Source organism: Entelurus aequoreus, linkage group LG23 (genome assembly GCF_033978785.1).
Source record: "Entelurus aequoreus isolate RoL-2023_Sb linkage group LG23, RoL_Eaeq_v1.1, whole genome shotgun sequence".
In the NCBI taxonomy this organism is placed as follows: domain Eukaryota; kingdom Metazoa; phylum Chordata; class Actinopteri; order Syngnathiformes; family Syngnathidae; genus Entelurus; species Entelurus aequoreus.
This window is the reverse complement of record NC_084753.1, coordinates 39,918,796-39,990,884: the sequence shown is the minus strand read 5'-3', so window position 1 is coordinate 39,990,884 and position 72,089 is coordinate 39,918,796. Positions and strand designations below refer to the sequence as shown.

Here is a 72,089-nt window from a genome sequence, read left to right as displayed (position 1 = left end):
ATGTTTTAATGTAGACCAGGGGTCACCAACCTTTTTGAAAGCAAGAGCTACTTCTTGGGTAGTGATTAATGCGAAGGGCTACCAGTTTGATACACACTTAAATAAATTGCCAGAAATAGCCAATTTGCTCAATTTACCTTTAACTCTATGTTATTATTAATAGTTAATGATATTTACACTTAATTGAACGGTTTAAAAGGGGAGAAAACAAGAAAAAAATGACAATTAAATTTTGAAACATAGTTTATCTTCAATTTCGACTCTTTAAAATTCAAAATTCAACCGAAAAAAAGAAGAGTAAAACTAGCTAATTTGAATCTTTTTGAAACAATAAAAAAAATAATTTATGGAACATCATTAGTAATTTTTCCTGATTAAGATTAATTTTAGAATTTTGATGACATGTTTTAAATAGGTTAAAATCCAATCTACACTTTGTTATAATATATAACAAATTGGACCAAGCTATATTTCTAACAAAGACAAATCATTATTTCTTCTAGATTTTCCAGAACAACATTTTTAAAAGAAATTCAAAAGACTTTGAAATAAGATTTAAATTTGATTCTACAGATTTTTCTAGATTTGCCAGAATAATTTTTTTGAATTTTAATCATAATAAGTTTGCAGAAATAATTCACAAATATTCTTCGTCGGAAAAACAGAAGCTAAAATGAAGAATTAAATTAAAATGTATTTATTATTCTAAACAATAAAAAAAAAAAAAATACTTGAACATTGATTTAAATTGTCAGGAAAGAAGAGGAAGGAATTTAAAAGGTAAAAAGGTATTTGTGTTTAAAAATCCTAAAATCATTTTTAAGGTTGTATTTTTTCCTCTAAAATTGTCTTTCTGAAAGTTATAAGAAGCAAAGTAAAACAATTAATGAATTTATTTAAACAAGTGAAAACCAAGTCTTTAAATATTTTCTTGGATTTTCAAATTCTATTTGAGTTTTGTCTCTCTTAGAATTAAAAATGTCGAGCAAAGCGAGACCAGCTTGCTGGTAAACAAATACAATTTAAAAAAATAGAGGCAGCTCACAGGTAAGTGCTGCTATTTGAGCTATTTTTAAAACAGGCCAGCGGGCTACTCATCTGGTCCTTACGGGCTACCTTGTGCCCGTGGGCACCGCGTTGGTGACCCCTGATGTAGACACATAGAATCATCATACTGCTGTGATTATATGCATCAAGTGTTCATTCAAGGCTTAGGCAAAATATGGAGATATATATGGTGTATCGTGACATGGCCTAAAAATATTGAGATATTAAAAAAAGGCCATATCGCCCAGCCCTAGTTGGAGGTCATAAAAAATATCAATAATTATCAATAACTGTGATACAGTTTTTCAGCCCTAGGTGCGAGTGTCCAGCGGCTCACCCAGCCGACGTGATGAACCGAGGTCTCTGCAGCTCCACGCTCTGCACCAGCAGCCTGGGCTCCAAGGTCCTGATCTCCACGTAGCGAGGTAGCACTGCGATGATGTACGGAGGCTGGTGCTCTGAAGATAGCAGAATGAAATACGACTAAAACCTATTTTATGGAAGTGATAGATCTATTTGGACAGGTGCCACCAGTCTGTGGCGACTTACCCATCGCTATGGGGATGTCCGTCCAGTTCAAAGCACACTTTTGGGTGCAAACCCCCTCTTCGTTTAGCACCACGGTGAGGTCGTCCTGTCCGACGGCGACCTTCCCATCAGCCAGCGGGGCGACCAGCGGCTCTAACTGTTTCCCTGTGGGGAAGAGTTCCTTGATGGAGCCACGACCATCCATCTGGAGAAGGGAAAAAAAAAAAAAAAAAAAAAAAAAAAAATCACACTTTTTCACTTTTACCAATAATTTGGACTGCATGACTGCAAGTCACAAGGGCAGTCGCCACGGTTGCCGTGGTTAAATTCGAGCCCTGCTAACGGAATTACTTTTTAATAAATGTTATGAATTAGTGTGTTACTTCAAATATCTGGCATAATGCAGTTGAGATAAGTTTAATAAGAGAGCGGTCTGCACCGGACCGAACAGCAGGACAGGTGTAACAATGACATTATTACCTGTCACTCTTTATAACTCCTCGTGCAGAACTGAATGTTCATTATTTAAATATTGACCTCAGTTTGAAGCAAAGGTGCTCATACTAATCGCCACATTTGGCGAGGCGTGTTTTAAAGCCGCTGTTGTGAGAGTAGCACGTGTGTGTGTGTGTGCTCCTTTAAGAATGGCAGTATGTGGGGTGCGTGACGAGTACGTGAGTGGGCAAGTTAAAGGAAAATGTAGCTCCCTTTGACCACGTGGTTATTTATCAAACACTAGAGCAGCAACATGTTATAGAGATGTCCGATATTATCGGCTGATAAATGCTTTAAAATGTTATATCGGAAATTATCGGTATCGTTTTTTTTAAATTATCGGTATCGTTTTTTTTAAAAAATTTTTATTAAACCAACTCAAAAAACACAAGATACACTTACAATTAGTGCACCAACCCAAAAAACCTCCCTCCGCCATTCACACTCATTCACACAAAGGGGTTGTTTCTTTCTGTTATTAATATTCTGGTTCCTACATTATATATCAATACAGTCTGCAAGGGATACAGTCCGTAAGTTGTGCTGCTGGTCCACTAATAGTACTAACCTTTAACAGTTAATTTTACTCATTTTCATTCATTACTAGTTTCTATGTAACTGTTTTTATATTGTTTTACTTTCTTTTTTATTCAAGACATTTTTTTTAATTGATTTATCTTATTTTATTTTATTAATATTTTAAAAAAGGACCTTATCTTCACCATACCTGGTTGTCCAAATTAGGCATAATAATGTGTTAATTCCACGACTGTATATATCAGTATTGGTTGATATCGGTATCAAAGAGTTGGACAATATCGGAATATCGGCAAAAAGCCGATATATATATATATATATATATATATATATATATATAAAAGCCGATATATATATATATATATATATATATATATATATATATATATATATATATATGCACCGGAGTATAAGTCGCACCTGCCGGAAAAAAACATATATAAGTCGCACTGCAGTATAAGTCGCATTTTTTAGGGAAATGTATTTGATAAAAGCCAACACCAAAAATAGACATTTGAAAGGCAATTTAAAATAAATAAAGAATAGTGAACAACAGGCTGAATAAGTGTACGTTATATGAGGCATAAATAACCAACTGAGAACGTGCCTGGTATGTTAACGTAACATATTATGGTAAGAGTCATTCAAATAACTATAACATATAGAACATGCTATACGTTTACCAAACAATCTGTCACTCCTAATCGCTAAATCCCATGAAATCTTATACGTCTAGTCTCTTAGGTGAACGAGCTAAATAACATTATTTGATATTTTACGCTAATGTGTTAATCATTTCACACATAAGTCGCTCCTGAGTATAAGTCGCACCCCCGGCCAAACTATGGAAAAAACTGCGACTTATAGTCCGAAAAATACGGTATATATATATATATATATATCACAGAGGCTATTTCATCCCTACAAGCCTGTTTTGCAGGCTTCCCTGCTCTTCAGGGGAGTATATATATATATATTAGGGCTGGGAATCTTTGGGTGTCCCACGATTCGATTCAAAATCGATTCTTGGGGTCACGATTCGATTCAGAATCGATTTTTTTTTTCAATTCAACACGATTCTCGATTCAAAAACGATTTTTTTTTTTTTTTGTGAAAACAATACACAACAATACCATAATAATGCAATACAATTTCAAAACAAAACCTGACCCAGCAACATTCAGAATAGCAATAAACAGAGCAATTGAGAGCAATTGAGGACACACAAACATGACACGGAACAATCTAAAAGTAGTGAGACAAAAATGAATATTATCAACAACAGCATCAATATTAGTAACAATTTCAACATAGCAGTGATTAAAAATCCCTCATTGATATGATCATTATAAACATTAATAAAAAAATAAAAAAATAAAAATGAACAATAGTGTCACAGTGGCTTACACTTGCATCGCATCTCATAAACTAAATGTCTAATGATAATGGCAATGAGGGATTTTTAATCACTGCTATGTTGAAATTGTAACTAATATTGATACTTTTGTTGATAATATTCATTTTTTTCCCACTACTTTTGGTTTGCTCTGTGTGGTGTTTGTGTCTCCTCTCAATTGCTCTGTTTATTGCACTTCTGAGTGTTGCTGGGTCGGGTTTGGTTTTGGAATTGGATTGCATTGTTATGGTATTGCTGTGTATTGTTTTGTTGGATTGATTAATTAAAAAAAATAAAATAAAATAAAAAATAAAAAAAATAAAAAAATAAATCGATTTTTTAAAAATGAGAATCGATTCTGAATCGCACAACGTGAGAATCGCGATTCGAATTCGAATCGATTTTTTCCCACACCCCTAATATATATATATATATAATTTTGGACATCCCTGGTTTACAGTAATGCATCACTGACACTGTCAACAAAGTGAACACTACTATCTTTGATACAAATCTTGTATTGGATCAGTATGAGTGGATTGCGCATGGATAAACATGCCTACCCGAATAAGGTAGTAGTCTCTTTTGAAGCCGACACAGATGGAGTTCTCGCACCACGCCATGGACTTTGGGATATCTGGAGCACTAAAGTCGCCCTGACAGACAAGACGGGGAAATAAAAGGTGATTGAAGACTAAAACCTAAATAGTATGGCGAGAGTGTAACTGAGGCGTGTCGTGTTTTACCTGCAGCTCATGGAACTCTCGGTCTTTCCAGTAATAAAGCTGGAGCTTCTTTTTCACCGCAACACACATTCTCAGTGTTTCCTCTCCTGAGCTGCTTTGCTGGAAACAACATGGAACAAATGACATAACAGTCGCGTGGAAACGAGAAGTTGCAGTTGGATTACTTGCCAGTTCTGTGCAAAGGTGCTATTAGGGTTATTGTTCTAGCAATTCTGGAATGATTGGCTCTAACGAGTGTGCATGTGATGACGTGTTTAAAAGCCTGCTGTGCAATGCAATAACTGACAGCATGTATACACAATTATCATCAGTAGCCTTTGTAATGTTTGTTTTAATGAGTGTATTGAATATATGAGCTGTGTTAGGGAGCGGAGTTATACTCTTTTAAAAAAAAAAAATGGACCACAAAAAATCTTAGGGTACATTTAACATATGTTTATTATTGCAATTTAGTCATTTAATAAAATAGTGAACATACTAGACAACTTGTCTTTTAGTAGTAAGCAAACAAACAAAGACTCCTAATTAGTCTGCTGACGTATGCAGTAACATATTGTGTCATTTATACACCTATTATTTTATACACATTATGAGGGACAAACTGTAAAAATTGATTAATCTACTTTTTAATTTACTGTTAATATCTGCTTATTTTCTGTTTTAACATGTTCTATCTACACTTCTGTTAAAATGTAATAATCACTTATTCTTCTCTTCTTTGATACCTGACATTAGTTTTGGACGATACCACACATTTAGGTATCAATCCGATACAAAGTAGTTACAGGATCATACATTGGTCATATTCAAAGTCCAGGGACATATTTCCTGAGTTTATAAACATAATATACATTTAAAAAAAACGAAAATAGATTTTGTGAGGCAAAAAAATATCGATGTAATAGTAGTATCGACTAGATACTAGGGCTGCAACAACTAATCGATTAAATCGATTATAAAAATAGTTGCCGATTAATTTAGTCATCGGTTCGTTGGATCTATGTAACGCGCATGCGCAGAGGCTTTTAAAAAATAAAATAAAAAAAATAAAAATAAAAATTTAAATAATTTTTTATTTATAAACTGCAACATTTACAAACAGCTTAGAAACAATAATCAAAATAAATATGGTGCCATTATGCTGTTTTTTAAAAAATAAAATACTGGAAAGGATAGAAATGTAGTTGATCTCTTTTATCCGATTATTAATCGAAGTAATAATCGACAGATTAATCGATTATCAAATTAATCGTTAGTTGCAGCCCTACTAGATACGCTCTTGTACTTGGTATCATTACAGTGGATGTCAGGTGTAGATGCGCACATGGCGTTTGTTTACTTTGTGACACCGGTGAGCTACGGTGTGTAGTGAAGCATGTTTAGCTATTCCTCGTCCTCCAGTGATAACGTACCTGTAAGAAACTTTATTTGTCACCATGGAGACCAGGATTAGTGATTTGGAAGTAGCTAAAACACAACAGACTGATGGATGTTAGCCGCTAGCTAGCTAGCCATGTCTTAAAACCTCTTAAGGCCCAAGCTGTTTGTTTACATACTTTTTTTATTACTTTTTGCTATTTGGGCTTATTGGGCCCTAATTAGAATAAAAACTAAGAATCATCTTTTGATATGATGTACTTAGTCCATAAGTACACAAACGTGTACTTCATGTTTAGTGACATGCAAATCTTATTTTTACCCTTTTTTTCCCCCAAATTCCATTGTACGTTATACTCTTCTGACACCACCAGATGGCAGTATAAGTGTCCACATAAGTGGCCAAAAGACCCCAATTCAGTAGCGTACACAATTTTGGAAATAAGAGCTAAAAGGTGCTGTCCACGCATGTGGCCACGAAGCCTTTAGAGGAATTATAGCACCTCTTCCTGAGGGTGTTTCAGTGTTATAACTTCACCTTTATCTTTACTTTTTACACCAAAATGCGTCCGTTCTCCCTTTTCTGTTTACACACTGTGTCTGTTTGTAAGTACTCCGTGTGTGTGCACTGCCGAACATGCTCCTCTGCTTGTAAAACCAGCAATGTCATGACGTGACAGGGGGAACCGGTACTTTTCAAACAGAGTATAGTACCGTACTATACTAGTACCGGTATACAGTACAACTCTACATTATAGACATTCAAAGCCCAGTTTGGCTCTTCTCCAGACGTCGGAAACACTTTGCTTGTATAGCATTGGATGAACATTTTTGTATCCGGTTTTATTCGTGTTTTACGGCTCCGTCGATGTCTGTGTCGTTTTTAGAGTTTTACGGAACATGTTTGTTTCCGGACTGAAGTCTGAGGATGATGCGTGCGAGTTTGTCATATGAATCTGCACTAAAACGGTAGCAATTGCAAAACAGCTAAAATTCGTAAGACGATGGCAGCCACTCAAGGAGCCCAAAGGCTGTTCGTCGCAATGGAAGGTTTGGGCCGGGCTGTGGGATCACAGTCTGGGGCGATTTCTGAATTGAATCGCAAGATGGATCACATGGTGGAGAAGCTTGCTGAAAGGGAAAAATTGGATATGAGAGCCAACATGGACGAATAGAACAGACAAGCCATTGTAATGTCTGCTCGCGGAAAAACAAAAATCCTAATCTACGATTTGACTCCCTCGAATGGCCTCGACGCCGCAACAACAGGAGCAGGCTGTTCTGCAAACATCCCCTGAGGACTCTCAAAGATGGACGCTTTTGACCTCTGACACCTGGAAGTCGAACTTTGCTTGCATTGCATGTAGAACGGCCCCGGGCCTATGGACACAACACCACTACACCCAAAGACAATGGGCATATAAACAAACACACACCCCACGCCTTCACCACCGCTTGATTCCCCTTCGGACTGATGGGCGGCTGAGTAGCGCTTCATAGCAGCAGGCCGGCCTCCAGAGCCCCAACACCCCCCTCTGTTGCGAGTTGTTGTGATTATATGTAACTTGTTTATGTGTGCTATGGCAAATTAGGTTTCGTGGGTACTGATTAATGCGAAGGGCTACCAGTTTGATACACACATAAATTTCCAGAAATAGCCAATTTGCTCAATTTACCTTTAACTCTATGTTATTATTAATAATTAATGATATTTACACTTAATTTAACGGTTTAAAAGAGGAGAAAACACGAAAAAAATTACTATTAAATTTTGACACATAGTTTATCTTCAATTTCGACTCTTTAAAATTCGAAATTCAACCGAAAAAAAGAAGAGAAAAACTAGCTATTTCGAATCTTTTTGAAAAAATAAAAAAAAAGAATTTATGGAACATCATTAGTAATTTTTCCTGATTAAGATTAATCTTATAATTTTGATGACATGTTTTAAATAGGTTAAAATCCAATCTACACTTTGTTAGAATATATAACAAATTGGACCAAGCGATGAGGTGGCGACTTGTCCAGGGTGTACCCCGCCTTCCCCCCAATAGTAGCTGAGATAGGCTCCAGCGCCCCCACGACCCCAAAGGGAATAAGCGGTAGAAAATGGATGGATGGACCAAGCTATATTTCTAACAAAGACAAATCATTATTTCTTCTAGATTTTCCAGAACAAAATTTTTAAAATAAATTCAAAATACTTTGAAATAAGATTTCAATTTGATTCTACAGATTTTCTAGATTTGCCAGAATAATTTTTTTGAATTTTAATCATAATAAGTTTGAAGAAATATTTCACAAATATTCTTCGTCGAAAAAACAGAAGCTAAAATGAAGAATTAAATTAAAATGTATTTATTATTCTTTATAATAAAAAATAAAAAAAATTCTTGAACATTGATTTAAATTGTCAGGAAAGAAGAGGAAGGAATTTAAAAGGTAAAAAGGTATATGTGTTTAAAAATCCTAAAATCCTTTTGAAGGTTGTATTTTTTCTCTAAAATTGTCTTTCTGAAAGTTATAAGAAGCAAAGTAAAAAAATTAATGAATTTATTTAAACAAGTTAAGACCAAGTCTTTAAAATATTTTCTTGAAATTTTCAAATTCTATTTGAGTTTTGTCTCTCTTAGAATTAAAAATGTCAAGCAAAGCGAGACCAGCTTGCTAGTAAATAAATACAATTTAAAAAATAGAGGCAGCTCACTGGTAAGTGCTGCTATTTGAGCTATTTTTAGAACAGGCCAGCGGGCTACTCATCAGGGGCCGTACTTATCAAGCTTCTTAGAGTGCCATTTTACACTTAAGTCCTGAGAATTTGCGAAATTTAGTCCTACTCTCAAACTTAAGAATAAAAGCTTTTTATCAACGTTCTTAAGTCTAAGAATCACTCCTACTCTCCACGATATTTCAGAGGTGTCTTAAGTGGTTAGGAGTTGCCAGCAGGGGATGGCACTGAGGCGAGAGAGACGTGCGCAAACGTTCAGGGAGCGGAACGATGTCCTGGATTTGTTTGATGACGAGCAGCTGATCAAACGGTATCGTTTAGACAGAGCGGGTATTATTTTTGTCACAGATTTAATACTTTTCGATTCCTTGTTGATTTCTGCGTGTGGCTGCAGTGGGCTAGTATATATAGAGCCACCCACACCAGTTTCAAATTAGTTGCCTAATTAATGAATTGGAAAGAAAATGTTATGACAGTAGCGTATGTGTGTGGCCGTGAGGTGAGTGACGTCAGTGAGTGTGTGGGCGATAGAAGAGAGGGAGCGGTAGCGTGAGTGCCGGCGGGGACTAGTTTGTTTTGTATTATTTTGTAGTTTATTGTCAAAATATACACTCCCATTGTCCACTTAAATATTTCCAAGATATTTCTTTATTCTTAGACAACGGATTCCCTTCCGTGATTGGTCATTTCTATGGACACAGAAATGACGTCACCTAAAATTGCGTTTACGGCACATAGTAATGTCGTAATTCAGCTCTGAGTGTGACACTTAAGATTCAGTCCTACACTTCGCTGAAAGTGTGAGTAAGACGCTTGATAACTAACTTTTAAGTGCAGCTTTCAGCGAAGAATTTATTTACTCTTAAGTCAACTTGATAAGTACGGCCCCTGGTCCTTACGGGCTACCTGGTGCCCGCGGGCACCGCGTTGGTGACCCCTGCTGTAGAGTATGTCTGCTCTTAGTGGGACTGTGCCGAAAATGTCATTTCAGTTCTTATGTGTCTTGTCCGTGTTAAAGAATGGACAATAATAAAGCATCCTGAATCCTGATCCATCCTGAGCTGAGTGAGAAGTCCCGCATGGTATTGTCAGTGTGAGGAACCAACCTGCAGGTCACAGACGAAAAGCGTGGCTCCTTTTGCCTTGGACAGGACTGTGATTTGCTGGAAAGTCAGGAGGTCGTGGACGTGGATGTTGTTCTCTGCGGGACAACTTGGGTCAGGTCGTAAAAAACCACGCGCCACAACGAGGTTTCGGAAGGCGAGGACTTACCCAGGAGACTGACCAGTATTTTGTACTGCGAGACGACATAAAGCTGCGGAAGAGGCGAGAGTTTGCCAATGAGGATGGAGTTAGCGTTCAAATGCTTTGCAGCACCATTACCTGCTGGATCTTCTTTGAAAAGTTCTTGTTGGATTTCTCCAGTGTCACTTCAAAGAGGTTGGTGGCTAAAAGGGGGAAAAAAAAGTTCATCACACGTTTTTTTAAACGCCTCTTCAAAGCTGGGGGAGTCTTAAAACCCTTGTGTAATGTTCATATTGTTGTTACTCAGCCAGCGTTTGTGGGTCTGATGGACTTTTAATGCCTCACAATCAAACACTTTCATGTTAAAGTACCACTAGGGGTGTAACGGTACGTGTATTTGTATTGAACCGTTTCGGTACGGGGGTTCCGGTTCGGTTCGGAGGTGTACCGAACGAGTTTCCACACGGACATATTAAGTAGCGTAACGCACGTTGTGTAAACAATGCACACCGAGGCACAACACACGGCATGCTAGCAGCTAACGGGCTAGGATAGACTGACCATACGTCTTCTTTTCACCGGACATGTCCTCTTTTGCGGAGCTGTCAGGGCGGAGTTTCTTACATGCTTCAAATGTCCGGCATTTTGAGTTAGGGTTGCGTGTATTTTCTATGTACGTTCAGGGTTAAGAAGGGGTTAAAAACAAAACAAATTGTGCACGCAGCAGCATTGGTGAGGGAGGGGCAGAGAGAGAGAGAGTTATGATAAACGCGCATGGGTCACCAGGCTCTGCTTTTTATCCATAGATTTATCACATTTAATTTTTTATTATCTATAACAGGGGTGTCAAAAGTGTGCCATTTGCGGCCCACAGCTAATGTTTTAAAGGCCAACGGCACATTCTAAAAATACTCTTGAAATAAACAAAAACATAACAAAAGTGAAATAAAAAAGATTAAACAAGTTGCAATGTTGACTAATAAAACAAAGCTGGGGTTTTTTTCTTTCAAACTGTCATTGCTCAAAACATAATATTGAATCAAAATCTACGTTATTATGAATTATTGACCTATCCAAGGTTCCCATTACTTCACATCAAATATTACACTAAGAAAAATATTTTTGGTTGAAGATTTTGCAAATTTGGTAAATAAATAACCCCAAAAATGTATATTTTGTTGTTTTCTTACTGTACCGAAAATGAACCGAACCGTGACCTCTAAACCGAGGTACGTGCCGAACCGACATTTTTGTGTACCATTACACCCCTATAAAATACTGAACAGATGTTTACCTTATCCCAATAAACATCTGTTCAGTATTTTAACATAAAAGAGTTTGATTGTGAGGCATTAAAAGCCACAAAATGCATCATTCCAACGGTCAAATCAACATCAGAACCCAACATTGATTAAACGTCGTCAAAAAGCATGTTGTTTCAACGTTGTATTTGTGTTGTAGAATATTGGTTGGGAAATGACCACATTTCAATGGTCAAATCAACGTCAGAATCCAACATTGATTAAATGTTGTCAAAAAGGTTGTTGTTTTAACGTTGTATTTGTGTTGTAGAATAATGATTGGGAAATGACCAAATTTCAATGTTAAATCAACGTCACAACCCAACATTGTCAAAAAGCATGTTGTTTCAATGTTGTAGAATATTGGTTGGGAAATGACCAAATTTCAACGGTCAAAACAACGTCACAACCTGACATTGAATAAACGTTGTCAAAAAGCATGTTGTATCAATGTTGTATTTGAGTTGTAGAATATTGGTTTGGAAACGACCAAATTTCAATGTTAAATCAACGTCACAACCATTGATTAAAAGTTGTCAAAAAGCATGTTGTATCAACTTATTTGTGTTGTAGAATATTGGTTGGGAAATGACCACATTTCAATGGTCAACTCAACGTCACAACCTGACATTGAATAAACATTGTCAAAAAGCATGTTGTTTCAATGTTGTATTTGAGTTGTAGAATATTGGTTTGGAAATGACCTAAATTCAATGTCAAATCAACGTCCCAACCCAACATTGTCAAAAAGCATGTTGTTTCAATGTTGTAGAATATTGGTTGGGAAATGACCAAATTTCAATGTTAAATCAACGTCACAACCATTGATTAAAAGTTGTCAAAAAGCATGTTGTATCAACGTATTTGTTTAGTAGAATATTGGTTGGGAAATGACCAAAATTCAATGTCAAATCAACGTCACAACCCAACATTGTCAAAAAGCATGTTGTTTCAATGTTGTAGAATATTGGTTGGGAAATGACCAAATTTCAATGGTCAAATCAACGTCACAACCTGACATTGAATAAACGTTGTCAAAAAGCATGTTGTTTCAACGTTGTATTTGTGTTGTAGAATATTGGTTGGGAAATTACCAAATTTCAATGTCAAATCAACGTCACAACCCAACATTGTCAAAAAGCATGTTGTTTCAATGTTGTAGAATATTGGTTGGGAAATGACCACATTTCAATGGTCAAATCAACGTCAGAATCCAACATTGATTAAATGTTGTCAAAAAGGTTGTTGTTTTAACGTTGTACTTGTGCTGTAGAATAATGATTGGGAAATTACCAAATTTCAATGTTAAATAAACGTCACAACCCAACATTGTCAAAAAGCACGTTGTTTCAATGTTGTAGAATATTGGTTGGGAAATGACCAAATTTCAACGGTCAAATCAACGTCACAACCTGACATTGAATAAACGTTGTCAAAAAGCATGTTGTTTCAATGTTGTATTTGAGTTGTAGAATATTGGTTTGGAAACGACCAAATTTCAATGTCAAATCAACGTCAGAACCCAACATTGAATAAACGTTGTCAAAAAGCATGTTGTTTCAATGTTGTATTTGTGTTGTAGAATATTGGTTGGGAAATGACCACATTTCAATGGTCAAATCAACGTCAGAATCCAACATTGATTAAATGTTGTCAAAAAGGTTGTTGTTTTAACGTTGTATTTGTGTTGTAGAATAATGGTTGGGAAATTACCAAATTTCAATGTTAAATCAACGTCACAACCCAACATTGCCAAAAAGCATGTTGTTTCAATGTTGTAGAATATTGGTTGGGAAATGACCGAATTTCAACGGTCAAATCAAAATCACAACCTAACATTGATTAAACGTCGTTAAAAAGCATGTTGCTTCAACGTTGTATTTGTGCTGTAAAATATTGGTTGGGAAATGACCAAATTTCAATGTCAAATCAACGTCAGAATCCAACATTGATTAAAATGTTGTCAAAAAGCATGTTATTTTAACGTTGTATTTGTGCTGTAAAATATTGGTTGGGAAATGACCAAATTTCAATGCCAAATTAACGTCACAACCTGACATTGAATGAACGTGGTCAAAAAGCATGTTGTTTCAACGTTGTATTTGTGTTGTAGAATATTGGTTGGGAAATGACCAAATTTCAATGGTCAAATCAACGTCAGAATCCAACATTGATTAAATGTTGTCAAAAAGGTTGTTGTTTTAACGTTGTATTTGTGTTGTAGAATAATGGTTGGGAAATTACCAAATTTCAATGTTAAATCAACGTCACAACCCAACATTGTCAAAAAGCATGTTGTTTTAATGTTGTAGAATATTGGTTGGGAAATGACCAAATTTCAACGGTCAAATCAACGTCACAACCTGACATTGAATGAACGTCGTCAAAAAGCATGTTGTTTCAACGTTGTATTTGTGTTGTAGAATATTGGTTGGGAAATGACCAAATTTCAATGGTCAAATCAAGTCAGAACCCAACATTGATTAAATGTTGTCAAAAAGCATGTTGTTTCAATGTTGTATTTGTGTTGTAGAATATTGGTTGGGAAATGACCACATTTCAATGGTCAAATCAAGGTCAGAATCCAACATTGATTAAATGTTGTCAAAAAGGTTGTTGTTTTAATGTTGTATTTGTGTTGTAGAATAATGGTTGGGAAATTACCAAATTTCAATGCCAAATTAACGTCACAACCTAACATTGAATAAACGTCAAAAAGCATGTTGTTTCAACGTTGTATTTGTGTTGTAGAATATTGGTTGGGAAACTACCAAATTTCAATGTTAAATCAACGTCACAACCCAACATTGTCAAAAAGCATGTTGTTTCAATGTTGTAGAATATTGGTTGGGAAATGACCAAATCTCAACGGTCAAAACAACGTCACAACCTGACATTAAATAAACGTTGTCAAAAAGCATGTTGCATCAATGTTGTATTTGAGTTGTAGAATATTGGTTTGGAAACGACCAAATTTCAATGTTAAATCAACGTCACAACCATTGATTAAAAGTTGTCAAAAAGCATGTTGTATCAACGTATTTGTGTTGTAGAATATTGGTTGGGAAATGAGCACATTTCAATGGTCAAATCAACGTCACAACCTGACATTGAATAAACGTTGTCAAAAAGCATGTTGTTTCAATGTTGTATTTGAGTTGTAGAATATTGGTTTGGAAATGACCTAAATTCAATGTCAAATCAACGTCCCAACCCAACATTGTCAAAAAGCATGTTGTTTCAATGTTGTAGAATATTGGTTGGGAAATGACCAAATTTCAATGTTAAATCAACGTCACAACCATTGATTAAAAGTTGTCAAAAAGCATGTTGTATCAACGTATTTGTTTAGTAGAATATTGGTTGGGAAATGACCAAAATTCAATGTCAAATCAACGTCACAACCCAACATTGTCAAAAAGCATGTTGTTTCAATGTTTTAGAATATTGGTTGGGAAATGACCAAATTTCAATGGTCAAATCAACGTCACAACCTGACATTGAATAAACGTTGTCAAAAAGCATGTTGTTTCAACGTTGTATTTGTGTTGTAGAATATTGGTTGGGAAATTACCAAATTTCAATGTCAAATCAACGTCACAACCCAACATTGTCAAAAAGCATGTTGTTTCAATGTTGTAGAATATTGGTTGGGAAATGACCAAATTTCAATGGTCAAATCAACGTCAGAATCCAACATTGATTAAATGTTGTCAAAAAGGTTGTTGTTTTAACGTTGTACTTGTGTTGTAGAATAATGATTGGGAAATTACCAAATTTCAATGTTAAATAAACGTCACAACCCAACATTGTCAAAAAGCACGTTGTTTCAATGTTGTAGAATATTGGTTGGGAAATGACCAAATTTCAACGGTCAAATCAACGTCACAACCTGACATTGAATAAACGTTGTCAAAAAGCATGTTGTTTCAATGTTGTATTTGAGTTGTAGAATATTGGTTTGGAAACGACCAAATTTCAATGTCAAATCAACGTCAGAACCCAACATTGAATAAACGTTGTCAAAAAGCATGTTGTTTCAATGTTGTATTTGTGTTGTAGAATATTGGTTGGGAAATGACCACATTTCAATGGTCAAATCAACGTCAGAATCCAACATTGATTAAATGTTGTCAAAAAGGTTGTTGTTTTAACGTTGTATTTGTGTTGTAGAATAATGGTTGGGAAATTACCAAATTTCAATGTTAAATCAACGTCACAACCCAACATTGCCAAAAAGCATGTTGTTTCAATGTTGTAGAATATTGGTTGGGAAATGACCGAATTTCAACGGTCAAATCAAAATCACAACCTAACATTGATTAAACGTCGTTAAAAAGCATGTTGTTTCAACGTTGTATTTGTGCTGTAAAATATTGGTTGGGAAATGACCAAATTTCAATGTCAAATCAACGTCAGAATCCAACATTGATTAAAATGTTGTCAAAAAGCATGTTGTTTTAACGTTGTATTTGTGCTGTAAAATATTGGTTGGGAAATGACCAAATTTCAATGCCAAATTAACGTCACAACCTGAAATTGAATGAACTTGGTCAAAAAGCATGTTGTTTCAACGTTGTATTTGTGTTGTAGAATATTGGTTGGGAAATGACCAAATTTCAATGGTCAAATCAACGTCAGAATCCAACATTGATTAAATGTTGTCAAAAAGGTTGTTGTTTTAACGTTGTATTTGTGTTGTAGAATAATGGTTGGGAAATTACCAAATTTCAATGTTAAATCAACGTCACAACCCAACATTGTCAAAAAGCATGTTGTTTTAATGTTGTAGAATATTGGTTGGGAAATGACCAAATTTCAACGGTCAAATCAACGTCACAACCTGACATTGAATGAACGTCGTCAAAAAGCATGTAGTTTCAACGTTGTATTTGTGTTGTAGAATATTGGTTGGGAAATGACCAAATTTCAATGGTCAAATCAAGTCAGAACCCAACATTGATTAAATGTTGTCAAAAAGCATGTTGTTTCAATGTTGTATTTGTGTTGTAAAATAATGGTTGGGAAATTACCAAATTTCAATGCCAAATTAACGTCACAACCTAACATTGAATAAACGTCAAAAAGCATGTTGTTTCAACGTTGTATTTGTGTTGTAGAATATTGGTTGGGAAATGACCAAATTTCAATGTCAAATCAACGTCAGAATCCAACATTGATTAAATGTTGTCAAAAAAGTTGTTGTTTTAATGTTGTATTTGTGTTGTAGAATAATGATTGGGAAACTACCAAATTTCAATGTTAAATCAACGTCCCAACCCAACATTGTCAAAAAGCATGTTGTTTCAATGTTGTAGAATATTGGTTGGGAAATGACCAAATCTCAACGGTCAAAACAACGTCACAACCTGACATTGAATAAACCTTGTCAAAAAGCATGTTGTATCAATGTTGTATTTGAGTTGTAGAATATTGGTTTGGAAACGACCAAATTTCAATGTTAAATCAACGTCACAACCATTGATTAAAAGTTGTCAAAAAGCATGTTGTATCAACGTATTTGTGTTGTAGAATATTGGTTGGGAAATGACCACATTTCAATGGTCAAATCAACGTCACAACCTGACATTGAATAAACGTTGTCAAAAAGCATGTTGTTTCAACGTTGTATTTGTGTTGTAGAATATTGATTGGAAAATGACCAAAATTCAACGGTCAAATCAACGTCACAACCTGACATTGAATAAACGTTGTCAAAAAGCATGTTGTTTCAATGTTGTATTTGAGTTGTAGAATATTGGTTTGGAAATGACCAAAATTCAATGTCAAATCAACGTCCCAACCCAACATTGTCAAAAAGCATGTTGTTTCAATGTTGTAGAATATTGGTTGGGAAATGACCAAATTTCAATGTTAAATCAACGTCACAACCATTGATTAAAAGTTGTCAAAAAGCATGTTGTATCAACGTATTTGTTTAGTAGAATATTGGTTGGGAAATGACCAAAATTCAATGTCAAATCAACGTCACAACCCAACATTGTCAAAAAGCATGTTGTTTCAATGTTGTAGAATATTGGTTGGGAAATGACCAAATTTCAATGGTCAAATCAACGTCACAACCTGACATTGAATAAACGTTGTCAAAAAGCATGTTGTTTCAACGTTGTATTTGTGTTGTAGAATATTGGTAAGGAAATTACCATATTTCAATGGTCAAATCAACGTCACAACCTGACATTGAATAAACGTTGTCAAAAAGCATGTTGTTTCAATGTTGTAGAATATTGGTTGGGAAATGACCGAATTTCAACGGTCAAATCAACATCACAACCTGACATTGATTAAACGTGGTCAAAAAGCATGTTGTTTCAATGTTGTATTTGTGTTGTAGAATATTGGTTGGGAAATGACCAAATTTCAATGCCCAAATCAACGTCACAATCTAACATTGAATAAACGTTGTCAAAAAGCATGTTGTTTCAACATTGTATTTGTGCTGTAAAATATTGGTTGGGAAATGACCAAATTTCAATGCCAAATTAACGTCACAACCTAACAATGAATGAACGTCGTCAAAAAGCATGTTGTTTCAACGTTGTATTTGTGTTGTAGAATATTGGTTGGGAAATGACCAAATTTCAATGTCAAATCAACGTCAAAATCCAACATTAATTAAATGTTGTCAAAAAGGTTGTTGTTTTAACGTTGTATTTGTGTTGTAGAATAATGATTGGGAAATGACCAAATTTCAATGGTCAAATCAACGTCACAACCTGACATTGAATAAACGTTGTCAAAAAGCATGTTGTTTCAACGTTGTATTTGTGTTGTAGAATATTGGTTGGGAAATTACCAAAATTAAATGTCAAATCAACGTCACAACCCAACATTGTCAAAAAGCATGTTGTTTCAATGCTGTAGAATATTGGTTGGGAAATGACCACATTTCAATGGTCAAATCAACGTCAGAATCCAACATTGATTAAATGTTGTCAAAAAGGTTGTTGTTTTAACGTTGTATTTGTGTTGTAGAATAATGATTGGGAAATTACCAAATTTCAATGTCAAATCAACATCACAACCTAACATTGATTAAACGTTGTCAAAAAGCATGTTGTTTCAACGTTAGACTTGAGTTGTTTAACGTCAGGACCTAATTAACAAGTTCTCAACGTTGTTTCAATGTCTTGTGTCTGCTGGGATGGGACTCCTATTAGCTGCATCTTGAAATAGTTTGTTTTATCTTTAGAATCCTATACAAAAAAGACATGTGTTCTTGTCTCTCATAGTGATTGTGAATGATCGGCACAATTCCAAAGAAACGAAAAGTGCAGTTCCCCTTTAACAAGCACACAAAAGAATCATCGTCATACAGGAAATGGTGTCAGGTACCTGCATCTTTTTTAATCCTGTAGAGAAGGAGATGTCCGGGCTTGGTTCCGACGAGCAGCCAGTCCTCTGTGGAAGAAAGATCACACATTCAAGCACTTTTCATGGTAGACGTGCTCCAAAAGGGTACTTAAGCTTCCTTGATGCATTATCAGTAAGACTCATCCCTGTTTTGTGTTTTTTTACGCATTGAAATAAAAAAGGACTCGCATTTCCGGAAGGACCCGGTATCAGAATAATTGTATAGAAGTTATCACACAACTTTGTGTTCCATTTTAGTTCAGGTCCCCTGCGGGAAGACAAAAGCTATCTTTCATCTTACCAATCAAAAGGCTTGTAAAACTCCACTGTGTGCGGTGGGATGTGACATGGAGGTGTCGATTTCTGTGACCTATTGACAGCCACAGGAAGACCTCGCCCTGACCCGAGATCTACAAAGCGGAGAGGAAGCAGGACCCGACACCCCCTCCAGGCACCTTTTCTTTGAACTGTTTGTGACAGAGTGCAAGAGCAGTTTACGACCCCCTCTCCGCTTAGAAACAGCTGAAGCTATGTAATCAGGGAAAGTCCGAATAAAAAGAGGAGGCGTGGAACTTTTTCGTCAGAGCGTGGGTGACACTGTACGAGGGTACAGGTCGACACGCTCTCCTCATGAGCTAAATTGAATCCTGTCTCTGTTTAATTCCTTGCTTCTTGTCTGTTTAATAGATGTCATCGGTGTTTGAATCTGACACCCTGGACGCAGATTATTTTTTTATTTTTTTTTTACCAACCCTGCCTTCTCCGGGTCAGAACTCCGGTTTGCTTGTTTTGTTTTTTTATCGATTATCGCTTTCCGCCGGTGTTTTGTTTTGTTTATATTTGCCGGTGTCGTGCAAAATTCTGTATCCCTGAAATATTTTGTATCCCCCACAGAAGGAGCGCGCATTGGGGCGAAGCTCTGTTCCTTAACATCGTGTGGATTATACGTACAGACTTGGCATTGTACAAAACTTGTGCATTTGGACTCATTTTATTAATGACTAAAAAAAGTTAGTAAGGACACATAATATTATAGCCTAATTTTTTTCTTTTTTGCAAGATTTTTTTTCATGTGATGCTCAACCTATAAAACAATAATGAACATGTTATTGTTACATAAAAAAAAGATAGATCTTGTAGAAAAATACACTTTAATATAGTTAGAACATTAACAATGCCTCCCAAAAGTACTTAACAATAGTCATACAAACAATATCACTTGCAATTTATTTTTTGGGCAACAACACAAGCGTAAGATAAATAAGAACAACAAACGCATTGGCACAAAAGTTAAAAATTTTAATAAATAAATAAATACATTTTAAAAAAAATAAAAAAGTGTTTTCTTTTGTATTGTTTTTTTAATTAATTAAGTAACGTATATGACAATCTTTTTTGCAAAACACAATATTGAATGTGAGATATAAGAGGATCATGCATACATTTATCATTTGTTTTCAAAACGCTTACAAAAAAGTGGGACCCCAAAACGGCTGTTTACGACCTTTTCTTTTGAACTGTTTTGTAATCAAAGGCGATGGCTGTTTTACGACCCCCGTCCCTTAGAAACAGCTGTTGCCATGTAATCAGGGAAAGTCCAAATAAAAGAGGTGGCGTACAATCTTTCGCCAGAGCGTGTTGAGACACAGTACAAGGGTAGAGTGTCCAGGCGTCTCTCCTCAATTGAGCCAAATTTAATTCTGTCTCTGTTTGATTCTTTGCTTCTTGTCTTGTTTAATAGATGTCATCAGTGTTTGAACCTGACACATACATTTATCATTTGTTTACAAAACAATTACAAAAAAAAGTGGGACCCCAAAAATTTACCGGGGACCCCATTTTTATGACTTGATGGGGTCCCAGGGATCCCATTTTGAAAATTCCTAGCACCAACACTGTACACCTACAATGTATTAAATACAAATATAGACACAACTAGCGGCGGTGGTAAAGTTTAGATCCATGAAGGAAAGAAGAAAGTGAATGAATGTTTATAACTGAATACATTTACATTTGCAGAATTTTTTTTTTTCCTTTTGTATTATTTTTTAAATTAATTAAACGTTTATGACAACCTTTTTCCAAAACACAATAAAGAATGTGAGATACAAGAGGATCATGCAAACATTTATCATTTGTTTTCAAAACGCTTACAAAAAATAGGGACCCCAAAACGGCTGTTGACGACCTTTTCTTTTGAACTGTTTTGTAATCAAAGGCGATGGCTTTTTACGACCCCCGTCCCTTAGAAACAGCTGTTGCCATGTAATCAGGGATAGTCCAAATAAAAGAGGTGGCGTACAATCTTTTGTATTATTTTTTTGAATGACTCAAACGTTTATGACAACTTTTTTCCAAAACACAATATAGAATGTGAGATATCAGAGGATAATGTAAACATTTATCATTTGTTGTCAAAAAAGTTTCACCCCAAACATTTACCGGGGACCCCATTTTTATGACTTGATGGGGTCCCTGGGGCCCCATTTTGAACATCTAGTATTTGTGGAGGTCCAACTCACCCCAGGCCGCCAGACAATCAATCTGGAGAGGAAGTTTTTCCAAAATAGGCACCGGCTCATAGGCGTCATGCATCTTCTTCACCCTGAGCGGTACCGATCTTTGTGTTTACGAGCCCGCCGTGAGTGGCCTCTTGCCCGGGGAGGTATGGCTGACCTGCCCGGGGAGGTATGACTCTTGCCCGGGGAGGTATGACTCTTGCCCGGGGAGGTATGACTCTTGCCCGGGGAGATATGGCCGACCTGCCGCTGTCAAAACAAGCGAGTGCTAGCTCGCTAGCTAAGACGTCGCCATGCTGTGAGCGCCGTCTTGAAGCATCGCATTCGCCCCAGTTTCACCCGGGCCAACTCACAAACGCAGTCCGAGAAGTTATTTGGTGAAATAAGACGACTGCGAGCCGAGTTAAAGTGACGTCAGAGTCGGAAGCGCCCTAAACTTTAGCGAGCCATGTTAGCTTGGAGCTACTTCCTGCCTCTGGTCAGCTGACTGGAGCTGCGCGCGACGACACTTTGACAAGCACGTGACTTGCGTCATCTCGCTCACGAGGAGCGACAATTGACGTTTTTTATGCAGTTTTCCAAATTCAAATTATTCACTGAACTTGTGTGAGCCTATGGCTTTGCACTTTGTTTTATATATATATATATATATATATATATATATATATATATATATATATATATATATATATATATATATATATATATATATATATATATATATATATAGCATTCTATTTTAATTACTTTATTAAGTTTACGACCCCCTGGCGCAGATTTGTACTGTTTTTGTACTTATTTTGATTATTATTATTTCTCGATTGTTTGTAAATGTTGCAGTTTATAAATAAAGGTTTATACAATTTTTAAAAAATTTAAAAAATTAACGTTTTCATTCTATTTTTTTTTAAATTATGGGACAAGCGGTAAAAAATGGATGGATGGATGGAAATTATATATATATATATTTTTTTTTTATTGAAGAACAAACAAACATTTAAAATTCACTTAACTGTCCATAAGAACAATTATTATTATTTTTGCATTCTATTTTAGTTACTTTATTGAGTTTACAACCCCCTGGCGCTGATTTTTTACTGTTTTTGTACTTGTTTTTATTTTTATTATTTCCCGATTGTTTGTAAATGTTGCAGTTTATAAATAAAGGTTTATAAAATTCAAAAAAAAAAAAATAATTAACCTTTTTATTTTTTGAATTATTATTATTATTTATTTTTTTTATTGAAGAACAAACGTACATTTACAATTCACTTAACTGTCCATAAGAACAAATTTTTTTTTTTGCATTCTATTTTAGTTACTTTACTGAGTTTGCAACCCCCTGGCGCTGATTTGTACTGTTTTTGTACTTATTTTGATTATTATTATTATTTCTCAATTGTTGGTAAATGTTACAGTTTTTAAATGAAGGTTTATAAAATTCAAAAAAATAAAATAACGTTTTTATTTGTATTTTTTTAAATTATTGAACTTGTGTGAGCCTATGGCTTTGCACTTTGTTATATATACAGTCAAGAAAATAAGTATTTGAACACCCTGCTATTTTGCAAGTTCTCCCACTTAAAAATCATGGAAGGGTCTGAAATGTTCATGGTAGGTGCATGTCCACTGTATGAGAGATAACCTAAAAAGAAAAATCCAGAAATCACAATCTATGATTTTTTAACAATTTATTTGTGTGATAAAGCTGAAAATAAGTATTTGAACACCAACATTAATATTTGGTAGAGTAGCCTTTGTTTGCAATTACAGAGGTCAAACGTTTCCTGTAGTTCTTCACCAGGTTTGCACAGACTGCAGGAGGGATTTTCGCCCACTCCTCCACACAGATCTTCTCTAGATCAGTCGGGTTTCTGGGCTGTCGCTGCGTAACACAGACTTTCAGCTCCCTCCAAAGATTTCCAATTGGATTTAGGTCTGGAGACTGGTTAGGCCACTCAAGAACCTGGATATGGTTCTTACAAAGCCACTTCTTGGTTTTCCTGGCTGTGTGTTTTGGGTCATTGTCATGTTGGAAGATCCAGCCACGACTCATCTTCAATGATCTGACTGAGGGAAGGAGGTGTTTGCCCAAAATCTCACAATACATGGCTGCAGTCATCCTCTCCTTAATACAGTACAGTCGTCCTGTCCCATGAGCAGATAAACACCCCCAAAGCATGATGCTACCACCCCCATGCTTCACAGTAGGGATGGTGTTCTTGGGATGGTACGCATCATTCTTCTTCCTCCAAACACGCATAGTGGAATTATGACCAAAAAGGTCAATTTTGGTCTCATCTGTCCACAAAACTTTCTCCCATGACTCCTCTGGATCATCCAAATGGCCATTGGCAAACTTAAGATGGGCCTTAACATGTGCTGGTTTAAGCAGGGGAACCTTCCGTGCCATGCATGATTTCAAACCATGACGTCTTAGTGTATTACCAGCAGTGACCATGGAAACAGTGGTCCCAGCTCTTTTCAGGTCATTGACCAATTCCTGCCGTGTAGTCCTGGGCTGATTCCTCACCTTTCTTAGCATCATTGAGACCCCACGAGGTGATATCTTGCATGGGGCTCCACTCTGATTGAGATTGACCGTCATGTTTAGCTTCTTCCATTTTCTAATGATTGCTCCAACAGTGGACCTTTTTTCACCAAGCTGCTTGGCAATTTCTCCGTAGCCCTTTCCATCCTTGTGGAGTTCTACAATTTTGTCTCTGGTGTCTTTGGACAGCTCTTTGCTCTTAGCCATGCTGAATGTTTGGCTCTTACTGATTGTATGGGGTGGACAGGTGTCTTTATGCAGCTAACGACCTCACACGAGTGCATCTGATTCAGGATAATACAGTGGAGTGGAGGAGGACTTTTAAAGGCGGACTATCAGGTCTTTGAGGGTCAGAATTCTAGCTGATAGACAGGTGTTCAAATACTTATTTTCAGCTGTATCACACAAATAAATTGTTAAAAAATCATAGATTGTGATTTCTGGATTTTTCGTTTCAGGTTATCTCTCATACAGTGGGCATGCACCTACCGTGAAAATTTCAGACCCCTCCATGATTTCTAAGTGGGAGAACTTGCAAAATAGCAGGGTGTTCAAATACTTATTTTCTTGACTGTATATATATATATATATATATATATATATATATATATATATATATATATATATATATATATATATATATATATATATATATATATATATATATATATATATATATATATATATATATATATCATTCTATTTTAATTACTTTATTGAGTTTAGAACCCCCTGGCGCAGATTTGTACTGTTTTTGTACTTATTTTGATTATTATTATTTCTCGATTGTTTGTAAATGTTGTAGTTTATAAATAAAGGTTTATACAATTAAAAAACAATTAAAAAAATTAACGTTTTTATTTAATTTTTTAAATTATGGAACAAGCGGTAAAAAAATGGATGGATGGAAATTATTTTTTAAATTTTTTTTATTGAAGAACAAACAAACATTTAAAATGCTCTTAACTGAACAATTATTATATATTTTTTTTGCATTCTATTTTAGTTACTTTATTGAGTTTACAACCCCCTGGCGCTGATTTGTACTGTTTTTGTACTTATTTTGATTTTTATTATTTCTCGATTGTTTGTAAATTTTGTAGTTTATAAATAAAGGTTTATAGAATTCAAAAAAATTCAAAAAAATTAACGTTTTTATTTTTTGAATTATTATTATTTATTTTTTTTATTGAAGAACAAACGTACATTTACAATTCACTTAACTGTCCATAAGAACAATTTTATTTTTTTTGCATTCTATTTTAGTTACTTTACTGAGTTTACAACCCCCTGGCGCTGATTTGTACTGTTTTTGTACTTATTTTGATTGTTATTATTATTTCTCAATTGTTGGTAAATGTTGCAGTTTTTAAATAAAAGTTTATAAAATTCCATGTCACAAACGAAGAAGTCCGGCAAAAGATCAGCCAAGCCATCGGCCCACATGATGACCTGCTCACCACGGTCATAAAGCGGAAACTGAGGTGGTACGGACACATCACCAGATCCTCAGGCCTTGCAAAAACAATCCTGCAAGGCACCGTACAAGGTGGCAGGAGACGAGGGAGACAAAAGAAAAGATGGGAAGATAACATCGGAGAATGGACTCACCTGAAACTCACCGAGGCAATGAGAGCTGCTGAGGACAGAGAGGGATGGAGAGAGCTGGTCAACAGATCGTCTGTGGTGCCCCAACGACCCTTTGGGGTTATGGGATAGGTTAGGTTAGGTTAGGTTATAAAATTCCAAAAAATAAAATAACGTTTTTATTTTTTTTAATTATTGTTATTATTATTATAATTTTTATTGAAGAACAAACTTACATTTAAAATGTACTTAACTGTCCATAAGAACAATTATTTTATTTTTTTTGCATTCTATTTTAGTTACTTTATTGAGTTTACAACCCCCTGGCGCTGATTTGTACTGTTTTTGTACTTGTTTTTATTTTTACTATTTCTCGATTGTTTGTAAATGTTGCAGTTTATAAATAAAGGTTTATAAAATAAAATAAAAACTATAAAATTAACGTTTTTATATTTGTTGTTTAATTATTATTATTTATTTTTTTAAATTGAAGAACAAACATACATTTACAATTCACTTAACTGTCCATAAGAACCATTATTTTTTTTTTTTTTGCATTCTATTGTAGTTACTTTATTGAGTTTACAACCCCCTGGCGCTGATTTGTACTGTTTTTGTACTTATTTTGAATATTTTTTTATTAGATTTTTTAATTATTATTCATTTTTTTATCGAAGAACAAACGTACATTTAAAATTCAGTCAACTGCCCATAAAAACAATTAAAGTAACTACAGTATTATTTGGTCAAATAACACGACTGCGAGCCGAGTTAAAGTGACGTCAGAGCCGGAAGTGACCTAAACATTAGCGAGCCATGTTAGCTTGGAGCTACTTCCTGCCTCTGGTCAGCTGACTGGAGCTGCGCGCGACGACACTTTGACAACCTCATGACTTGCGTCATCTCGCTCACGAGGACAATTAATGTTTTTTATTTTTTAATTATTTAATTTTTTAAATTGAAGAACAAAAAACGTACATTTAAAATTCAGTCAACTGTCCATAAAAAACAATTAAAGTAAATACAGTATTATTTGGTCAAATAACACGACTGCGAGCCGAGTTAAAGTGACGTCATCATGTTAGCTTGGAGCTAACCTCGGTCCCATTGCTTTAGACAGGGAATACAAGCGCGATGCCAGGAAAAACCCTACTTGTATGTATGTTATTTGTTTTAATCTTTTGTTTTCTACCTTGTATTATGTGTATATTTGTCCTCGCCTGGTAGCATGTATGTTATATTTGTTGTAAATGTTCTACGTTGATAAATAAATAAACTTCCTTAAAGGTCAAACACGGAAGTGCCCAGAAACTAATCAAATGTAGTAACATCATTTTGCCACAAGATGTCAGTAAAAGTCAGAACGCCTAAACAGAGATTGACCGTCCCAGCCCTCAATAATGGAGTGAACACACAAAGGACACAACGCAAACAACATAATAAAGAATGTGAATTACAAAAACAGACATGTTCTGAATCAAAATGTAATGCTATTGCTACAAAACTAGCAACTAGTTTGAAGATCGGAGGTTAAACAGATCATTAAATCATCACAAATAAGACAGAAACGCGGTGAACACACAACTTTAAACCTTTAACTGAAGACAATAAAGGGCGCACACTGCTGATTAGAAAGCAAAAACAAAAGTATGTGTTTGACCACAACAACTAGTAAGATCAGTTTCGGCAACTCCTCAGTAAGAAGCTATTTTTATTTATTTATACATTTTTAATTATAATGTTTAACATTGCCAAACAAACATATGAACAACAAAAGTACAACAGAACACCAGGGGGTTGTAAACCCAATAAAACTGTAGTAGAATGCAAAATATATACAGTCGCGATCAAAAGTGTACATACACTTGTAAAGAACATGATGTCATGGCTGTCTTGAGTTTCCAATCATTTCTACAACTCTTATTTTTTTGTGATGTAGTGATTGGAGCACATACTTGTTGGTCACTAAAAACATTCATGAAGTTTGCTTCTTTTATGAATTTATTATGGGTCTACTGAAAAAGTGAGCAAATGTGCTGGGCAGGGGCGTCACTAGCTTTTAAGGACAGGGGGGGCTTAGCCCCCAGGAGATGCACAGGATGCAAGCGAACGTAGCGCACGAGCACAAAACTTCACAAACGGCTAACAAAGACTTAGAAATGAATCATTGTTATTATTATTATTTCAGTGGGTTTATTTTCAATCTGTGTTCAGTACAACAACAAACATGGGTTTGCACAGTGACATTTTGTTTACAGCATCAAGAAGAAACAATGACTTGCATGATCCTTCAAGATACACTGAAACACAATGAAAGTCATGGCATTAGCCTCTATGTTATTCATTCACAACATAGAGGCTAATGCCACCACTTTAGCTCACAATACAATAATTGTTTGTTCCCAAATATTTTGAAGTTGCACAGATTACATTTCGGGCACATATGTGACTAAAATGGTTGTAAATTCAAGCCCTGGAAATATTACTTAATTACTTAAATTAAAGTAATATCTGGAACGGGATAATTTGGCTTGTATATAATATATTTATATATATATTATGGCAAGCTGTTAAGGAAATTAAATATATATGGAAATCTGAATAGAAATGAGAAACTTTTATATATACTGTAAATAAGAAAGACTTAGAGTCCTGGGGCCGTACTTATCAAGCTTCTCAGAATTACTCCTAAGAAGTCTGCTAAGAGTTGACTTAAGAGTAAATAAATTCTTCGCTGAAAGCTGCACTTAAAAGTTAGTTATCAAGCGTCTTACTCACACTTTCAGCGAAGTGTAGGACTGAATCTTAAGTGTCACACTCAGAGCTGAATTACGACATTACTATGTGCCGTAAACGGAATTTTAGGTGACGTCATTTCTGTGTCCATAGAAATGACCAATCACGGAAGGGAATCCGTTGTCTAAGAATAAAGAAATATCTTGGAAATATTTAAGTGGACAATGGGAGTGTATATTTTGACAATAAACTACAAAATAATACAAAACAAACTAGTCCCCGCCGGCACTCACGCTACCGCTCCCTCTCTTCTCTCGCCCACACACTCACTGACGTCACTCACCTCACGGCCACACACATACGCTACTGTCATAACATTTTCTTTCCAATTCATTAATTAGGCAACTCATTTGAAACTGGTGTGGGTGGCTCTATATATACTAGCCCACTGCAGACACATGCAGAAATCAACATGGAATCGAAAAGTATTAAATCTGTGACAAAAATAATACCCGCTCTGTCTAAACGATACCGTTTGATCAGCTGCTCGTCATCAAACAAATCCAGAACATCGTTCCGCTCCCTGAATGTTCGCGCACGTCTCTCTCGCCTCAGTGCCATCCCCTGCTGGCAACTCCTAACCACTTAAGACACCTCTGAAGGTCTCTTAAATATCGTGGAGAGTAGGAGTGATTCTTAGACTTAAGAACGTTGATAAAAAGCTTTTATTCTTAAGTTTGAGAGTAGGACTAAATTTCGCAAATTCTCAGGACTTAAGTGTAAAATGGCACTCTAAGAAGCTTGATAAGTACGGCCCCTGATCTGAAAAAGAGCCAAAGCTGTCAAAAATCTGAGGGACCATCTTCAAAGTGCAATGCTGAAACAAATAATGCAAACAATAAAATGTAACTTCCAGGGTTTGAGATTAACGTAGTCCCGTCGTCCCGGGGACGGTAAAAAAAATGCACGGCACGAAATTAAATGCTCCCTGGAACGATGGCTTTTAACCATTTTTTTTCTTTTTCTTTTTATGTATTTATTCATTTTACATTTTATATTAAATGTCTTGGTTTTTCCACCCTCTGAAAATCCTATGAAATGTTTAACAAGCCATCCTATAATAATACAACAGCTATTAATGTAACAATACAATAAAACAAATATATTTAATTATGTTTTTTTCATTATTTTAACAATAGGCTAATGTATATTACTTTATGTAGATTCTTTTATGTAGATTCTACAAGAAACAAAACTTAAAAACTAAATTATTTACAATTGCAGACACAAGGTTCTTGTTCTGTGCTTCGTACACCTGCAGGACCGCAAGCAAGGTCGCATAGAAAATGCGGACTGGATTTTGAGTGATGTGGGTATTTTCTGTATGAACAAGTGGAATGGATTGGATACCGACGCACTAAAGGGGCTCTCTACCTTACGCTATGAAGTGAGGGGAAACTGAGTGAATAATGACAAGTTATATGATTATTTATTTAAAGTCATATTCGGGCCACTTTATAATGAATATGTCGGCATGTATTTGTAAAAAAAAAAAAAAAAAAAAAATTTTAACACCAAATTATTTAGGGGGGCTTAAGAATATTTTAGGGGGGCTTGAGCCCCCCTAAAATAGGCCTAACAACGCCAATGGTGCTGGGTCAAAAGTATACATAAAGCAATGTTAATATTTGCTTACATGTCCCTTGGCAAGTTTCACTGCAATAAGGCGCTTTTGGTAGCCATCCACAAGCTTCTGCTGGAATGTTTGACCACTCCTCTTGACAAAATTGGTGCGGTTCAGCTAAATGTGTTGGTTTTCTGACATGGACTTGTTTCTTCAGCATTGTCCACACGTTTAAGTCAGGACTTTGGGAAGGCCATTCTAAAACCTTAATTCTAGTCTGATTTAGCCATTCCTTTACCACTTTTGAGGTGTGTTTGGGGTCATTGTCCTGTTGGAACACCCAACTGTGCCCAAGACCCAACCTCCGGGCTGATGATTTTAGCTTGTCCTGAAGAATTTGGAGGTAATCCTCCTTTTTCATTGTCCCGTTTACTCTCTGTATAGCACCAGTTCAATTGGCAGAAAAACAGGCCTAGAGCATAATACTACCATCACCATGCTTGACAGTAGGAATGGTGTTCCTGGGGTTGAAGGACTCACCCTTTCTCCTCCAAACATATTGCTGGGTATTGTGGCCAAACAGCTCCATTTTTGTTTCACACGGGCTCAGGAACACTTCAGAAAAACCACTGTCAGTAATTACAGTTCGTTGCTACATCTGAAAGTGCAAGTTTAAACTCTACAGACTGCCTCAGGGAACTCAAGCCGTGGTTCTCATCCAATTAGTCAGCCATACTAGTCCATAGCCTGGTCACCTCTCGCCTGGACTACTGCAACTCTCTCCTGTTTGGTCTCCCTCACAAGTCACTTCACAAACTTCAGCTTCTCCAGAACTCTGCAGCCGGGATAATCACCAGAACCCCTTCAATCCAGCACATTACCCCTGTTCTGCAGCAACTCCACTGGCTACCCATCAAACGTCGTATCCACTTTAAAATAATTCTCCTCACTTTCAAAGCCATCCATAACCTCTCTCCGTCATATCTCTCTGACCTGATCCATGTCGCCACACCCTCACGTTCCCTAAGATCTTCTTCATCCATCCATCTCACTGTCCCCTTATTTAAACTGTCCACCATGGGTGCCCGAGCTTTCAGCCGCTCTGCCCCACATCTTTGGAACTCTTTACCACCAGACCTTCGTAACTTAAGACTCAATATCCCTCTTCAAATCAAGACTCAAAACACACCTATTCCTGACTGCTTATTCATTGTAATCATCTTATCTTCTCTATCTTTGTTGTTGTTTTTATCCAATTTGATTTTATTATTTCGACTTTGTACAGTGTCCTTGAGAGCCCAGAAAGGCGCCTTGTAAATAAAATGTATTATTATTATTTATCAACAACACCCAGAAACGCCGCTGAACTCGAGCTAATCTAATATGGACTGATGCAAAGTGGAAAAGTGTTCTGTGGTCTGACGAGTCCACATTTCAAATTTCTTTTTGGAAACTGTGGATGTTGTGTCCTGCGGACCAAAGAGGAAAAGATTCATCCGGATTGTTCTAGGCGCAAAGTGTAAAAGCCAGCATGTGTGATGGTATGGGGGTGTATTAGTGCCCAAGACATGGGTAACTTACACATCTGTGAAGGCACCATTAATGCTGAAAGGTACATACAGGTTTTGGAGCAACATATGTTGCCATTCAAGCAACGTTATCATGGACGCCCCTGCTTATTTCAGCAAGACAATGCCAAGCCACGTGTTACATCAACATGGCTTCATAGTAAAAGAGTGCGGGTACTAGACTGGCCTGCCTGTAGTCCAGACCTGTCTCCCATTGAAAATGTGTGGCGCATTATGAAGCCTAAAATAGCACAAGGGAGACCCCCGGACTGTTGAACAACTGAAGCTGTACATCAAGCAAGAATGGGAAAGAATTCCACTTCAAAAATGTGTCTCCTCAGTTCCCAAACCTTTACTGAGTGTTGTTAAAAGGAAAGGCCATGTAACACAGTGGTAAAAATGCCCAAGTGACAACTTTTTTGCAATGTGTTGCTGCCATTAAATTCTAAGATAATGATTATTTGCAATAATAGCAAAGTTTCTCAGTGTGAACATGAAATATCTTGTTTTTGCAGTCTATTCAATTGAATATAAGTTGAAAAGGATTTGTTGTATTCTCTTTTTATTTACCATTTACACAAGGTGACAACTTCACTGGTTTTGGGTTTTGTAGTCTATTAATCAGTGGCGGGCTGTGAGTTTCCCACCTAGGCCTTCAGTGATGTCCAACTTCACTGATTACCTCTCAAATTACTATTGTATATTAGGACTCCTATGGCCCCGCACTACTTTCCACAGCCCAGTAGGTGGCGGTATGAACCTTTCAAGTCGTGGCTGCAAACTGCCAGTAAAGAAGAAGAAGTAATGGATCGAAGCTCCTTGTTTCTCTCGCGAGATCTGACAACACTGCGCGTGAACTGAGCAGGACGAAGAAAAAACAAAATGGCGTTTGGTAGGAGAAGACGTTACTGTGGTTTGTTATAGTGCTTTTTTTTCATAAACAGCGCGTACACGTACACTTATGTGCTTTTTGATAAGAGTAAACGTCGTTAATAATTGTTTAGGTCTGGATACGTTAGTTTAAGCGCACCTCGTTGCTGCCCGTACTAGCTTAGCTTGCTAGTTAGCTTAGCTTGTTAGCTGCTAACGAATAGACGCGGTTTTATCAACACATCGCTAAGCAGAGATCAAGTGTGATTGTGTGAAAAGGTGCGAAATAACGAAAGCAGAGTACAAGGAGGAACTTTGTCCAACAAAAGAGGAGAAGGAGCGACAACATCTAGTTTTTTTTAGCGCGCTAATTAGCTTAGCGTGCTAGTTAGCTTAGCTTGTTAGCTGCTAACAAAGAGAGGCGGAAGTGATCAAAACACATCGCTAAGCAGAGATCAAGTGTGAGTGTAAAGTGTTGTGATTGTGTGAAAATGTGGGAAAGAACGACAGCAGAGTACAAAGAGGAACTTTCTGGAACCAAACTACTGGACGCTGTTGCTAAGAAACATCAAGTTGTGTCACACAGAACAGGTTTGTTTACTTCTCACTCTCACATGTTTATTAACTTTATAATTAATAATCGGCAGTGTCCTAAAATATATAGTCTGTAAGAAGGTGAATTGTCATGTCGGTCTAGTGGTTAGAGTGTCCGCCCTGAGATCGGTGAGTTCAAACCCCGGCCGAGTCATACCAAAGACTATAAAAATGGGAGCCATTACTTCCCTGCTTGGCACTCAGCATCAAGGTTTGGAATTGGGGGTTAAATCACCAAAAAAGATTCCCGGGCTCGGCCACCGCTGCTGCTCACTGCTCCCCTCACCTCCCAGGGAGTGATCAAGGGTGATGGGTCAAATGCAGAGAAACATTTTTATCATTGGTACTTTAACTTTTTTTCAACTTATAGTGAGGACTACTTTGTTTTTATATGTTTAATAGACCATCAAGACAGTTTCAGACAGAGTATTTATGAGAGGTTGATGTTCCTCTCAGTTTGTAACATCAACATGTTTACACAAAACTCACACAGTCACATAAAACGTTGCAATTAACGATAAATGGCTCATTTCCTAATTCTGACCTACATGCATCAAGAAGTGAAAGTAAACATGTACTGTCAATCATCTTCCAACAAACAAAGTAGTCAACACTTGATTTATGAGAAGAACATAAAGGTGACTGACTTTCCTTCAGCGTGTCGTAGATGGTCTCCAAGTGAATGTGGGAGCTGTGCTCTTGATGGAGATACTCCATAAAAACACCACATAGTAAAACATGTTTGGGTAAGAGTTCCTTTTGGCGAGGCCAACAAAATGACCATAAAGAAAAGTGTTTTGTATCATTCATGACGAAAATATAGTATAAACGTTTTTTAAGTACCTTTGTTTATTAATAATAATTATATACAGCATTATTCACATGTGAATAATGCTGTATAATAGACTGTATTTATGTTCTTCACATGTGAATAATGCTGTATAATATACTGTATTTATGTTATGCACATGTGAATAATGCTGTATAATAGACTGTATTTATATTATTCAGATGTGAATAATGCTGTATAATAGACTGTATTTATGTTATTCACAAGTGAATAATGCTGTATAATAGATTGTATTTATGTTATTCACAAGTGAATAATGCTGTATAATAGACTGTATTTATGTTATACACATGTGAATAATGCTGTATAATAGACTGTATTTATGTTATGCACATGTGAATAATGCTGTATAATATACTGTATTTATGTTATGCACATGTGAATAATGCTGTATAATAGACTGTATTTATATTATTCACACGTGAAAAATGCTGTATAATAGACTGTATTGATATTATTCACACGTGAATAATGCTGTATAATAGACTGTATTTATGTTATTCACATGTGAAAAATGCTGTATAATAGACTGTATTGATATTATTCACATTTGAATAATGCTGTATAATAGACTGTATTTATATTTTTCACATGTGAATAATTCTGTATAATAGACTGTATTTATGTTATTCACACGTGAATAATGCTGAATAATAGACTGTATTTATATTATTTACACATGAATAATTCTGTATAATAGACTGTATTTATATTATTCACAAGTGAATAATGCTGTCTAATAGACTGTATTTATATTATTCACATGTGAATAATGCTGTATAATAGACTGTATTTATGTTATTCACATGTGAATAATGCTGTATAATATACTGTATTTATGTTATTCAGATGTGAATAATTCTGTATAATAGACTGTATTTATGTTATTCACATGTGAATAATGCTGTATAATAGACTGTATTTATGTTATTCACATGTGAATAATGCTGTGTAATAGACTGTATTTGTTATTCACACGTGAATAATGCTGTATAATAGACTGTATTTGTTATTCACACGTGAATAATGCTGTATAATAGACTATTGATATTATTCACATTTGAATAATGCTGTATAATAGACTGTATTTATATTTTTCACATGTGAATAATTCTGTATAATAGACTGTATTTATGTTATTCACATGTGAATAATGCTGTATAATAGACTGTATTTATATTATTCACATGTAAAAAAATACCTAAGTGTTTATTGTCTATTGTGAGCGAACTGTGGTGCTGAATTTCCCCCCAGGGATCAATAAAGTACTTTCTATTCTATTCTATTCTATTCTATCTATTGTTACGATAATTATTTTTGATTTCCATTATCTTTAAAGGGAAACGGCACTTTTTGGGGGAAATTTTGTTCACAATCATTATGAAAGACATGACGATGGATGGATTTTTAAAATGCATTCTAAATATTAACCCTTGTGTGGTGTTCGGGTGGCTGGGACAAAAAATAATTGTTTAGGTACACACTTTTAACACAACACACAAAAGAACATAAACAATTTCATTGTGTTAACAGTGTCAGTCGAAAACTATGTCTCTTCTCTATTATTTGTATTTACTCATTCACCCAACAGACGTCCAGCAGACCCCCCACATTAAAGAGGAAGAGGAGGAAGTGTGGATCACCCAGGTGGGAGAGTGTCTTCCAGGGCAGGAGGAGGCTGATCTCACCAAGTTTCCACTGACTGTTGTCTCTGTGAAGACCGAAGACCATGAAGACAAACCACCTGAGTCCTCACAGCGTCATCACAGTCCAAGTAAGCACAACATCCACATATCATTTTATTCTCAGGGCATTCAGTCCATCACAACTGGACTGTTCAGTTTGGCTTCTCATCCGAGTAGTCTTCATCAGTTCATGCTCATAGACTTCAAGTCTTAAAATCTAATGATCAACTTTATGGTCTTAGAAAATTCTGTCAAAAGCCTTAAATCCGCATTTGCAAAGTGTCAAAAATTCTATTAACAATATTTTATTTAAAATAAATGGGTAAGCTTATTATCTGTCAGACTTTCTATGTTATGTTCAACTTGACATGCAGTTGCATCACTGAACTCTGCTAAGCAATGTGGTCTACATAAAACACACAAAGGCAAAGATATTTTTCAAAGGGCCAATTTATTTCAGGCCAGAACAAATTGACACAATTATTATAAATAGCTGCAACATAACATACATAAGTAACAAACAGCATAATAACAACATAGTTGTAAACCAAAGAAGGCACACACGACAAACACACAAAGCCTAACCAGGCGTTTTTTTCTCTCAAGGAATTGTGAAATCAAATCATGTCTTCAGGAGATCAACACTGTACTGAAGCCCAGAACATTCTACGCATTTCCCCAGTTTTAGTTTAGAGATAAGGAAAGATTGGCCTGGCCCACTAGGATCCCTCTTTATGTTTGTGAACTTTATAGTCTATACATTTAGAGTGATGTGATAATCAAACACTCTAGAATGAAACAGTATATAAGATAATTCACAAAGTGTGTGTACCTTCAGTGCTGAATGATGAGCAGAGGCAGAGTTTGGAGAGTTTTCTTTAGCTCGCTTTCCATGTTTATGTACTCACTGTCCAGGTACTTGGAAAATGTTTTCCCTGCCATTTGCCTTTTGACTCCCGGTATCATGCTAATTAGCTTCCTGAAAGCGGGTGACTCCACTGTAGAAATAGCCTGCATGTCTTCTAGCACAGTGGTTCTCAAATGGGGGTACTTGAAGGTATGCCAAGGGGTACGTGAGATTTTTTTTAAATGTCTGTCAAAAAGAACTGTTAAAAGAAATGCAACAATGCAATATTCAGTGTTGAAAGCTAGATTCTTTGTGGACATGTTCCATAAATATTGATGTTAAAGATTTATTTTTTTGTGAAGAAATGTTTAGAATTAAGTTAATGAATCCAGATGGATCTCTATTACAATCCCCAAAGAGGGCACTTTCTATGTGTAGAAATCTTTATTTATAATTGAATCACTTGTTTATTTTTCAACAAGTTTTTAGTTATTTTTATATCTTTTTTTCCAAACAGTTCAAGAAAGACCACAACAAATGAGCAATATTTTGCACTGTTATACAATTTAATAAATCAGAAACTGATGACATAGTGCTGTATTTTACTTCTTTATCTCTTTTTTTTAACCAAAAATGCTTTGCTCTGATTAGGGGGTACTTGAATTAAAAAAATGTTCACAGGGGGTACATCACTGGAAAAATGTTGAGAACCACGGTTCTAGCACATACGCTGCAATGGCTCTATCAATGTTGTCCTGGCTAGCAGTCCCTCTGTTAGAATCCAGCCGCTGTTGCTTAGGTGGTGGTGGAGGTGGAGGTGAAGTGTGTCTCTCTTTACTAGCTTTGTCCAAGCATGTTGCTTTTGTACCTGTTTCAGCAGATTTGAATTGCTGTTTTGGGCAGTAGATAGGATCTTTGATCCAAGACACAACTTACATTTAACTCAAATGTTCTTTTCTTTGTGCTCGACAAAAGAAAAGTAGTTAGAATATCTCCATGTTAAGAAACTCGACTTCGGCTCCGGCATGATGTCTTGTTGTTAGTAAACACAGACACAGACAAGGATTTGCTGACGTGTTTGCCTGGTCCAAGTTCCCCTGTACAACAGGAGCACTCTGGTGTTTTTAGGAAGTTGCTGCAAAAATGTCTGACCCCCAACTTTTGAACTGAATTCGGGAGGTCGAAGTGGTCATCAAAAACCAAAACAGACCCAATAGCAAGAAATAGTTTAAATATTTAAATTGGTATTGCTGCACCACCATCCTGTGTTTTTGTCTGATTGATGATAAGTGTGGTTAAACATGTGATCATCCAGTGACAGTGAAAATTTGAAGTATAAGTATCAGTATTGGTATAACCATTATTGCCCCTTTGATTAATTACTTGTTATTGGATCCATACCCAAATGTGTAGTATCACCAAAGCTAATGTAAAGTATCAAACACCAGAAGAATAAGTGATTATTACATTTTAACAGAAGTGTAGATAGAACATGTTCAAACAGAAAATAAGCAGATATTAACAGTAAATAAACAAGTAATTAATAAGAGTTTTGACAAAATAATCCAACTGTAGATGATATAATAAGTAACTGAATATTTCAGAAATTCCAAAATAAATAATGCATTTTGGACCATATAACCCATCCCATTTAAAAAGTCTTTCCGCCCTGGCTTGGTCTTATTTCCTGTAAATAATGTTATAAAGAGCGGTGTGTTTGTCCCCCACAGATATTTCAGGCCAGTTCTGTCAGGTTCAAACACAGAACTATCTATTAAACAGGACAAGAAGCAAGGAATCAAACAGAGACAGGATTCAATTTAGCTCATGAGGAGAATGCGTGAAGCTGCACACTCAGTTACAGTCTCACCCCACGCTCTAAGGCACAACCCCCGCATTCCCCCTTTTATTCAGGAGTTCCCGAGTTAACATCACTGAGGCTGCTTCTAAAGGGATGGGACACATATTACGCAAGCAGCCCTAGCAGACACAATACGTGATTATTCAGGATGCAAATGTGATGAGCTTGTGATTTGGCCCTGGCTCTGCTTTGTCTGCGTGTTGTCGTCTTATCTTCGTTGAGGTACTTGAGGTCCGCCCTTGGTTGTTTGTCAGGCTGAAAGACAGAAACTGCTGCTGCGAGGCAACTTGCAGTGGAAGATAACAAGTTGTGTGCCTTTGCACCAAAAGAAAAGTACAACTTGAGCACAATAGATAATAACTATAGAAACGACCTTTAAGCACAAGAGTTGTGTGATAACTTATACATCATTATTCTAACAAGTTCACACAGCTATTTGGTTTTCTTTGGTGCATGTAAACATACTGAATGCCTCATGTGACTGGGAAAACCTGGACGTTTCTAAAGCGTGTGTTTGTCTTCTCGTGTTCCTGCAGACGCCTGGGAAGAACATCTTCTCCCTGAGCAGCAAGGGCGGCGCTTCAGGATGGAGCAGGAGGGGCCACAGCCCTCCCGCATCAAAGAGGAAGATGAGGCGCCACAGTCCCTGCACATTAAAGAGGAAAAAGAGAGCCCACTGACCTCCCACGTTAAAGAAGAAGACGAGGCCCCGCAGCCCCCTCACATTAAAGACGAAGAGGAGGAACACAGCATCAGTCAGGAGTTCCCAGTGATTGTTGTCACTCAACTTGTTGTTGAGCAACTTGAAGGACTGGAGGAGGTTGATGTCACCAAGATGCCAGTGACTGGTGTGACTGTGAAGAGTGAAGATGATGATGAACATCTTCCTGAGCAGCAGAAGTGGAGCTTCAGGATGGCGACGGAGGAGCCACATCCCTCCCACATTAAGGAGGAAGATGCGGAGCTACAGACCCTGCACATTAAAAAGGAAGAGGAGGAAGACAGCATCAGTCAGGAGGGAGAGCATCTTGAATGGTTGGAGGAGTTCCCAGTGACTGGTGTCCCTGTGAAGAGTGAAGGTGATGAGGTCAAAGGTGAAAGTGAGGAGAAGAGAGAGGCGGAGCCTCCAAGCAGCAGCTCAACTCAACACATGACAACAGAAGCTGATGGAGACCACTGTGGAGGATCACAAGCAGACAAGCTCTTAGCTCCACTATCAGATAGTCAGGACACAACGTCACACTCTCCTGACACTGATGATGAACACTCTAAAGATGATAAGACATGTCACACTGACAACACACACTTCACATGTTCTCACTGCGACAAAACCTTTAGATTCCGTTCCGAACTAATAGCACACATGCGAAAACACACCGGAGAAAGACCATTCGAGTGCTCAGTTTGCAGTAGGAGATTCTCTACGAAGTCCACAATGAAATTGCACAAATCGGTGCACAGTGGAGAAAAACCTTTTATCTGTTCAGTCTGCTCTAAGGGTTTTAGACTGAGACAGGAGTGGAAAATACACACGAAGATACACACAAGAGAGAAAGTGTTTAGTTGCAGTGCGTGTGGTGAAAGATTCTTTACCAAGTGTAAGAGACACAAGTGTGCTGGTAAAAAAAGCCGCAGTAGGGGGGGCAACGTGGCTCGGATACTACCGCGGCCGTGCCAGCCGACCCAGGGTTGCTGGTTCGTAACAAGCTTCCGTCATCCGAGTCACGGCTGTAGTGTCCTTCTTCCCAGTGCCCCAACTTTGTACGCAACCGCTGGGCCCCTGATGCTCTCAGTGTCGGGGGTGAACTCGTCCTCTTGCCGGTGAAACTAAAAGCTCCAGTCCATGAGGAGGACCTGATGTTTAATTTGCTCAACAGCATCAGCAGATGACATTTGTTCGAGACTTTTTCTGTGACATTCTAACACCATATAACACGTGTGACATCATTGTTGTGTGTCTAACACAAGCTTGGTACTATACTTCTAACATTTATAGCAGTGGTGGGCCGTTTAAAGATAAAAGTATTGTTTTATTGACTTTCCCTAAATATCGAAAAGTATTCATATTCTCTTCATGTCATATTATGCTCCTTCCAGTGCTGTTGTTTATAGGATAGAGTTGTTATCCAATCAGAATTCTGCTAGCTTATGTTGCCATGCTCTATGAAATCTACCCGAGGCCTTCAGAATCAACAATGTCTGTGCACTGTCGGTGAACGGACACAAACATTTGACGGACAGTTGCGATAGCTAATCAGATCACGAGTTGTCAGTAAGACCTTCTACACTATATTGCCAAAAGTATTTGGCCACTGTTGCGTTTGACCAGATGTTCCTCCAAGTGGGATGTAAAGCGCTGGTCAGTCCCAAGTTCCTTACATGACATATAAACTGACTCAAAGGTACCACCAAGCACAGACTAGGTATTTTGTAATTTTATTGTCAAATATTTGAGAATAGAGACCAGCCTCGAACAACACATACGAATGCGCAGCCCAAGTTGATCTGGCATTCCAAAGGAAAAAGCAACTCTTTTCACACAAAGAAAGCCCCATCTCCCCCCCACTCCTCTCAACACTGATAAGAAGAGAGACTTGGGGGTTGTGTTCACATTCCTGATGGTTTACGACCTTGTCTAAACAGGCAATCTGAAGACAAAGAGAAACTAGTATACAGAGTATACATGGAAAAATATGAGCTGATTCAAACATGATTATTTAAAAAAAATAAATAACTCTTAAACATTAGCATTATCCACAATCCCTCTTCAGATCTTATCCAAAAGATCTCTCCTACGAGAGCAACACCTCTAAAGCACGCCCTACATTAAAGTAGGTGCTGTTTTGGTTTTCGAGCAAGCTATCGATAAACAATCAAACCATAGTTACATGGGAGAGAGAAGGAGGGAGTCAACGTCAATGTCGTCATTGTCAGGGAAGGAAACTAACAGTCCCTGAAAGTCACCACTATGCTTGACCCCCTTCAGTGACATAGCAAGCCCAGAACCAGGGTGGGGTTGACCTTTGACAGCTCTAACAATGATGCGGGTGCATAGAGACCTAGCACAAGGGGCAATAAGGCATCAGCATGAGGTTATGACGGCCAAGAAAACTCCAATGGAGACCAGGGCCGACTTAATTAGGTCAGACCACCTGCCAAAGGTGTTATGAAGCCAATCTTTAAAGGGGTCAGAGACACCGGAAACTTCAGTAAGTTCTTAGGCTCTGAGGCCTTCTAAGGCGCTCTGGACCGAGCCATCGGGGGCAGCATTGTTAGGAATGAAGGTACAGCATTGGTCACCAAACATTGCACACACACCTTCTTCCTTGGCTAGGATGCGGTCAAGGGCTATGCGGTTCTGGATGGCCATGAGGGAGGTCGGGACAAGTTGTTCAGCAAGTCCCTCAACGGCGTCACGAGTCAGGTTGGTCAGTCTCAACAGATTATAAAAAACATAGTTAATGCGTTCTACATTTTTAGTAGCAGTCACAGGGAAAATAGCACCAATGATAGGAAGGTTCTCGAAACCTGCACAGGATTCACACCACAATTTGTGTTGTGAGGGGACCCCTCTTGGTTGTCCAATTGCATCAAAGTAAACACCATCAGGGTTTCTCATCAGATCAAAGGAGCCCTTTACACTCCTTCGAGATAAAACATGGCGGCGTCGGCGAGAAGTTAGAGAGGCCGCTGAGACAGAAGTTACAAGGGGAGTTAATTTGGTACCCACTAGGGTGAGTGGGGTCACCAGTCTAACCATAGCACAAAGCCCTACGGATAACGTTGGGATTCTAATGTACAATCTGTGCTCCCCACAATACCAGAATAAGTCAGCTCTTGCCCAAGGGCCTATCCTTGAACCATCTATCAGTGTGGTGCACCAGGAAGGGTTAATGTCACCCAATTTGTTGGGGGACGAAGAGGGTCCTTTGAATTGAAAACACGTGTAATTCAGCTTTTGGGCCACAAATGGAAGAAGTCGGGTGGAATTGTCAACAGGAGGGTACACACTAGCCAACAAATCACACCCTGGTGGCGTGGGTTCAGAGAACAAGGAAATAAGACAGTTTGAGCCATTTATGTCAGTCAGCTTAAAAGGGGCGGGGTAAGTGTGGGGAAAAGGACGTCCAGCGGAACAAGCAACACAGTCACCCAGGTTTTGGCTCTTAGCCATGCTAGTCATCCACCTGAGCCACAGGTTTACCTGTACCCGCTCCTAAGGTCAAAGTTACCAGGCCTTCGGTGGTGATGTCATTAGCACGCACAGATGTGAGAGCCTTTGAAACACCACCAAGGTGGGGTGGTACTTTAGGTGCTACAGAGGGTGTAGAGGTAGTTAACGCCCTCTCAAGGACATTAATTTTAATAATTCCTTTAGAGTCTGTATCAGTCAGGTCAACCCCCAAAACAACATAAAAGGGACGATGGGCACCACTTACCATAGTATGTTGTCTGCATCCGACACTAATGGTTCAGGGTTGAGTCGTAACAAATATAGAGGTTATTACCACGGTAATAGCTATTGTGTCCCCCGTAATTAATCACACTGCACAGGTCAAAAAATAAGTCTTGCTATCCCCTTTGACCCAGTCTATTTAAAGTCCGCTGTTTGTTCTTAGACACTTGTCAGTCACTGTCGTCAGGAAGGAAGAACTGAGACACAAGAACAGTAGAACAAGCCTAAACACCAATCCGTCAGGAAATACTACTGGGCGTAACATCCTGCCTTTCGTCTATCAAAATCAGAGTAATTCATGTAACGAAACGGGGATAAACATCAAACTTTTCACTTAATATAACGACACAGATAGTTATGCTGAAAACAAGCAAGAGAAATTGGATAACTTCGAGTATAAAGGCTGGTCTCAAATAAGGATATACAATATAGAAGAGGAAAAGAGTAATATAGGTAGAAAATCTCTCTCTCAACGTCGTCTTCTGGGCTGTAGGATTATGTGTGTGTGATTAAAGCCTCGCTCTTCTATGACCTAGAGGGGGAGAGGTTACTAGCACAATCACCCCTTATGTGTGTTACCTCGTTAACACACACTAAAAATGAGTCGTTTTCTGCTCCCGTTCTTCTTCAGATGCCTCAGGCTCAAAAGGCGCTGCTAGGGGGTCGAGTGGGGCAGATGTAGTGGCGATGTCAGCAATGACATCCGCTGGTAATCTGTCAGGTTCTTCAGCAGGAGTGTAGAGGGAGAGGTGGTACCAGGTGTCCCCTTTACCAGCTAGTCGAAGGGCGTGAGACGTCCGTTCCACGACCTTGAAGGGACCAGTCCACCTGGGCTCCGTCCACTTGCGTTTGATGACCTAGATCTTGACCCTCTCAGCGGGCGGAAGGGAATCTGGAGTGGCGGGCTGTCATCCTCGTATCTGTACAGAAGAACTGGCACACAAATTCTGCATTTTTTGTGTAAAATACCATTTTGGTTTTACGCTGAGTCCTCCTTCCATGGGGGGCTGCTGGTCCTGTGAATGGCTGACCTGTATGCAGCTCATAGGGTGAAAAACTCAAAGGGCGGTAAAACAGTTTTATTCACGGACCTTCGAATGATCATTAACGCTAATTGCAACATGTCAATCCAATTAAAGTTGGTCTGTGCACAGATTTTAGCCAATTAGTTTTTAATGTTCTGGTCCATCCTTTCAACCTTACCTTGGGACTCAGGATGGTACCCCAAACCTGTGTTCTAGTCCGAAAGCCTTTTCGACCAAGGCTAAGTGAGTAATTTTTTTTTTTTTTTAATGGTTGCCGTTGTCTGACCTAATCTTTTTGGGGAAACCATGTCGGGGTACTAGGTCATTCACAAGTCATTTAATTACTGATATTGTATCCTCTTTTGAGGTTGTTGTTGCTTCCGGCCAACCACTGTAATTGTCAACACAAGTCAGTACGTACCTTTTCCCTTGTACCGTATTGATCATATCAGTGAAATCAAAGACTATACATGGTTCACCCTCACCTCCTCCATATTCTAAATTTGATCTACTAAAGTACTATCGATGTGTAAAATCGTTATTTTCAAATTAAAATTAGTTATAACTTCTTACCCACGGGAAAAACGTTAAAACTATGGAATGTGTCAGAGTCGGATGATTGTCGATTTTGTTCCAAGGAGTCTGTATCTACCCTCACTCACCCCCTTCTGTTTCTGAAAAAAGGACTGTGTTAGTCTCTTTAGCCTCTGTGGTCCACTGGGGGGTGTTGTTAGGGTAGGGGAACCCTTAGCAATATCACAAATAACTCAAACTCCACTAAATATGCTTATATTGAAATCTGCCGCTATTATCAGGAAAAAGTGGATATGCGTGTAGACTGTTTCTACAAACATTTGTGAAAGAATGGTCCGCTCTCAGTGATTTCCAGCGTGGAACTGTCATAGGATGCCACCTGTGCAACAAATCCAGTCGTGAAATGTCCTCGCTCCTAAATATTCCCAAGTCAACTTTATTACAAGAAAAGTGAAGAGTTTGGGAACAACAGCAACTCAGCCAAGAAGGGACAGAGAGGGGCCAGCGGATGCTGAAGCGCATAGTGCAAAGACTTTTACAGTTTCAAGTTTATTCACAATACCATAGAACAATTACAATAGCAGTGAATATCATTTAAAGATGTTGGTAAGTGAAAGGGTCCCCTAAATAAGCTAGAAGAAGCTTTCAACAGGGGGTCCAGAGGACAGTATATACATGGAATGATGAAACATGGTGGCAAGCACAAAAACCAACAACAACGCTATCTGATAAACACAAGATAATAGTACTAAAGCAAGCATACACATACACACATACATTCATTCAACCATGCAAAACCCAACAGTAGTCTACCCCACATGAGGCATTAGAGATAGGTGGTTAATAGCTACGTTTTCAGTTTCTTTTTGAAGTTGGAGAATGGATACAGCATCTTGAGGCTCTCATTAAGCCGGTTCCAAATCTTTGGTCCCCTGCATACAACACTTTGAGCGGTACAAGCCAGTAGACCATGTTTACCTGACATTAGATCTAAGTTACGAGTGTTGTGGGCATGCTGGGGATGGTAGATAGGAACCAAGTTACAGAGCCTAAGATTCAGCCTGTGAATGACTTGATATGTTAAACAAGCATTTTGATAAATATTGAACTCTGTCAGTCTTAAGAGATGATAATTAAGGAATAGATGTCGAGTGGGGGCGTTAAACTTGGACCATGACAGGGCCCGTATGATTTTCTTTTGCATGGATTCTAATTTGTGAAGGTAGGTAGGGAAGGTGATACACCAGATGACATTACAGTAGTTTGGATGTGGTTGAAAGAGAGTTTTATATAGGGTAAGTAGAGCATAAAGAGGAAGATAATGACGAATGTGACGTAACATTATCAGGTAATAAGAAGGGACTTTTATTTTGAAGGCGAGTTGGTCCCTCCTCTAGTTTCCGGTAGTCTCAGCACGACAGTCAGACGCCCACTTGTTTACACACGAGACAGGTTTACGTGTTTCAGCGCTCCAAGTTTGTTGTTTCTTCCCACAAAGTGCCTTGGAAACATTGTCTGTAAGTCTTGTGTCTGTTTTATGAGTAACATGAAGACGTTGTGTGTGTGTGTAAATGTAGAAATAGCACTGTGCGACGATAGCTTGTTGTACTTTTTAGCTTGTTGCTACTTAGCATGTAGCTTCTTTGCTCGCTCACTCCTCTAAGGGAGGGTGCAATGTTTATAAATGTAAATCCTATTCATGTGTGGCTATGAGTATTACATGGGCTGTATAGGGCTATTTACATCACTTTATGAGCACTGTTTACATGCTATTGTATGGGCTGTGTGTGTATGTGTGAAAACATATTATGCAGCAAACATTTATGGAAATGTAGTTACTTAGTGGTGTTTATTTGACATATATTTTGTGTCTCTTTATACAGTTTTACAATAATAACAACAAAGAAAGAAATGACCAATTAGACAAGAAGAAAGGAAAAGTGCATTCCCTGTGAAAACCACTAAAGCTTCTTAAAGATAAAAGGCCTGGACTCTTTCTTCCCTTTCCTTGGAATCTTCATGTTAGCTATCCGTCAACTTGTTAACGTCACGGACACAGACACGTAGGACGGAATAGTAAAAAGACAAGCTTCACGGCGGGCACTTTAACAACAGAAGCAATAAAAATGGACAACGCCGAAACAAGTGGAGACATCGGCAGCGGTGATGTGGCCAGCACGGAAAGAGACCGTGGACACGACGCTGCCTCCCTGCATTCCACCACAACTGCAGGATCCAGTCTTTCCTCAACTAGCAAAGCTGCTATCAAGGCCCGCGCTAAACTCGAAGCTGCGCGCGCACGCGCTTCCTACGGACGCCGAGAAGCAGAACTGAAGGCTAAAGAAGCCAGAATAGCAGCCGAGTTATCAACACTGCAGGATGAGAAGGAGGTAGCAGCAGCATTAGCTGAAACCCAATTCCTCGAAGAAGCAGCTGAGCTTGAGAGCCGTGAAGGAAGTAGAATGAGCCACTTTGGATTGGCTAGCAATAGCAACCAACGCACACACGACTATGTTGAACAACACACAAAGCGACAATCTAGCTATGGAGAGCCCCCTGTACTAGAAACATATACTCCCCAAGCTCCTCAACTGTCAGCTGCAGCTCAACTACCCAAAGAGTTGACAATTACTGCTCCTACACAACAAACTGGGAGGCCTACATCAGCTGCTACACAGCAACACACAAGGTCGGTGCCTGCAGTACATCGACAGTTCCCTGACACGGTCCCACCTCGTCAGTTCTCGCCTGTCCAGTCATATTATCCCCCTCTCAGAACCCCGCTGCAGTCAAATCCAAAAGACATGACTGCTATGAGTGACATTGCAAGATATTTTGTGCGCTGGGAGCTTGTGAGTTCCGGTCTCACCCAGTTCAACGACCACCCGGAAAACTACTGGGCATGGAAGTCCTCTTACATCAACGCTACTGGAGAACTCAACTTAAATGCCAGTGAGGAACTCAACCTATTAACAAAGTGGCTAGGAAGAGAGTCCTCGGAGCATGTCAAAAGGATTCGCTCTGTCCATGTCGCCAACCCTGCTGTAGGTCTGCAACTTGTCTGGGAACGCCTAGAAGAGTGCTACGGCTCCCCGGAGGTGATAGAGAGATCCCTCTTCAAAAGACTTGAGGATTTTCCGAAGCTGTCCAACAAAGAACCCACAAAACTAAGGGAACTTGGAGACCTGCTCTCAGAGTTAAACGCTGCTAAGTCTGAAGACTACCTGCAAGGGCTCTCATACCTGGACACAGCCAGGGGTGTGAACCCCATTGTAGAAAAGCTGCCACAATGTCTGCAAGAAAAATGGTTGGCTAAGGGTTCTCAGTACAAGGAGCAGTACAATGTTTCCTTTCCCCCTTTTGCCTACTTCACCGACTTCATCTGCAGCGAAGCACGTAGAAGAAACGACCCCAGTTTTTCCCTCACTCTAACTCCGTTGAAAACATCTAATCATCTCCCAAAGCACGAACAGTTTGAAAGAGGGGCAAGATACGCTAAACGACAAGTATCTACCCACAAGACAGATGTCGAAGGAAACAACTCAACTTCTCAAATGTTCAGTTCAAGTTACAAGCTCGACGATGTCGGGAGACAGTGTCCCATACATCAGAAACCCCATCCTCTGAACAAGTGCCGTGGTTTTCGAAGCAAACCACTTGAAGAGCGCAGAGCCTTTCTGAAAGACAATGGGGTCTGCTTCAAGTGTTGCTCCTCCACGACCCACCTGGCGAGGAACTGTAAGACTGCCCTCAAGTGTAATGAATGTGAGAGCGACGACCATGTAGCCGCACTTCATCCTGGACCTCCACCGTGGGATAAAGAGAACAAGGACCCCCCCTCACAGTATGGCGGGGAGAGTGAAGAGAAAGCGCCTGGACCAGCAGTCACCTCGAAATGTACAGAAGTCTGCGGCAAAGGGCAAAGCCTCCGGTCCTGTTCCAAGATATGCCTTGTTAAGGTTTATCCCAAAACACACCCAGACAGAGCTACTAACGTCTACATCCTCCTAGATGACCAGAGCAACAGATCCCTGGCGAGGTCTGAGTTCTTTGACCTCTTCCAAATCGAAGGTTCAGACTCACCTTACACTCTCCGGACATGTGCAGGAGTCTCCGAGACATCCGGAAGGAGAGCCACTGGGTTCATCGCAGAGTCTCTGGATGGAAAAACCAGTGTGGTGCTTCCAACACTCATAGAATGTAACCACATGCCAGACGACCGGTCCGAGATCCCAACTCCCGAGGTCGCACGACACCACAACCACTTGAGGTCCATCGCTCACATGATCCCACGTCTGGACCCTGAAGCCCAGATACTAATACTTCTTGGACGCGACGTCCTTCAGGTCCATAAAGTCAGAGAGCAGCGTAACGGTCCTCAGAGTGCCCCCTTCGCCCAACGACTGGATCTTGGCTGGGTTGTCGTAGGAGATGTGTGTCTCGGGTCAGCCCACAAAGCGGCAGCTGTGACTTCCTACCGTACCAGTGTGCTTGAAAATGGAAGACCATCTCTCCTCACTCCATGTCCCAACCAGCTTCAAGTCAAGGAAAGGTTCAGCTCCAAAGTACACAATGCAACTTCTTCTAGCAGCCTTAAATTCAACATCCCTGTCCTCGATGACAGCAACTTGGGCAACACGATCTTCCAGAGCACTAAAGATGATGATCAAGTAGGACTTTCCATCGAGGACCGAATGTTCCTGGATTTCATGGACAGAGAGATGACAATGGATGACACCAACAGCTGGGTGGCACCGCTTCCATTCAGATCTCCTCGTCAAAGACTGCCAAACAATAGACAACAAGTACTCAGCAGACTTACCACTCTTCGTCGCACCTTTGAAAGAAAGCCAAAGATGAAGGATGACTTCTTTGCCTTCATGCAGGAAATCTTCGATCGCAACCATGCTGAGTTGGCACCGCCACTAGAGGAAGGAGGTGAGTGCTGGTACTTACCTATTTTTGGTGTCTATCATCCCCAGAAGCCGGACAAGATCAGGGTCGTCTTCGACTCCAGTGCTCAAGATCATGGCATTTCCCTGAATGACGTACTACTTACTGGGCCGGATCTAAACAACAGTTTGCTTGGCGTGTTGCTGCGCTTCAGAAGAGAGACTGTTGCTGTAATAGCAGACATTGAACAAATGTTCCACAGCTTTGTCGTTCGCAAAGACAACAGAGACTTTTTGCGCTTCTTGTGGTTCAAAGAAAACGACCCCGGCCAAGAGATTGTGGAGTATCGCATGAAAGTCCATATATTCGGTAACTCACCCTCCCCAGCAGTAGCCATCTACGGGCTTCACCGTGCAGCAGAACATGGAGCAGAGGAACATGGATTAGATGCCAAACACTTTGTGGAACGCGACTTCTACGTCGATGACGGGCTCACGTCGCTACCTTCAGCCACGGAAGCCATCGACCTGCTGACAAGGACACAGGAGATGTTGGCTGCTTCAAACCTGAGACTCCACAAGATAGCATCCAACTGCTCTAATGTGCTAAAGGCCTTCTCTCAGGAAGATCATGCAGGAGGACTACAAAACTTGGATTTCGACGACAACTCCACTCTCGTCCAACGCAGTTTGGGACTCAGCTGGGAGCTAAAGCATGACATCTTCACCTACAAAACAATAGCCACAGAGAAACCCTACATGCGTAGAGGTGCTCTAGCAGTAGTGAACAGCCTGTTCGACCCTCTCGGTCTTGTAGCTCCAGTCGTCATTCAAGGGAAGTTTCTACTCCGAGAACTGACTTGCAACGAAGCCCTTGACTGGGACACCCCTCTACCGAAGACAAAGGAAGCTGAATGGAAGATGTGGAAAGATTCATTACAAGATTTACAAGACATTAGGATACCTAGAGCGTACTCAACTACCACCTTGTCTACTGCACAGAAGAGAGAACTTCATTTTTTCTGTGACGCTTCAGTAAAGGCTATCGCTGCCGTTGGCTACCTCAAAGTAATTGACAGCGATGGAGGGTGCCACGTCGGTTTTGTCCTGGGAAAGGCGAAACTAGCACCTCCATCCGCCCACACTATTCCAAGACTGGAATTGGGAGCTGCTGTACTCGCAGTGGAAATGGCAGAGTTGGTACAGAGAGAGCTGGACATTTGTATTGACACAATGCATTTCTACACAGACAGCAGAGTCGTCCTGGGATACATCTACAACCAGACCAGGCGATTCTACGTGTACGTCTGCAACAGGGTGCAGCGAATCAGAAGGTCAACCAAACCAGATCAGTGGCACTACGTCCACACAGCTCAAAACCCAGCAGATCATGCTTCACGATCAGTTCCTGCAACGGAGCTAACAAACACTACATGGTTCACAGGACCCACCTTTCTGTACCTGCCTGATGAAGTTCCCAGCTCTGAAATGGAACATCACAAGCTCGTCGACCCAGACACTGACAGCGAGGTACGTTCCCATGCTACAGCACCTTCCATTCCTCACTCTAAGCTAGGATCTCATCGGTTTGGGCGATTTTCCACATGGAAGTCACTAGTACGGGCTATCACTTCCATAACCAACATGCTGGAACGTAAAAGAGCACCAGTCACAACCGGCGATATCACTAAACCCGTTACAGCACAACTATCAAAAGCAGAGACTATCATAATTAGTTGTGTGCAAAAAGAGACTTACAGAACTGAGCTCGACTGCTTGGCTGCTGGGAAAAACATTCCAAAAGACAGTCCCCTAAGAAAGCTGGACCCTTACATGGATGAAAAGGGACTTTTGAGGATAGGAGGAAGGCTCAAGCATGCCACACTGGACATTGGAGAGCAGTTTCCTATTATCATTCCAGCCCACAACCAAATTGGGAAGCTCCTTGTGAGACACTACCACCAAAAGGTCAAACATCAGGGTCGTGTCTTCACAGAAGGATCCATCCGTACAGCAGGATACTGGATTGTTGGTGCCAAACGGTGCATCAACAGCATTCTCCGCAAATGTGTGGTTTGCAACAAACTTCGTGGAAGGACTGCTGAACAGAAAATGGCGGATCTTCCCCCTGACCGTCTGTGCACAGAACCACCTTTTACCTATGTGGGACTTGATGTGTTCGGTCCCTGGTCTGTCACCACGAGACGGACCCGTGGAGGTCAAGCTGAAAGCAAGAGGTGGGCAGTGCTCTTCACGTGCATGAGCACGCGTGCCGTGCACATAGAACTCATCGAATCAATGGAAACATCAAGTTTCATCAACGCTTTACGTCGATTATTTGCACTGAGAGGACCCGCAAAGCAGATTCGTTCCGACTGTGGGACAAACTTCATTGGTGCCTGCAAGGAGTTGCACATGGTCCTAACAGATCCCAAAGAGCCCAATGTCAGGAAGTATTTGGGTGAGGAAGGGTGTACGTGGATTTTCAACCCGCCTCATTCCTCCCATATGGGAGGAGCCTGGGAACGCATGATTGGAGTCTCCAGAAGAATTCTTGACTCCATGCTTCAAGAATCCAGCCGATCACATCTCACTCATGAAGTGTTGTCTACGCTAATGGCAGAAGTAACAGCGATCATTAATGCCAGACCACTCACACCGATCTCCTCAGACCCGGAATCTCCTTTCCTTCTGACCCCTGCTTCGCTATTGACGCAGAAGTTGTGCACTCTCCCTGCCCCTCCTGGAACGTTCGACAACAAGGATCTCTACCGCCAGCAGTGGAGGAAGGTGCAGCATCTCGCCAACACCTTTTGGCACAGATGGAGGCGCGAATACCTTCCCACACTTCAAAATCGCAACAAGTGGCAAGATGTCAAGCCTAATCTGAAGGAGGGTGACCTTGTGTTGCTCAAAGACAATCAAGCTAAGAGGAACGAGTGGCCCCTGGCTCTTGTCACAAAGACTTTCCCCGACCAGGACGGGAAGGTCAGGAAGATAGAACTCAAGGTCACAAGATCTGGATCTGCAAAGACTTTTCTGAGGCCTGTCTCTGAGACAGTCCTTCTCTTGGCAGCTAATGATACAGACTAAGTTAAGTTAGGTTTCTGTAATTTGTATCAATCATGTTCCTACTGCAGTTCGAAATAGTGGTATAGTATTTATACCAGGCGGGGAGTGTGACGTAACATTATCAGGTAATAAGAAGGGACTTTTATTTTGAAGGCGAGTTGGTCCCTCCTCTAGTTTCCGGTAGTCTCAGCACGACAGTCAGACGCCCACTTGTTTACACACGAGACAGGTTTACGTGTTTCAGCGCTCCAAGTTTGTTGTTTCTTCCCACAAAGTGCCTTGGAAACATTGTCTGTAAGTCTTGTGTCTGTTTTATGAGTAACATGAAGACGTTGTGTGTGTGTGTAAATGTAGAAATAGCACTGTGCGACGATAGCTTGTTCTACTTTTTAGCTTGTTGCTACTTAGCATGTAGCTTCTTTGCTCGCTCACTCCTCTAAGGGAGGGTGCAATGTTTATAAATGTAAATCCTATTCATGTGTGGCTATGAGTACATGGGCTGTATAGGGCTATTTACATCACTTTATGAGCACTGTTTACATGCTATTGTATGGGCTGTGTGTGTATGTGTGAAAACATATTATGCAGCAAACATTTATGGAAATGTAGTTACTTAGTGGTGTTTATTTGACATATATTTTGTGTCTCTTTATACAGTTTTACAATAATAACAACAAAGAAAGAAATGACCAATTAGACAAGAAGAAAGGAAAAGTGCATTCCCTGTGAAAACCACTAAAGCTTCTTAAAGATAAAAGGCCTGGACTCTTTCTTCCCTTTCCTTGGAATCTTCATGTTAGCTATCCGTCAACTTGTTAACGTCACGGACACAGACACGTAGGACGGAATAACGAAGGTGAAAGAACAGGCCAACATATTTGGATAATTTGGACTTCCGGTTGAGGACGCATGGTGTGAAGACGTATTAGCCTCTAGCTCCCGCTTTACTCTTCCTTTTAACATGCACCCCACCTGTATTTGAAGAGCATTTAACCGCTGGTAACTATTTTCTACTACAACGACGCATAACAACACGCTTGATGACCGACAATGCCTCCCAAATCAGCAAAGTCGCAAGAGAAGGCAGAGGCAGATGCTGCAGCCGTTAGCAAATCTGAGCTAATTGCTATATTATCGGACCACAGATCAACCTTGCTAACTGGGCTCAAAACATCCTTTAGCGAGGTAAACGAGAAGCTGGACGGACTTCAGGAGACGGTCAACAGACATAACTACAGACTGACTGAATCCCTACATCAGCGGTTGGAGCAGGTGGAGGCTGTATGTGACATGCTACAGGCCGACAACCAGAAGCTAAAGGTTAAGCTCACCGACCTGGAGGGAAGGAGCAGGCGGAGTAATGCCCGGCTAGTTGGCTTACCTGAAGGGATAGAAGGCCCGCAACCTACCAAGTTTTTCTCCTTGCTGCTGAAGGAAATACTTGGTGAGGAAGTATTCGCCTCTCCACCTGAGCTGGACCGCGCTCATCGCAGCCTGGCTCCCAAGCCGGCACACGGGGACAAGCCCCGACCTAGCCTGCTATGTTTTCATCGCTTCCAGAGTAAAGAGCTGCTGATCCGGGAGGCTAGGAAGAAGGGTACGCTGCAATATCACGGGCACGCCTTCAGAGTACTGGAGACTACTCTCCAGAGGTAGTGAATCAGCAGGGGGCTTACCAAACTGAGATGGCGTCTCTATACAAGATGGGACTCAAACCCTCGCTACTTTACCCGGCCAGGCTCCGCATCACACAGACGGACGGCACTCGCGTTTGGTTCGGATCAGTAGCCGAGGCAGCTAACTACATCAAGGCGTATAAAGACTCTTCATAACGGTCTCATCAACCAACTTTGTTTATGAGTTACAGTGAGTTTAATACCTGGACTGTATAATCATATTACACGTTATACTTTCTACCTCAATCTATATCACTGTTGTTGCTACCATGTGTTTAAAGCTAGCTTTTATATCGGTCTAGTTAGGGGTCTCAAATTGGGCCGCGAGACGTTATTTTGCGGCCCCCACCTTAATAGGAAAGTTTAATGTTAGTGCGGCCCGCAAGTTTTAAATGAATGGCGCTTAACAGCGTTGTGTGCATAGCTGAAGGAATCTACCAATCATGGTGTGGCATAAGGCTCTCGACAATGTTGAGGGTGTGCCGTGATGGCATTGTCTTTAATGTCCTCTAGAAACTGTCACCGCATCATCTTTTTCTCTATACTAACAGCGTGCCGGCCCAGACACATGTTGTCTGAGGCTTCTGCAGGCACACACATGTGATTGCAAGACATACTTGAGGAACAGCCACACATGTCACACTGAGGGTGGTCATATTTTATTGAACTTATCTTTTAAGACTGTTACAAATATGCGCCACACTGTGAACGCACATCAAACAAGAATGACAAACACATTTCGAGAGAACATCCGCACCTAAACACAACAGAACAAATACCCAGAATCCTTTGTAGCCCTAACTTTTCCTGGCTACAAAAACACCCTTGCCTCCTCCCAACCCCGCCCACCTCAACCCCCCCACACACACCTCAACCCTCCCTCCCCCCTCCCCTCCCATCTCCCGAATTCGGAGGTCTCAAGGTTGGCAAGTATGCATTGACGTCACTTGCGTGATGCAAGCAGAGAAACATTTTGCCGCTTTTCCACGACACCCGCACACGCTCTTCCTCCCTCCCTCCCTCGCTCGCCCGCCTGCTCGCTCCCGCCCCCGTTGTAAACAGTCCGGGCGGGGAAGACTTCCAAAGCACTCCGCCTAAGGACCGAGCGACAATACAAAAGAGTGGTGCACTGGACCCCAGCGCTGATACTCGTGTAACACGTTAGTGGTGATGTTAGCCCATTCGGGGCTAATTGTGCTACCGTAACTGTAAACTCCACGGTAAACACTTATGGCTGTCCATATGATCTTATTGTTCTGTCTTTGTATATTTTTTCAATTGGAATATATTTTTACAATCTTTTATCTCATTGTAAAGAGAATTCCATAGTTGAACCCCCACCACTGACATGCACATTTGTTTTAAAGTTGTCCTTGAATACTGATGTTGGAAATGACCTTTTCTTCTATGCTCTTCATTCTCAGAAGTGATGACAAACATTTTTTGTAAATTTGCTGGTAATGTTTTACTTTTAGCCTTAAACATGACACAATGTCTGTAACTTTACTAGCTCCTGTAATTTCAATAAACCTGAATTAATAAATAATATGTTAGTGTGTTGTAAGTAATTTACTTTTTGAATAATCCGTATAGCTCTTTTCTGTAGTTGATACAGAGAAAGTTGCAGTGCACCAGGAATACAATTTAAAACGTCATTATACAACTAGACATGCTGAAGAGTATGCAAAATACCAGGGAGATGAGAGTGAACCGGGTTGCAAATTTTAAAAGCAGTCTACTGAGGCAACAAGATTTCGTCAAGAAAGCAAGCGAAAAGAGCGATGCAGCAGTCAAAGCTAGCTACATGGTGAGTGAGTTTGTTGCTAGGGCGGGAAAGCCATTCAAAGAAGGTGAATTCATTAAAAAGTGCATGTTAGATTTTTTTTTAAAGAAATCTTTTCTTGCGGCCCAGCCTCACCCAGTTTCTGCATCCAGTGGCCCCCAGGTAAATTGAGTTTGAGACCCCTGCTCTAGTACTAAACCAAAACCTCGCGAGAATAGCGGTGTAACAAAAGGAAATAAATTGCCCCTTTTTATAGTAAACAAAATGTGTCTTATTTACAAAAAATGTAACATGAATTCACAACCATAATAATTTTCAACAAAAAATATTAACCCTTAAAACTAAAATATTAAGTGTATGTTTCAACGACACTTACAAGCTTCTTACTGAGGAGTTGCCGAAACTGATCTTACTAGTTGTTGTGGTCAAACACATACTTTTGTTTTTGCTTTCTAATCAGCAGCGTGCGCCCTTTATTGTCTTCAGTTAAAGGTTTAAAGTTGTGTGTTCACTGCGTTTCTGTCTTATTTGTGCTGATTTAATGATCTGTTTAACCTCCGATCTACAAAGTAATTGCTAGTTTTGTAGCAATAACATTACATTTTTAATTCAGAACATGTCTGTTTGTGTAATTCACATTCTTTATTATGTTGTTTGCGTTGTGTCCTTTGTGTGTTCACTCCTTTATTGAGGGCTGGGACGGCCAATCTCTGTTTAGGCGTTGTGCCTATGTAATGTGGACTTTTACTGACATCTTGTGGCAAAATTATGTTACTACACTTGATAAGTTTCTGGGCACTTCCGTGTTTGACTTTTAAGGAAGTTTATTTATTTATCAACTTAGAACATTTACAACAAATATACCATAAATGGTAAAATGAGGAAAAATATACACATAATACAAGGTAGAAAACAAAATATTAAAACAAATAAAATACATACAAGTAGGGTTTTTCCTGGCATTGCGCTTGTATCTTCCCTGTCTAAAGCAATAGGACCGAGGTTAGCTCCAAGCTAACATGATGACGTCACTTTAACTCGGCTCGCAGTCGTGTTATTTGACCAAATAATACTGTATTTACTTTAATTGTTTTATGGGCAGTTGACTGAATTTTAAATGTACGTTTGTTCTTCAATAAAAAAAATAAAATAAAAAATAAAGGTTCATTGTCGCTTCTCGTGAGCGAGATGGCGCAAGTCACGTGCTTGTCAAAGTGTCGTCGCGCGCAGCTCCAGTCAGCTGACCAGAGGCAGGAAGTAGCTCCAAGCTACTAGGTCACTTCCGGCTCTGACGTCACTTTAACTCGGCTCGCAGTCGTCTTATTTGACCAAATAATACTGTATTTACGTTAATTGTTTTTTATGGACAGTTGAGTGAATTTTAACGTTTTTTTTTTCAATTAAAAGAAAAGAAAACGTATTTTTTTTATTTTATAAACCTTTATTTATAAACTACAACATTTACAAACAATCGTAAATAGTAATAATCTAAATAAGTACAAAAACATTACAAGTCAGCGCCAGGGGGTTGTAAACTCAATAAAGTAACTAAAATAGAATGCAAATATATATATATATATATATATATATATATATATATATATATATATATATATATATATATATATATATATATATATATATATATATATATATATATATATATATATATATATATATATATATATATATATATATATATATGTAACCGAGGGTTTATATATGTCGCCCATACTGTATAAAACTACAAAATAACAAACACGGAGGCTCCAGTTTTACACAAGGACCACTTTATTTCCTTTCTTCTTTTTTGTTCCTTCTTTTTTTTATAAACCTTTATTTATAAATTTCAACATTTACAAACAGTTGAAATTAATAACCAAAGTAAGTACAAAAACAGTACAAAACAGCATAAAAACCGTACAAAACAGCACCAGGGGGTTGTAAATTCAAAGTAACTAAAATTGAATGCAAAAAAATATATATATATACATAAAATAAACAAAGTGCAAAGCCATAGGCTCACTCAATGTCAGTAAATAACTTAAATTTGGAACACAGCATCATCGTTTTCACAGCTTTTTGGTTGCTAGAGGTAGAGAGTGTTTTAATGTAGAGTTCTAAATCTTTTTTAAAAGCACAAAAAACAGGTCGGGTATTTTATTTATTTTCTTTCAGAACCTCCACTCCACTACAACGTGTCACCACTTCCGCCCTTAGCACCTTCAAAATAAGAGCTCAAGGCATATGCTGCATATATTGTTGTGTGTGCAGTTGCGCACTGAGCTCCAAAAGCCGTAGATGTTATAACGTGACTGGGCCGGCACGAAAAGCGGACGTGACGACAGGCTGTCCTCACTCAGGTCCGGCTGGAAATCCGGAGAAATTGGGGAGAATGGTTGTCCCGGGAGATTTTCGGGAGAGGCACTGAAATTCGGGAGTCTCCCGGGAAATTGCTGTTGACAGCAGTGTTGCAACGAGGAATTTTCAAATTTGGGTCCCAGGGACCCCATCAAGTCATAAAAATGGGGTCCCACAGTACATTTTTGGGGTCCCACTTTTTTATCTATTAAACTATTATTAAATTAATATCTATTAAACAGGACAAGAAGCAAGGAATCAAACAGAGACAGGATTCAATTTAGCTCATGGGGAGAGCGCGTGGAAACTGCACCCTCGTACAGTGTCACCCCACGCTCTGAGGAAAAAGTTCCACGCCTCCCCATTTATTTGGGCATTCCCTGATTACATAGCTGCAGCTGCTTCTAAGGGGAGGGGTCTCATTGTGCAGCAGCTGCACTGGGTCATAAACAGTTAAAACAAAAGGTGCTTGGAGCGGTGTAAGGTTTGCCCCCTCTCTGCTCGTAGATTTCGGTTCCTGATAAGACCCTTCCCGTGGCTGTCCAGATCTGAGAAACCGACACCTCTACGGCGCATTCCATCGCACACAGTGGAGATTTACAAGCTGTCCGTCTTTTGTTTGATAAGATCAAAGGCAGCTTTGTAAGCACTAGTGGATAGTAACCCGGGCAACCGGTCTTCACGCAGGGCAACCTGAACTTCTAGCAAACAAATTGTGTGATAACTTATATACAATAATTTTGACATAAGTGTTTTTAAAACAAATGATAAATGTATGCATTATCCTCTTATATCTCACATTCTCACTGCTCCCCAAGGGGATGGGTCGAATGCAGAGGACAAATTTCACCACATCTAGTGTGTGTGTGACAATCATTGGTACTTTAATCTTTAATCTTTATATTGTATATTCTATATTAGGACTCCTATGGCCCCGCACTACTTTCCACAGCCCAGTAGGTGGCGGTATGAACCTTTCAAGTCGTGGCTGCAAACTGCCAGTAAAGAAGAAGAAGTAATGGATCGTAGATCCTTGTTTCTCTCGCGAGATCTGACAACACTGCGCGTGAACTGAGCAGGACGAAGAAAAAACAAAATGGCGTTTGGTAGGAGACGACGTTACTGGGGTTTGTTATAGTGCTTTTTTTTCATAAACAGCGCGTACACGTACACATATGTGCTTTTTGATAAGAGTAAACGTCGTTAATAATTGTTTAGGTCTGGATATGTTAGTTTAAGCGCACCTCGTTGCTGCCCGTACTAGCTTAACTTGCTAGTTAGCTTAGCTAGTTAGCTGCTAACGAATAGACGCGGTTTTATCAACACATCGCTAAGCAGAGATCAAGTGTGATTGTGTGAAAAGGTGCGAAATAACGAAAGCAGAGTACGAGGAGGAACTTTGTCCAACAAAAGAGGAGAAGGAGCGACAACATCTAGTTTTTGTTGGCGCGCTAATTAGCTTAGCGTGCTAGTTAGCTTAGCTTGTTAGCTGCTAACAAAGAGAGGCGGAAGTGATCAAAACACATCGCTAAGCAGAGATCAAGTGTGAGTGTAAAGTGTTGTGATTGTGTGAAAATGTGGGAAAGAACGACAGCAGAGTACGAGGAGGAACTTTCTGGAACCAAACTACTGGACGCTGTTGCTAAGAAACATCAAGTTGTGTCACACAGAACAGGTTTGTTTACTTCTCACTCTCACATGTTTATTAACTTTATAATTAATAATCGGCAGTGTCCTTAAATATATAGTCTGTAAGAAGGTGAATTGTCATGTCGGTTTAGTGGTTAGATCGGGTAGGTCGTGAGTTCAAACCCCGGCCGAGTCATACCAAAGACTATAAAAATGGGAGCCATTACTTCCCTGCTTGGCACTCAGCATCAAGGTTTGGAATTGGGGGTTGAATCACCAAAAAAGATTCCCGGGCTTGGCCACCGCTGCTGCTCACTGCTCCCCTCACCTCCCAGGGGGTGATCAAGGGTGATGGGTCAAATGCAGAGAAACATTTTTATCATTGGTACTTTAACTTTTTTTCAACTTATAGTGAGGACTACTTTGTTTTTATATGTTTAATAGACCATCAAGACAGTTTCAGACAGAGTATTTATGAGAGGTTGATGTTCCTCTCAGTTTGTAACATCAACATGTTTACACAAAACTCACACAGTCACATAAAACATTGCAATCAATGTAATTAACGATAAATTTCTCATTTCCTAATTCTGACCTACATGCATCAAGAAGTGAAAGTAAACATGTACTGTCAATCATCTTCCAACAATCAAAGTAGTCAACACTTGATTTATGAGAAGAACATAAAGGTGACTGACTTTCCTTCAGCGTGTCGTAGATGGTCTCCAAGTGAATGTGGGAGCTGTGCTCTTGATGGAGATACTCCATAAAAACACCACATAGTAAAACATGTTTGGGTAAGAGTTCCTTTTGACGAGGCCAACGAAATGACCATAAAGAAAAGTGTTTTGTATCATTCATGACGAAAATATAGTATAAACGTTTTTTAAGTACCTTTGTTTATTAATATTAATTATATACAGCATTATTCACATGTGAATAATGCTGTATAATAGACTGTATTTATGTTATTCACCTGTGAATAATGCTGTATAATAGACTGTATTTATGTTATTCACATGTGAATAATGCTGTACAATAGACTGTATTTATGTTATTCACATGTGAATAATGCTGTATAATAGACTGTATTTATGTTATTCACATGTGAATAATGCTGTACAATAGACTGTATTTATGTTATTCACATGTGAATAATGCTGTATAATAGACTGTATTTATGTTATTCACACGTGAAAAATGCTGTATAATAGACTGTATTTATATTATTCACATTTGAATAATGCTGTATAATTGACTGTATTTATATTATTCACATGTGAATAATGCTGTATAATAGACTGTATTTATGTTATTCACATGTGAATAATGCTGTATAATAGACTGTATTTATGTTATTCACACGTGAATAATGCTGAATAATAGACTGTATTTATATTATTTACATGTGAATAATGCTGTATAATAGACTGTATTTATATTATTCACAAGTGAATAATGCTGTATAATAAACTGTATTTATATTATTCACATGTAAAAAAATACCTAAGTGTTTATTGTCTATTGTGAGCGAACTGTGGTGCTGAATTTCCCCCAGGGATCAATAAAGTACTTTCTATTCTATTCTATTCTATCTATTGTTACGATAATTATTTTTGATTTCCATTATCTTTAAAGGGGAACGGTACTTTTTGGGGGAAATTTTGTTCACAATCATTACGAAAGACATGACGATGGATGGATTTTTTAAATGCATTCTAAATATTAACCCTTGTGTGGTGTTCGGGTGGCTGGGACAAAAAATAATTGTTTAGGTACACACTTTTAACACAACACACAAAAGAACATAAACAATTTCATTGTGTTAACAGTGTCAGTCAAAAACTATGTCTCTTCTCTATTATTTGTATTTACTCATTCACCCAACAGACGTCCAGCAGACCCCCCACATTAAAGAGGAAGAGGAGGAAGTGTGGATCACCCAGGTGGGAGAGTGTCTTCCAGGGCAGGAGGAGGCTGATCTCACCAAGTTTCCACTGACTGTTGTCTCTGTGAAGACCGAAGAGCATGAAGACAAACCACCTGAGTCCTCACAGCGTCATCACAGTCCAAGTAAGCACAACATCCACATATCATTTTATTCTCAGGGCATTCAGTCCATCACAACTGGACTGTTCAGTTTGGCTTCTCATCCGAGTAGTCTTCATCAGTTCATGCTCATAGACTTCAAGTCTTAAAATCTAATGATCAACTTTATGGTCTTAGAAAATTCTATCAAAAGTCTTAAATCCGCATTTGCAAAGTGTCAAAAATTCTATTAACAATATTTTATTTAAAATAAATGGGTGAGCTTATTATCCGTCAGACTTTCTATGTTATGTTCAACTTGACATGCAGTTGCATCACTGAACTCTGCTAAGCAATGTGGTCTACATACAACACACAAAGGCAAAGATATTTTTCAAAGGGCCAATTTATTTCAGGCCAGAACAAATTGACACAATTATTATAAATAGCTGCAACATAACATACATAAGTAACAAACAGCATAATAACAACATAGCTGTAAACCAAAGAAGGCACACACAACAAACACACAAAGCCTAACCAGGCGTTTTTTTCTCTCAAGGAATTGTGAAATCAAATCATGTCTTCAGGAGATCAACACTGTACTGAAGCCCAGAACATTCTACGCATTTCCCCAGTTTTAGTTTAGAGATAAGGAAAGATTGGCCTGGCCCACTAGGATCCCTCTTTATGTTTGTGAACTTTATAGTCTATACATTTAGAGTGATGTGATAATCAAACACTCTAGAATGAAACAGTATATAAGATAATTCACAAAGTGTGTGTACCTTCAGTGCTGAATGATGAGCAGAGGCAGCGTTTGGAGAGTTTTCTTTAGCTCGCTTTCCATGTTTATGTACTCGCTGTCCAGGTACTTGGAAAATGTTTTCCCTGCCATTTGCCTTTTGACTCCCGGTATCATGCTAATTAGCTTCCTGAAAGCGGGTGACTCCACTGTAGAAATAGCCTGCATGTCTTCTAGCACAGTGGTTCTCAAATGGGGGTACTTGAAGGTATGCCAAGGGGTACGCAAGATTTTTTTTAAATGTCTGTCAAAAAGAACTGTGAAAAGAAATGCAACAATGCAATATTCAGTGTTGACAGCTAGATTCTTTGTGGACATGTTCCATAAATATTGATGTTAAAGATTTCTTTTTTTGTGAAGAAATGTTTAGAATTAAGTTCATGAATCCAGATGTATCTCAATTACAATCCCCAAAGATGGCACTTTCTATGTGTAGAAATCTTTATTTATAATTGAATCACTTGTTTATTTTTCAACAAGTTTTTAGTTATTTTTATATCTTTTTTTCCAAACAGTTCAAGAAAGACCACAACAAATGAGCAATATTTTGCACTGTTATACAATTTAATAAATCAGAAACTGATGACATAGTGCTGTATTTTACTCCTTTATCTCTTTTTTTTAACCAAAAATGCTTTGCTCTGATTAGGGGGTACTTGAATTAAAAAAATGTTCACAGGGGGTACATCACTGGAAAAATGTTGAGAACCACGGTTCTAGCACATACGCTGCAATGGCTCTATCAATGTTGTCCTGGCTAGCAGTCCCTCTGTTAGAATCCAGCCGCTGTTGCTTAGGTGGTGGTGGAGGTGGAGGTGAAGTGTGTCTCTCTTTACTAGCTTTGTCCAAGCAAGCTGCTTTTGTAGCTGTTTCAGCAGATTTGAATTGCTGTTTTGGGCAGTAGATAGGATCTTTGATCCAAGACACAACTTACATTTAACTCAAATGTTCTTTTCTTTGTGCTCGACAAAAGAAAAGTAGTTAGAATATCTCCATGTTAAGAAACTCGACTTCGGCTCCGGCATGATGTCTTGTTGTTAGTAAACACAGACACAGACAAGGATTTGCTGACGTGTTTGCATGGTCCAAGTTCCCCTGTACAACAGGAGCACTCTGGTGTTTTTAGGAAGTTGCTGCAAAAATGTCTGTCCCCCAACTTTTGAACTGAATTCGGGAGGTCGAAGTGGTCATCAAAAACCAAAACAGACCCAATAGCAAGAAATAGTTTAAATATTTAAATTGGTATTGCTGCACCACCATCCTGTGTTTTTGTCTGATTGATGATAAGTGTGGTTAAACATGTGATCATCCAGTGACAGTGAAAATTTGAAGTATCAGTATTGGTATAACCAATATTGCCCCTTTGATTAATTACTTGTTATTGGATCCATACCCAAATGTGTAGTATCACCAAAGCTAATGTAAAGTATCAAACACCAGAAGAAAGAGTGATTATTACATTTTCACAGAAGTGTAGATAGTTCAAACAGAAAATAAGCAGATATTAACAGTAAATAAACAAGTAATTAATAATAGTTTTGACAAAATAATCCAACTGTAGATGATATAATAATTAACTGAATATTTCAGCAATTCCAAAATAAATAATGCATTTTGGACCATATAACCCATCCCATGTAAAAAGTCTTTCCGCCCTGGCTTGGTCTTATTTCCTGTAAATAATGTTATAAAGAGCGGTGTGTTTGTCCCCCACAGAGATTTCAGGCCAGTTCTGTCAGGTTCAAACACAGAACTATCTATTAAACAGGACAAGAAGCAAGGAATCAAACAGAGACAGGATTCAATTTAGCTCATGAGGAGAATGCGTGAAGCTGCACACTTAGTTACAGTCTCACCCCACGCTCTAAGGCACAACCCCCGCATTCCCCCTTTTATTCAGGAGTTCCCGAGTTAACATCACTGAGGCTGCTTCTAAAGGGATGGGACACATATTACGCAAGCAGCCCTAGCAGACACAATACGTGATTATTCAGGATGCAAATGTGATGAGCTTGTGATTTGGCCCTGGCTCTGCTTTGTGTCCGTGTTGTCGTCTTATCTTCGTTGAGGTACTTGAGGTCCGCCCTTGGTTGTTTGTCAGGCTGAAAGACAGAAACTGCTGCTGCGAGGCAACTTGCAGTGGAAGATAACAAGTTGTGTGCCTTTGCACCAAAAGAAAAGTACAACTTGAGCACAATAGATAATAACTATAGAAACGACCTTTAAGCACAAGAGTTGTGTGATAACTTATACATCATTATTCTAACAAGTTCACACAGCTATTTGGTTTTCTTTGGTGCATGTAAACATACTGAATGCCTCATGTGACTGGGAAAACCTGGACGTTTCTAAAGCGTGCGTTTGTCTTCTCGTGTTCCTGCAGACGTCTGGGAAGAACATCTTCTCCCTGAGCAGCAAGGGCGGCGCTTCAGGATGGAGCAGGAGGGGCCACAGCCCTCCCGCATCAAAGAGGAAGATGAGGCGCCACAGTCCCTGCACATTAAAGAGGAAGAAGAGAGCCCACTGACCCCCCACGTTAAAGTAGAAGAGGAGGCCCCGCAGCCCCCTCACATTAAAGACGAAGAGGAGGAACACAGCATCAGTCAGGAGTTCCCAGTGATTGTTGTCACTCAACTTGTTGTTGAGCATCTTGAAGGACTGGAGGAGGTTGATGTCACCAAGATGCCAGTGACTGGTGTGACTGTGAAGAGTGAAGATGATGATGAACATCTTCCTGAGCAGCAGAAGTGGAGCTTCAGGATGGCGACGGAGGAGCCACATCCCTCCCACATTAAGGAGGAAGATGCGGAGCTACAGACCCTGCACATTAAAAAGGAAGAGGAGGAACACAGCATCAGTCAGGAGGGAGAGCATCTTGAATGTTTGGAGGAGTTCCCAGTGACTGGTGTCCCTGTGAAGAGTGAAGGTGATGAGGTCAAAGGTGAAAGTGAGGAGAAGAGAGAGGCGGAGCCTCCAAGCAGCAGCTCAACTCAACACATGACAACAGAAGCTGATGGAGACCACTGTGGAGGATCACAAGCAGACAAGCTCTTAGCTCCACTATCAGATAGTGAGGACACAACGTCACACTCTCCTGACACTGATGATGAACACTCTAAAGATGATAAGACACGTCACACTGACAACACACGCGTCAAATGTTCCCACTGTGACAAAAACTTTAGATACCCGTGTCATCTGAAAATACACATGAGAAAACACCTGCGAAAACACACCAAAGAAAGACCATTCGCGTGCTCAGTTTGCAGTGGGAGATTCACTACGAAGTCCAGTTTGGAAACGCACAAATCGGTGCACACTGGAGAAAAACCTTTTATCTGTTCAGTCTGCTCGAAGGGTTTTAGACTGAGAAATGAGTGGAAATTACACACGAAGATGCACACAAGAGAGAAAGTGTTTAGTTGCAGTGCGTGTGGTGAAAGATTCTTTACCAAGGGTATGAGACACAAGTGTGCTGGTAAAAACAGCCGCAGTAGGGGGGGCAACGTGGCTCGGATACTACCGCGGCCGTGCCAGCCGACCCAGGGTTGCTGGTTCGTAACAAGCTTCCGTCATCCGAGTCACGGCTGTAGTGTCCTTCTTCCCAGTGCCCCAACTATGTACGCAACCGCTGGGCCCCTGATGCTCTCAGTGTCGGGGGTGAACTCGTCCTCTTGCCGGTGAAACTAAAAGCTCCAGTCCATGAGGAGGACCTGATGTTTAATTTGCTCAACAGCATCAGCAGATGACATTTGTTCGAGACTTTTTCTGTGACATTCTAACACCATGTAACACGTGTGACATCATTGTTGTGTGTCTAACACAAGCTTGGTACTATACTTCTAACATTTATAGCAGTGGTGGGCCGGTTAAAGATAAAAGTATTGTTTTATTGACTTTCCCTAAATATCAAAGTATTCATATTCTCTTCATGTCATATTATGCTCCTTCCAGTGCTGTTGTTTATAGGTTAGAGTTGTTGTCCAATCAGAATTCTGCTAGCTTATGTTGCCATGCTCTATGAAATCTACCCGAGGCCTTCAGAATCAACAATGTCTGTGCACTGTCGGTGAACGGACACAAACATTTGACGGACAGTTGCGACAGCCAATCAGATCACGAGTTGTCAGTAAGACCTTCTACACTATATTGCCAAAAGTATTTGGCCACCCATCCAAATGAGGTGTCCTAATCACTTGGCCCGGTGTATCAAATCCAGCACTTAGGCATGGAGACTGTTTCTACAAACGTGTGAAAGAATGGGCCGCTCTCAGTGATTTCCAGCGTGGAACTGTCACAGGATTCCACCTGTGCAACAAATCCAGTCGTGAAATGTCCTCGCTCCTAAATATTCCCAAGTCAACTTTATTACAAGAAAAGTGAAGAGTTTGGGAACAACAGCAACTCAGCCAAGAAGGGACAGAGAGGGGCCAGCGGATGCTGAAGCGCATAGTGCACAGTCAGTTGCTACAGAGCTCCAAACTTCATGTACCCTTCCAGTTAGCCCACGTACAGTACGCAGAGAGCTTCATGGAATGGGTTTCCATGGCCGGGCAGCTGCATCTAAGCCATACATCACCAAGTCATCACTTTTTCCATCTGGCAATCTGATGGACCAGTCTGGGTTCGGAGGTTGCCAGGAGAACGTGACATTTCAGACTGCATCGTGCCGAGTGTGAAATTTGGTGGAGGAGGAATTATTGGTTGGTTTTTCAGGAGTTGGGCTTGGCCCCTTGGTTCCAGTGAAAGGAACTTTGAATGCTCCAGGATACCAAAACATTTTGGACAATTCCCTGGGATGGCACTTCAAGTTCATATGTGAGTAAGGGCAGGTGGCCGAATACTTTTGGCAATATAGTGTATATTGTGATGTTATGACCTAGGCAACTTAAGAACTACATTACCCAGCATGCCACAGTGGTGAAGAGCATGCGCAGTAGCCCCATTTAGCTGTAGATGTTTTTGATGAGCACGCTGTGGAGTAAACTTTTAAGACAACACGCCTGGTCTGCATCTTTTATGATTAGACTAGACAACACATCTATTTGCAAGGCCATTTTCAAGAAGGATATTTAAAGAGAAACCACATCTTGTGAGACCATGTCGGCCAACCCCGGAAGCTCGGATGGGGTTCTACAAATTGTGAGTTCAGATATTGTATTTCTTAATTTTTTCACGTTCAATATGTTTTTTGCATTTTTAATTTTGACAGTACCACATAAGATGTGTTTTAATTGCTGATGCGGGTTTATTGACTTTTAAATGTGCCAGAAAACAACCCGTTTTGTACACTGTTGATGTGTTCAATGCCCAGTAAATATAGAATGTGAGATATAAGAGGATAATGCATACATTTATCATTTGTTTTCAAAACGCTTATGTCAGAATGATTGTATATAAGTTATCACACAATTTGTTTGCTTGCAGTTCAAGTTGCCCTGCATGAAGACCGGTTGCCCGGGTTACTATCCACTGGTCCTTACAAAGCTGCCTTTGATCTTATCAAGGAAAAGGCGGACAGCTTGTAAATCTCCACTGTGTGCGATGGGATGTGCCGTAGAGGTGTCGGTTTCTCAGATCTGGACAGCCACGGGAAGGGTCTTATCAGGACCCGAAATCTACGAGCAGAGAGGGGGCAAACCTTACACCGCTCCAAGCACCTTTTGTTTTGGCTGTTTATGACCCAGTGCAGCCGCTGCATAATGAGACCCCTCCCCTTAGAAGCAGCTGCAGCTATGTAATCAGGGAATGCCCAAATAAATGGGGAGGCGTGGAACTTTTTCCTCAGAGTGTGGGGTGACACTGTGCGAGGGTGCAGTTTCCACGCGCTCTCCCCATGAGCTAAATTGAATCCTGTCTCTGTTTGATTACTTGCTTCTTGTCCTGTTTAATAGATATTAAAAATGGGACCCCAAAAATTTACTGTGGGACCCCATTTTTATGACTTGATGGGGTCTCTGGGACCCCGTTTTGAAAATTCCTCGCGCCAACACTGCTGTCAACAGCATACTTGCCAACCCTCCCGAATTTCCCGGGAGACTCCCGAATTTCAGTGCCTCTCCCGAAAATCTCCCGGGACAACCATTCTCCCGAATGTCTACGGATTTCCAGCCGGACCTGAGTGAGGACAGCCTGTCGTCACGTCCGCTTTTCGTGCTGGCCCAGTCACGTTATAACATCTACGGCTTTTGGAGCTCAGTGCGCAACTGCACACACAACAAGAAGGAGACTATTATCAATCAATCAATGTTTGCCCTAAATCACAAGTGTCTCAAAGGGCTGCACAAGCCACAACGACATCCGCGGTACAGAGCCCACATAAGGGCAAGGAAAAACTCACAACCCCAATGGGACGTCGATGTGAATGACTATGAGAAACCTTGGACGACCCCCCCCCCAAGGGAGACCGGATGCAATGGACGTCAAGTGGGTCTGACATAATATTGTGAAAGTCCAGTCCATAGTAGATCTAACATAATAGTGAGAGTCCAGTCCATAGTGGATCTAACATAATAGTGTGAGAGTCCAGTCCATAGTGGATCTAACATAATAGTGAGAGTCCAGTCCATAGTAGATCTAACATAATAGTGTGAGAGTCCAGTCCATAGTGGATCTAACATAATAGTGTGAGAGTCCAGTCCATAGTAGATCTAACATAATAGTGTGAGAGTCCAGTCCATAGTGGATCTAACATAATAGTGTGAAAGTCCAGTCCATAGTAGATCTAACATAATAGTGTGAGAGTCCAGTCCATAGTGGATCTAACATAATAGTGTGAGAGTCCAGTCCATAGTAGATCTAACATAATAGTGTGAGAGTCCAGTCCATAGTGGATCTAACATAATAGTGTGAGAGTCCAGTCCATAGTAGATCTAACATAATAGTGTGAAAGTCCAGTCCATAGTAGATCTAACATAATAGTGAGAGTCCAATCCATAGTAGATCTAACATAATAGTGTGAAAGTCCAGTCCATAGTAGATCTAACATAATAGTGAGAGTCCAGTCCATAGTGGATCTAGCATAATAGTGTGAAAGTCCAGTCCATAGTAGATCTAACATAATAGTGAGAGTCCAGTCCATAGTGGATCTAACATAATAGTGTGAGAGTCCAGTCCATAGTGGATCTAACATAATAGTGAGAGTCCAGTCCATAGTAGATCTAACATAATAGTGTGAGAGTCCAGTCCATAGTGGATCTAACATAATAGTGTGAGAGTCCAGTCCATAGTAGATCTAACATAATAGTGAGAGTCCAGTCCATAGTGGATCTAACATAATAGTGTGAGAGTCCAGTCCATAGTGGATCTAACATAATAGTGTGAGAGTCCAGTCCATAGTGGATCTAACATAATAGTGAGAGTCCAGTCCATAGTGGATCTAACATAATAGTGTGAGAGTCCAGTCCATAGTGGATCTAACATAATAGTGTGAGAGTCCAGTCCATAGTGGATCTAACATAATAGTGTGAGAGTCCATTCCATAGTGGATCTAACATAATATTGTGGGAGTCCAGTCCATAGTGGATCTAACATAATAGTGTGAGAGTCCAGTCCATAGTGGATCTATCATAATAGTGAGAGTCCAGTCCATAGTGGATCTAACATAATAGTGTGAGCGTCCAGTCCATAGTGGATCTAACATAATATTGTGAGAGTCCAGTCCATAGTGGATCTAGCATAATAGTGTGAGAGTCCAGTCCATAGTGGATCTAACATAATAGTGTGAGAGTCCAGTCCATAGTGGATCTAACATAATATTGTGAAAGTCCAGTCCATAGTGGATCTAACATAATAGTGTGAGAGTCCAGTCCATAGTGGATCTAACATAATAGTGAGAGTCCAGTCCATAGTGGATCTAACATAATAGTGTGACAGTCCAGTCCATAGTGGATCAAACATAATAGTGAGAGTCCAGTCCATAGTGGATCTAACATAATAGTGTGAGAGTCCATTCCATAGTGGATCTAACATAATATTGTGGGAGTCCAGTCCATAGTGGATCTAACATAATAGTGTGAGAGTCCAGTCCATAGTGGATCTAACATAATAGTGAGAGTCCAGTCCATAGTGGATCTAACATAATAGTGTGAGCGTCCAGTCCATAGTGGATCTAACATAATATTGTGAGAGTCCAGTCCATAGTGGATCTAGCATAATAGTGTGAGAGTCCAGTCCATAGTGGATCTAACATAATAGTGTGAGAGTCCAGTCCATAGTGGATCTAACATAATATTGTGAAAGTCCAGTCCATAGTGGATCTAACATAATAGTGTGAGAGTCCAGTCCATAGTGGATCTAACATAATAGTGAGAGTCCAGTCCATAGTGGATCTAACATAATAGTGTGACAGTCCAGTCCATAGTGGATCAAACATAATAGTGAGAGTCCAGTCCATAGTGGTTTTAACATAATAGTGTGAGCGTCCAGTCCATAGTGGATCTAACATAATATTGTGAGAGTCCAGTCCATAGTGGTTTTAACATAATAGTGTGAGAGTCCAGTCCATAGTGGATCTAACATAATAGTGAGAGTCCAGTCCATAGTGGATCTAACATAATAGTGTGAGAGTCCAGTCCATAGTGGATCTAACATAATAGTGAGAGTCCAGTCCATAGTGGATCTAACATAATAGTGTGAGAGTCCAGTCCATAGTGGATCTAACATAATAGTGAGAGTCCAGTCCATAGTGGGGCCAGCAGGAGACCATCTCGAGCGGAGACGGGTCAGCAGCGCAGAGATGTCCCCAACCGATGCACAGACGAGCGGTCCACCCTGGGTCCCGACTCTGGACAGCCAGCACTTCATCCATGGCCACCGGACCTGTGTCCCCCCCTCCCCCTCCACAAGGGAGAGGGGGGCAGAGGAGAAAAGAAAAGAAACGGCAGATCAACTGGTCTAAAAAGGGGGTCTATTTAAAGGCTAGAGTATACAAATGAGTTGTAAGATGGGACTTAAATGCTTCTACTGAGGTAGCATCTCATTATATATGTCTTTGTTATCCATAGGTTTATCTATAAGCCATAAAGTAGGCAGGCACGGAGCTATTTCTCAGCGTGTGTTTATTCCAGCCGGCATGTTAATACACTGACACACAATATCCGGATTCCCATCATGCATTGCTTCAAAACTACGGCAAGTAGTAATGTCCAAACAAAGATAGTGACAGAGAATAGAACGAGGATGGACAATTCAACCCTCAACTTACAACCAGGGTGGTGTAAACTTTCTGGATTTCGCTACACTCCACAAACAAGCCCTTCTGGCATGTTCTCTTATATACAAGCACAATTTTTCACCTACCAAATATTTCATTTTGAACAATAAGACATATGTTACCAAGGGAAATCTCTTTTCCTCAACAATTGGTTCAAGAATGGTATTATTTTAGTGAGTCAGCTTTTCAATAAGGAAGGTCAACTTTTTAATTACCAATAATTTCTCAACCATTTGAAAGGTCCCTGTGACTCCCAAACAGTTTGCCATTGTATTTGATGCCATTCCAACGGGTGTTGTTATGTTGTACAGGGCTTACTCGTCCTATCTTTTCTGCTGTAACAATCGTGAATGATCCACTTGACACTCCTGTGGGGAAACTTTGCTTTGATCAAAAAAAAAAACCAAAATCCGCAGCTTATTCCAACATGATTGTGTGTCTGACTCTGGAATAATGTTGTGGATGACATCTGCTGGGTCAAAACGTGGTCCCTTCCTAACAGGTATTTACTTACCAACAAAGTCAAAGAGATATCTTTTAAAATCATT

The 72,089-nt window shown here is 39.4% G+C and overlaps 4 protein-coding genes across 8 annotated transcripts in view; 3 read left to right on the top strand and 1 right to left on the bottom strand.

Moving 5' to 3' along the window:
• vps39 (VPS39 subunit of HOPS complex) overlaps window positions 1-21,744 on the bottom strand; it is a 70,916-nt gene extending 49,172 nt beyond the window's left edge. For 3 of the 5 annotated variants that reach the window (XM_062034068.1, XM_062034069.1, XM_062034072.1), the window contains exons 1-9: window positions 21,297-21,743; window positions 18,757-18,822; window positions 10,238-10,302; window positions 10,127-10,169; window positions 9,961-10,055; window positions 4,750-4,848; window positions 4,567-4,659; window positions 1,597-1,780; window positions 1,385-1,505 (exon numbers count right to left, since the gene is read on the bottom strand). In XM_062034068.1, the coding sequence (XP_061890052.1) occupies window positions 1,385-1,505; window positions 1,597-1,780; window positions 4,567-4,659; window positions 4,750-4,848; window positions 9,961-10,055; window positions 10,127-10,169; window positions 10,238-10,302; window positions 18,757-18,822; window positions 21,297-21,369 (839 nt within the window). In that variant the 5' untranslated portion in view covers window positions 21,370-21,743. Of the gene's footprint in view, window positions 1-1,384; window positions 1,506-1,596; window positions 1,781-4,566; window positions 4,660-4,749; window positions 4,849-9,960; window positions 10,056-10,126; window positions 10,170-10,237; window positions 10,303-18,756; window positions 18,823-21,296 lie in introns of all 5 variants that reach the window. The other 2 variants (XM_062034071.1, XM_062034073.1) reach the window with 2 other exon arrangements.
• Window positions 21,745-32,237: 10,493 nt separating this feature from the next.
• Window positions 32,238-42,189, top strand: LOC133641117 (zinc finger protein 567-like). The gene is made up of 3 exons (XM_062034992.1): window positions 32,238-32,820; window positions 35,265-35,447; window positions 38,603-42,189. The coding sequence occupies exons 1-3, from the start codon at window positions 32,721-32,723 to the stop codon at window positions 39,889-39,891; spliced, it is 1,572 nt and encodes a 523-aa protein (XP_061890976.1). The 5' UTR covers window positions 32,238-32,720; the 3' UTR covers window positions 39,892-42,189.
• Window positions 42,190-42,213: 24 nt separating this feature from the next.
• LOC133641116 (uncharacterized) lies at window positions 42,214-52,892 on the top strand. The gene is made up of 2 exons (XM_062034990.1): window positions 42,214-45,598; window positions 45,965-52,892. Exon 2 carries the CDS (start codon window positions 46,208-46,210, stop codon window positions 52,064-52,066), a length of 5,859 nt encoding a protein of 1,952 aa, XP_061890974.1. The 5' UTR covers window positions 42,214-45,598; window positions 45,965-46,207; the 3' UTR covers window positions 52,067-52,892.
• A 6,063-nt stretch (window positions 52,893-58,955) lies between these two features.
• On the top strand, window positions 58,956-67,637 carry LOC133641104 (zinc finger protein 316-like). Its single transcript, XM_062034969.1, has 3 exons — window positions 58,956-59,540; window positions 61,385-61,567; window positions 64,711-67,637. The coding sequence occupies exons 1-3, from the start codon at window positions 59,441-59,443 to the stop codon at window positions 66,009-66,011; spliced, it is 1,584 nt and encodes a 527-aa protein (XP_061890953.1). The 5' UTR covers window positions 58,956-59,440; the 3' UTR covers window positions 66,012-67,637.
• The last annotated feature ends 4,452 nt before the right edge of the window (window positions 67,638-72,089 follow it).

Excerpts from the sequence above, each read along its gene's own strand:
- LOC133641117 (XM_062034992.1), top strand. The coding sequence starts at position 32,721 with ATGTGGGAAAGAACGACAGCAGAGTACAAAGAGGAACTTTCTGGAACC. Across the intron at positions 32,821-35,264 it reads AGTTGTGTCACACAGAACAG|ACGTCCAGCAGACCCCCCAC; the intron begins GTTTGTTTACTT and ends TTCACCCAACAG. Across the intron at positions 35,448-38,602 it reads ACAGCGTCATCACAGTCCAA|ACGCCTGGGAAGAACATCTT; the intron begins GTAAGCACAACA and ends GTGTTCCTGCAG.
- LOC133641116 (XM_062034990.1), top strand. The coding sequence starts at position 46,208 with ATGGACAACGCCGAAACAAGTGGAGACATCGGCAGCGGTGATGTGGCC.
- LOC133641104 (XM_062034969.1), top strand. The coding sequence starts at position 59,441 with ATGTGGGAAAGAACGACAGCAGAGTACGAGGAGGAACTTTCTGGAACC. Across the intron at positions 59,541-61,384 it reads AGTTGTGTCACACAGAACAG|ACGTCCAGCAGACCCCCCAC; the intron begins GTTTGTTTACTT and ends TTCACCCAACAG. Across the intron at positions 61,568-64,710 it reads ACAGCGTCATCACAGTCCAA|ACGTCTGGGAAGAACATCTT; the intron begins GTAAGCACAACA and ends GTGTTCCTGCAG.